Source organism: Neomonachus schauinslandi, chromosome 3 (assembly GCF_002201575.2).
Source record: "Neomonachus schauinslandi chromosome 3, ASM220157v2, whole genome shotgun sequence".
In the NCBI taxonomy this organism is placed as follows: domain Eukaryota; kingdom Metazoa; phylum Chordata; class Mammalia; order Carnivora; family Phocidae; genus Neomonachus; species Neomonachus schauinslandi.
Genome location: NC_058405.1, coordinates 191380753 through 191450393, shown reverse-complemented (window position 1 = coordinate 191450393; position 69641 = coordinate 191380753). Strand labels below are relative to the sequence as shown.

At 51.9% G+C, this 69641-nt stretch overlaps 2 protein-coding genes across 2 annotated transcripts; both read left to right on the top strand.

Annotated features, from left to right (window-relative positions):
- Positions 1-5949: 5949 nt before the first annotated feature.
- Positions 5950-6888, top strand: LOC110570907 (olfactory receptor 6B2). Its single transcript, XM_021678982.1, has one exon. The coding sequence runs from the start codon at positions 5950-5952 to the stop codon at positions 6886-6888; it is 939 nt and encodes a 312-aa protein (XP_021534657.1).
- A 7738-nt stretch (positions 6889-14626) lies between these two features.
- On the top strand, positions 14627-67924 carry NDUFA10 (NADH:ubiquinone oxidoreductase subunit A10). The gene is made up of 10 exons (XM_021678981.1): positions 14627-14774; positions 17732-17900; positions 18597-18812; positions 21051-21137; positions 24226-24347; positions 25740-25819; positions 31755-31809; positions 33354-33439; positions 41394-41502; positions 67556-67924. The coding sequence occupies exons 1-10, from the start codon at positions 14700-14702 to the stop codon at positions 67622-67624; spliced, it is 1068 nt and encodes a 355-aa protein (XP_021534656.1). The 5' UTR covers positions 14627-14699; the 3' UTR covers positions 67625-67924.
- Positions 67925-69641: the final 1717 nt, after the last annotated feature.

The window sequence follows — 69641 nt, the reverse complement described above, 5'->3', positions numbered from 1 at the left end:
ACTCTTGTATTCGGCTGCATGGATGCTGTTGGCTGTTGGCTGAGGCAGGGATTCTTTATCATATTAATCCAAACCATTTCTCCCAGGCGACAAATGTATAAAACATTGGAATAGTTTTCAATCAAAGCTTTTCAGCATCAGCTGGACTGTCACGGTGATCATTCTAACAGATTTGCTAACTGTGAGCTCTCCGTGCAGCCCTGAAATAGATCATGGTTGTGGGTGGTGTGTGCCTTTTTAATATATTGCCCTATATGCTAGAATGTTATTGGAATTTTGTAACTGTAGTAGAAACAAGCGAGGTGGTCGACATGTAGCGTTCCTTTTGTGCAATGCTTGCCAGGTTTCTGTGCTATTAGGAATCCGCATTAGGAAGCTCTTTCCCTGCCCTATAACAGTTTATAGAAAAAGCCCAGCGCCAGGGGAATTGGAAGTGCAGGTGAGGGAAGGAGAGCGTGTGGAGAGCGTCTCATGCGATGGGTCTGGACACCGTGTTCTCACCCACAGCCTTCATCCCTCTGCTGGACCGGCCAGCTGTCCATCCCCGAAGTGTGTAGAGGTTTCGGTATTGTTTCCTGGGCTCTAAAGATTGGGTGAAGAGTAAAGCTAACTCTGGTGATCTTCCATTTTATAAAATGTATTTTATTCTGTCTAGTTGCCTTTAGGATTTTTTCCTTGAGGTTCCAAAATTGGTCTCCCCTGGGACCTAGGGTTGCTGGCGCCCTGACCCGGTTACAACCTCTGGAGCCCGGGGCCAGCCAGCAGGCAGCCCTGTAAGTCCTGCTTATTTGCAGTGACAAATGGCCCTCCACGAGTCATACAGCTCGCTCCTCCCAGCCCTCCTAGTCAGAGAACCCAGGTCACATTCCCGCCTCATGTCCCCTGAGCCATGGGGCTCCTGCACGCTCTGCGGGTGTGTGGCTTCATTAGCATTTCTTCTCTTCTGTGTTCAGGAGTCTGGTGACATCTTCTAGGTGCTTGGGGCATGGCCCACTCTCCTCCCTAGCTTCCTGCATCATGAGGGTTTCCCTCTATTTTTGTATTTTCTAAGAAAGTTCTCTGGGATTTGAGGACTAGGAGGAGAGGGAAGAGGGAGCAGCTGTGTTGTACCATCTCTCCTTCAGCATCTTTGGCTGGGTTGCATTATCATCTGCAACTCTTCTGTCCCGTGCTTCCCACCCCCTTAGGGTTCATTGAGCTCATCTTGTGTGTCGGCAATCATGCTTGGTGCCCGGTCCAGTGGGGAGCGAGGAGGCATAGCTCTTGCCTTGGGAAGTGCAGCAGGCAGAGACCAAGAACACAGGCAGGTGCAAACAGGGGAGCAGAGCTACCATGATGGTGGGTGTGCGGTGACAGGCCCAAGAGCAGGACCAGCCAGGGTGGGGGAGGGCCGGGAGCACCCCAGGCATAAGCAAGGTGAGCACGAGGCTGGGGGCCTCCGCTTTGCGCAGTTCCATCCCGCACCCCATTATGGTGTACATTATGGTTTAACCAGTAAATGGACAAAAAAACTGTCTTACTGCATTTAACTAATTCAAATCCTGTGCATGTTACTACCACCGTTACGAAATGCTCTCTGCACGCCAGGCACTGACCAGGTATTTCCTACACATTTTTCTCTAAGGCTCTGTTAGATTCATATTAAGTTATCTAGATTCTTAATAATTTGCCTACTTATTCATGCCCTGATAATGCCATTAATACACAGTTGACCTTTGCACAACAGAGGTTTGAACTGAGCAGTACACTTATATGCGGATTTTTTTGATAAATACACTATGGTTCTGTAAATGTACGATTTTCTTTTTTTTTAAGATTCTTATTTATTTATTTATTTGACAGAGAGAGAGAGAGAGTGAGAGAGGGAACACAAACAGGGGGAGTGGGAGAAGGAGAAGCAGGCTTCCCGCCGAGCAGGGAACCCGATGCAGGGCTCGATCCCAGGACCCTGGGATCATGACCTGAGCCGAACGCAGACGCTTAACGACTGAGCCACCCAGGTGCCCCAATGTATGATTTTCTTAATCACGTTTTCTTTCCTCTAGCTGAGTTTATTGTAAGAATACCGTGTATAATACATACAACATACAAACATACAACATACGTGTTCATCAACTGTTGATGGTGTCGGTAAGGCTCCCGGTCACCAGCGGGCTATCCATAGTTAGATTTCTGGGGAGTCAGAAGCTATAACACGGATCTTTGATGGCATGGGGTCAGTGCCCATCACCCCCATTTGCTCAAGGGTCAGCTATGTTTCTATTATACTTCTCTTCAGGTTTTCCTTTCTGTGTTTTCATTTCTCTACTCTTTTGGGAAGAGAGATGATTTTGTTGTGATTCTGTACTTTCTCATTGCACCTCCTTGTTGCGTCATTATTCTGCATGATACCACATTTGAGGCTTTTGCCAATCATGAGAGGCACACTCCCAGTGGCCCAGTCTGTCTGTTTTCCGCATGGATGTGGAACCACGGCTTAGGGAAATGTTTACCTGCTGAATGTTTAATCCAGCACATAACATCTTTTCTTTTTTTAAAGATTTTATTTATTTATTTGAGAGAGAGACAATGAGAGAGAGCACATGAGAGGGGGGAGGGTCAGAGGGAGAAGCAGACTCCCTGCTGAGCAGGGAGCCCGAACATCTTCTTTTTACAGGAGAATTTGAGAATTTAAAAATAAGTAACAGATTACTGTTTTGAATAGATAACACACATGAAACAAAATGGAAAAACTAGCAAAAATATACCATAGAAAGCTTTCTGTCCGCCACTGTGTTCCAGCCACCTGCTTCCCAGCCAGGGCAACGGGCATGCCGAGTTCCCTGTGTGATGGCCACACACAGTCGTCCCACGTATGTGCCCTTACGTACACCAGTGGAGGCCCACTGTACGTGCTGCTAAGAATATCTAGAAAATCTAACTGTGTGTCTTGGAAATCATTCCATGTCTGTAGAGAGATGGGTTCCTTCTCAGTGACTGCACGGTATTCCAAGTACAGATGTGACAAACGTACGTAGCCAGCATTTCTTTCTTAAAGGGCATTTTCTGCCTGTCCTGCTGAAAAATACTTTCTTTTTGTGACCTTTGGTTTGCATAGCCTATTAGAGTCCTGTCAGAAGGCAGCCTGCAACACCATCTATCTGTCTTAACAATTCCAGATTTCTGGCCACAGCCAGATGGGTTTGTTTTCTCTCTTGTTGATATCTGGTGGGAGAAGTGGCAGCCATGGGGTCAGAGGGCCCGGGTTTGTGTCCTGGTGCTGCCACGATCCCAGGTGAGCCCCCAAACATTTTGCTTTGAGTCTGACTCATCTGAACGTGAAGATGTCAGCCTTGTTTTCCAGGGTCCTGGTGACCATGACAGGACGTGTTTCATGTTAAAATACTTGGTCAGTGATGAGGACGATGAGGGTGACATGGCCCTTTGTCCCATCAAGGCCGCCTCTGGGGACCCACACAGAGGATGGGGAGGGCCATGTGGGGGCAGCCACTAGACTGTTCTGGAAGCAAACTGCATGTAGGAGCCCGGTTTTCACCCCCTCCACCTTTCCCTATCACACCTGTCAGACATCTGACGTGTCTTGAAAGAAGTTGCTGTGGCTGAAGTCAGAGGATTTTGATGGATTCCTGTGTCACATTGAGGTCTTTCATCCATTTTGAGTTTATCTTTGTGTGTGGTGTAAGAGAGTGGTCCAGTTTTAGTCTTCTGCATGTTGTTGTCCAATTTTCCCAACACCATTTGTTGAAGAGACTGTCTTTTTCCCATTGGACATTCTTTCCTGCTTTGTCGAAGACTAGTTGACCAAAGAGTTGAGGGTCCATTTCTGGGCTCTCTATTCTGTTCCATTGATGTATGTGTCTCTTTTTGTGCCAGTACCATGCTGTCTTGGTGATGACAGCTTTGTAATAGAGCTGGAAGTCCGGAATGGTGATGCTGCCAGCTTTGCTTTTCTTTTTCAACATTCCTCTGGCTATTCGGGGTCTTTTCTGGTTCCATACAAATTTTAGGATTGTTTGTTCTAGCTCTGTGAAAAATGTTGACAGTATTTTGATAGGGATTGCACTGAAAGTGTAAATTGCTCTGGGCAGCATAGACATTTTAACAATGTTTATTCTTCCAATCCATGAGCATGGAATGTTTTTCCATTTCTTTGTGTCTTTCTCAATTTCTTTCATAAGTATTCTATAGTTTCTAGAGTACAGATCCTTTACCTCTTTGGTTAGGTTTATTCCTATCTTATGACCTATCTTATGGTTTTTGGAACTGTTGTAAATGGAATCAATTCATTAATTTCTCTTTCTTATTACATTGTTAGTGTATAGAAATGCAACTGATTTCTGTGCATTGATTTTGTATCCTGCCACATTGCTGAATTACTGTATGAGTTCTAGTAATTTGGGGATGGGGTCTTTTGGGTTTTCCACATAAAGTATCATGTCATCTGTGAAGAGTGAGAATTTGACTTCTTCTTTGCCAATTTGAATGCCTTTTATTTCTTTTTGTTGTCTGATTGCTGAGGCTAGGACTTGTAGTACTATGTTGAACAATAATGGCAAGAGTGGACATCCTTGTCGTGTTCCTGACCTTAAGGGAAAAGCTCTCAGTTTTTCCCCATTGAGAATGATATTTGCTGTGGGCTTTTCATAGATGGCTTTTATGATATTGAGATATGTTCCCTCAATCCCTGTATTTTGAAGAGTTTTAATCAGGAAAGGATGCTGTACTTTGTCAAATGCTTTCTCTGCATCGATCGAGAGGATCATATGGTTCTTGTCTTTTCTTTTATTAATGTGACCTATCGCATTGATTGATTTGCGAATGTTGAATCACACTTGCATCCCAAGAATAAATCCCACCTGGTTGTGGTGAATAATCCTTTTAATGTACTGTTGGATCCTATTGACTAGGATCTTGCCAAGTATTTTGGTATCCATGTTCATCAGGGATATTGGTCTGTAATTCTCCTTTTTGTTGGTAGACTTCTCTACTCTTGCTGCCCCAGCCACCTTTCTGCCATCTGCTTTCTTTCCTCCAGAATTGGTTCAAAATCCTTCCCTTGCTGATATCCCCCTTCTTGTCTCTTTTGATGTTCTGATGTTATGGGTTTTTATCTTCTTTTTAAGGTTTTATTTATTTATTTATTTGAGAGAGAGAGAGAGAGAGAGTGCAAGCGAGCATAAACAGGGTGAGGGGCAGAGGGAGAAGGAGGCTCCCTGCTGATCGGGGAGCCCCACACACACCAGACTCGATCCCAGGACCCCAGGATCATGACTTGAGCTGAAGGCAGATGCTTAACCGACTGAGCCACCCAGGCGTCCCTGTGTTTTTATCTTTTTACTTCTTTGTCATATTTTCAGGGGTTTTGAGATGGCACAAAGATAGATATGTGACCACTCTCCCCTCTTGGCCCGGGAGACTTCCGCTACTCCCAAAGACCCCCAGCCCTGCGGGTATGTCTGGGTCCAGGGTCTGGCTAAACTGGGACACCATATCCCACCGTCCCATGAGCCCTGCTGCTGTCCCTTCCTCCTACAAAATCAACTCTGAAACCAGGTGGAAGGTTCAGTATCCACTGATTTAGAAAGAGCGTGCCCGATGACCAACGACAGGCCCAGGTAACACTGGCTGCAGAGAGCCTATTGTCTTTAGAATCTTTGGAGAACTCCAGGTTGTAGGGAAACAGGACCACCGTGGGATACTTGGGGGAGGACGTGGGTGGGCATTCCAGAGCCCCACTCTTAGCGTGACCAGCCCCAAGGACACCAGGAACTTCCTGATGGGAAAGGCTTCACTTGGAGACAGTTTCTGCTCCCTCTGCTGCTCATGGAGCCAGGCGTCCGATCTCTGGGCTGAAACTCTCCTGCAGGGTGAGCTCTGCCTTCTCCCCCCGAGGCCCCACAGCCCCTCACTCTGGAATGATCGTGTTTTGCAGGCTCCCAGCACACAAGGATGAGGGGAGAGAATGTCACCCAGGTCAGCATGTTCATCCTGGTGGGCTTCTCCACGGCCCCTCGGCTGCAGTATGTGCTCTTCCTCCTCTTCCTGCTCACCTACCTCTTTGTGCTGGTGGAGAACCTGGCCATCATCCTCACCGTCCGGACCAGCTCCTCCCTCCACAGGCCCATGTACTACTTTCTGGGCTCCATGTCTTTTCTGGAGATCTGGTACGTATCTGACATCAACCCCAAGATGCTGGGTGGTTTCCTCCTGCAGCAGAAACACATCTCCTTTGTTGGGTGCATGACTCAGCTCTACTTCTTCAGTTCCTTGGTGTGCACTGAATGCGTGCTCCTGGCCTCCATGGCCTATGATCGCTACGTGGCCATCTGCCACCCCCTGTGCTACCAAGTCATCATGACCATGGGGCTCTGTGTCCAGCTGGTGGTCTTCTCCTTTGTGAGCGGCTTCTCCATCTCCGCCATCAAGGTGTACTTTATCTCCAGCGCCACGTTCTGTGGCTCCACTATCGTGAATCACTTCTTCTGTGACATTTCCCCTATCCTCAAACTAGCCTGCACAGACTTCTCGACTGCAGAGCTGGTGGACTTCATCCTGGCCTTCATCATCCTGGTGTTTCCCCTCATGGCCACCGTGCTCTCCTATGGACACATCACCCTGGCTGTCCTGCGCATCCCCTTGGCCACTGGCCGCTGGAGAGCCTTCTCCACTTGTGCCTCCCACCTCACCGTGGTCACCATCTTCTATACGGCCATGATCTTCATGTACGTCCGGCCCCAGGCCATCGATTCCCAGAGCTCCAACAAGCTCATCTCTGCTGTTTACACTGTCCTCACCCCAATAATCAACCCGTTGATCTACTGTCTGAGGAACAAGGAATTTAAGGCTGCCTTGAAAAAGGCTCTTGGGCTAGGTCACTCTTCACAATAGGACAGTCAAACATCCTGAAATCTAATTTGTAGTGATAATAAAATGCTATCTTATATTGCACTTTATGCTTTTTAAAGTAAATCTGCAAATGAAATATAGCAAACTATAGAACCACACAGAAATAATAAACCTTTATCTGTTTGTTTTCACAAAGGGCAGTGGTCACTTTGGGTATTTTTTGAGGTTTTTATGAATGCAGTTGTGAAGATGCTTTTATGTTTCTTTCATTATGATGCTTGAGTGAATCCTTGATGTTTTTGCATGTAGCAATGATTCATGCATATCATGTGTAATATTGCACTGTGTAAACGTATCACAGTGCACTATGCATTGACTCTGTGGACGGTGTTAGGGATGATGCCTATTATTATTATTATTATGGCTAATACCGTGGTGAACATTCCTTTTCACTAACGTACACTGAGTTTTGCTAGCTGTGTGCGTAGGCTGGACCAAGGTACACGTAAATGACACTGATAAATGCTGCAACATGAGGTATGTGTTTTGGTAGGTTTAGTAGGAACTGCCAAACTGTTTTCCAGGGTGGGTGCACCGACTTTTTGCTCCCATGAGCAGTGTGTGAGGGTCCCAGCAGTCTGGAGCCTCCCCAACACTTGGTGTCATTATAGTTCCCCGGGGGGCAAATGCAGAGTGCCCCGGTGATGTTAGGGTCTTTTGTCCTGGGTGTGTGCATTCTTGAGTGCCCATCACCGGGGTGTCCCCTAGTCTCAGATATAGTTGCTGTTTCTTTTTAACACGTGGGCATTCTTACATGCCTCTGTTGTTGCATTTACTACAAAAATGTCCTGGAAAGGCTTGCCTTTACATTCCCAAAAACATGTCTTCCAATGAGGAGCACTGCTTTATTATGACATCTAGTTTGTACATTTTCTCCCATTACACTTGGTTTATTTTCCATTTAAGAAGTGCTTGCTTATTCCAAGCCATAAAGATATTCTCCTATTTAATTCTAGAAGCTTTATTGTTTTACCTTTCATGTTTAGATTTACAACCCATCTGAAACTGATTTTTTTTTTTTATGGCATGTGATATGGGTTAAAGTTCATCCTTTTCTATATGGGTATCAAACTGACCCCGTACCCACCATGTATTGAGAAGACCAGGTCTTCCCCTCTGCACTGTCACCCTTTCCATAGACCACATATCTATCTATCCATCCACGCACCCATCTATCTATCCATCCATCCTCCTCTTTTCGGACTCTTTATTCTGTTCCATTTGTCTTTGTGTCTCTTCCTGCACCAATGCTGTGTTGTTGTAGTTACTATAGCTTTTTTGTATCCTGATATTCTATACATATTCTAAATGCAAATCCTTTGTCAAATTGCACACGTTTTCCTCCCCATCTGATGTCTGCCTCTTTGGTAAAGTCCCTGTAGAACAAACATTTAAATTTTGCTGAGTTCCAATGTAGCTTGTTTTCCTTCTGTGTATCATGCTCTTGATGTCAAGTCCAAGAATTCTTCCCCTCATCCCGGGTCCTGAAGGTTTTATTCTAGGACTGTTTTCTAAAAGCTGTATAGTCACATTTACATTTAGGTCTGTGTTCTGTTTTGAGTTAATTTTTGCATATGGTGTGAAGGTCATATCAAGGATGTCCAGTTTCTGCGACACCATTGTGCAAGAAGCTATCCTTCCTTTACTGAATTGCATTTGTACCTTTATAAAACATCAGGTGAGGGTATCTGTGTTGGCTTATTTCTGGTCCTCTGTTCTGTTGATCTATGTGTTTGTCCCTCCACCAATACTGCACGGGCTTGAGAAATGTAGCTATTTAGTAAATTCTTAACATTGCAAGAATGATTGGTTCCCCCCACTTTATTCTTTTTCAAAATGATTACGGCTATTCTAGGGCCTGTACGTTTCCTTATAAATTTCATAATAAGCTTGTTTATGTGTACAAAGGATCTTGACGGGGTTTTGGTAGGAACTGCATGAAGCCTACAATCATTTTGAGAACTGGCATTGTTGCTCTGCTGAGTCTTCCAACACAGTGACACAGCAAGTCTCTCCAGCGATTGGTTTTCTCTGACTTCTTTCTCTGGTGGTTTGTGGTTTGCAGCATACAGATCCTATACATGCTTTGCTAGATGATACGTAAGTATTACTTTTTTTTTTTTCTGGAGCAATCATAAATGGTATTGCATTTTTAAATTTCAGCCTCCACTTATTTGTTCGTAATATATAGAAATGCAGATTTTTGTGCATTGACCTTGTAACCTGCAAGCTCACAGACCTCATTTATTAGTCCTAGGGGCTCTTTGGGGTATATTGCTTTGGATTTTCTACCTAGCCAATCATGTAATCTATGAATAAAGGCAGTGTAATTTCTTCCTTTCATATTCTTTTTATTCCTGCCTTTCTGTACTGTTTAGGATTCCAAGGCTCTGGTGAATGAGAGCAGGGAAAGCGGGTATCTTTGCTGCTTCCTCTCGTATAAGGATAAGAAGGAGAGCATCAGCCCTTCACCATCAAGTGTGAGGTCAGCTGTGGGGTTTGTAGACGTTCCTTACCAAGTTGAAGCAGCTCCTCCCTTCTTCCCTGCTTGCCAGGACGGTCTGTTTTGTTATGTTTTTGTTTTTCTTAAACGTGAATGAGTGTTGTATTTTGTCAAATGCGTCTTCTACTGCAGGTGTTCTGACCACTGATTTTTCTTGTTTACCTGTTAAGGTGGATTGCAGTGACTGACTTTGAATATCAAATCAGCTTTGCAACCTTTAAACAAATCCCATTTGGTGGTGGTGTGGTCTTCATTTTTTATTCATTGCTGGATTCAATCTGATAACATTTTGTGAATTGTGAATTTTTGCATCTAAGTTCATGAGAAATATTGGCCTATGTTTTTTTCTTTCTTTTGGTGCTATCTTTTTCTGTCTGGGTACCATAAAATGGGCTGGGGAGCATTCCCTCTTCTTCTGTTTTCCAGAGGAGACTGTATAGAGTTAAGTCTTCAAGTGTTTGGCAAAATTCTCCAGTGAAATCATCTGAGTGTGGGAATTTTTTTTTGGGGGGGGCAGTTTTGAAATTACAAAATCAATTTGGATAATTTAGGTTATCGAGTAATTGTTAGGGCTTATGTCTGTTTTCCTTTTTCTTTCTTTCCTCTGCTTCTTTCCTCTTACCTTTTGGTTGGAAACCTTTATATTTTTTAGAGATCCATCTTGATTTAGTTATAGTGTCATAATAATAATTCCACTTGCTTAGAAGGTGGTGTTTGGGCAGTGCCGTTCTGTATCGTGCGGTTTCTTTCGCGGTTGCTCACAATCTGTCATATCCCTGCTTTACCACTTCGGGCGAATAGTCAACTTTTGTTGACGTCCTTGTACCCTCCCCAATTTCTCCATGTGATTGTTCTGTTTCCTCCACAAAGACATGCTTCAACCATCCGACGGGATGTGAGAAGCTCACGAAGGAGGTCTATTCTATTTACGCCCACGCCACGGTTCTCCTGTAGCCACACTTTAGGGGTGGGGTCTGCTGGAAACGTCTCAGTGTTCCTTCCCCTCAGAATGTCTTTGTTTCCCCCTTTACACCTGAAGGACAGATGTGCTGAGTACAGGAGTCCCAGCCCAGGGGGCTCCTTCTTCCTCTGTGTGGATGGACAGTCCCCCCAATGCCACCAGCTGAGCCCAGCATCACTGGCAAAGGGGGCAGTCAGGAGTCCACCAACAAGAAGTGGTTGGGGAAAGTAAAACAGGAACACTTCCCAGGTAATATTATGAATCCAGTATTATCCTGATAGTATAGCCTTACAAAGATGGTCCAAAGTGAAAACTACAGCCCATCTCTCTCATGAATATACATGTAAAATTGTTTTAAAATATTTGCAAATGGGATTCAGCAATATACAAAAAGTATGACACAATATGACCATGTGGGGTTTAGTCCAGGGATACAAGGTTGGTTCAGGATTCAAAAACCAATCACTGAGATCCACTGTATTAACAGGCTAGAGCAGAAAAGTCACATGCTTCTATCAACAGATGCAGAGAAACTGCTTAACAGAATCTAACGTCATTCATGGTAACAATGAACAATTCTCAGGAAACAAAGAACCGAGGGAGCTGCTCCAACTTCCTAAAGAGCATTTACAAGTCTCCTGGAGTTAGCATCACACATAACCAAAACCTGAGTGTTTCCCCCTAAGAATGCAAGGAGGTCGGCTCTTGCCACTGCTGCCCCCCACAGAACCGGAAGTTCCAGCTGGTGCAGGGAAGACGGGAAAAGAAGTGAAGGGCATCCAGGCCGGAGGGAACGAAATAAAACCGCTCCTTACAGATGACACAGCTGTCTGCATAGGAATCGACACACCATCTTCTAGAACTAACAGTGTTTCAGCAAGGCCACGGGATACAAACTGAGCACACAAAAGCCAGCTGTGTCATGTACTAGCAACGAACACAAGGAACACAAAATTTAAAATATCATTCGAAAGCACTAAACGTTTTTTAAGTACTTAGGTGCGGACCTAACAAAACTGCCGAACTCCCATGCTGGAAGGTGTGCGGTGCCAGCGGCAGGAGTTAGAGAGGGCGCAAATAAATGCGGGGCGTCTGCTGCGCAGGGGTAGGAGGAGTCAGCACAGCAAGAGGCCGATCCTCCCCAAACTGCTACACAGTTTTAACACAATTACTACCCAAACTGCAGCAAGAGTTTCTGTAAACGCAGAGAAGACAATCCTAAACTTTAGATGAAGAGGCAAAAGAAGTAGAACAGCTAAACCAATTTCGAAGGAGAATAAAGTTGGAGGAATTAGCCTATCGACTTGGAGACTTACTCTATAGCTAGTCCTCAGTCTGTGGTATTGTTGATGGGACAGAACAGAGAAGTCCCATATAAATACTACCGACATCTTTATTAAAGACTTTACTTGCAGATTCACACGCAGTTGTTAAGAAATGACACAGAGATCCTTTGTAAACTTTGCCCAATTTCTCCCAACAATCACATTTGCATAACTGTCGTACAGTATCAACACCAGGACGTGGATGCTCATTTGGTCCACTCACCTTCTTCAGACTTCCCGCATTTCCCATACTTATTTGTGTCTGCATCAGTATGTGTGCTAAGTTTTACAGAATGTTTTCATCTGTGTAGGTTTTGGGTCCACCACCACAATCAAGACACTGCACTGCCCAACGCCACATGGATTCCTCAAGCCGGTCTTTTGTAAGTGCATCACTTCCCTCCCTGTCCCTGCAAACCTACCCCCACTGCTGACCCCTGCAGCTACTAATGTGTACTGTCTCCGAAACGTCATTTCAAGATGTTGTGTAAATGGAGTTACACCTTCTCGGGAGTCATTCTCCACGTAGCGATTCCTCATTTGTTCTTCTTTTCCACTTCAGTGCTGACCGTGCTCCCTGGTGTGCACCTGTCAGTCTGCTCACCACTCCCCCTCTGAAGGACGTCCCACCTGACTCCAGCATCTGGCTATTATAACACAACTGCCACAAACATCCATGCTCAGGGTTTTGTGGGGTACCAAGTTCTCAGGGAAGCAGAAGTCAGAGGTGACACAGGGACAATACTGCTTGAGACCTAGATCAGGCTGTACCTGCAGCCGGATGCATGCACGGAACTGCCCGGGTCTGGTGAGGTTTCCATCATGTGCTTTACACGGCTAGTCGGTGCTGACCCTCAGGTATTATGTAGTATCTCAGATGGAGACTGGACAGGTTAGGATTTGGGGGATAGTGTTCTGTAAGTGTATACTACATAAACGTGAATCTCATTAGTAAAGTCTCAAAGGTCATGTGATCTCAGGATAGAGCAAGTATCTCCTCTTGATCCAGAAATGTCAACTTTTTCTTATGAATCAACATTGAATTTTCTCTCATTTGGTTTCACTGTGGTAGTGATTATACAGTCACTCAAACTGCAGCTGGACAGAAGTGTAACTTGCAGGATATTTATAAATGAAGCTCACTTGGAAGTGAATTTCCTGAGTGCATGTTTTCCTTTTCCAGTGTTTCTGGACAGGGAAGGACAGTACTGGTTGGAGCTGGCTACCAAAGTCCCATAACAGTGTTTATGAATGGTCTCACAACGAGGAACACTTGAAACATATTATCTATTTCTGTGTACCAAGAGCTTAACTTACTGTAGTTACAAGATTAACCTGTTTAAATAAATTTTGATTTACAAAGAGTAGTTGGGAAGCATTCTATATAATATCTCTTACTTCAATATTCATCATGAATGTTAGTGTTCAGAGCTGTGCCCCACGGACTCTGTCCCCTGTCGTTCTGTCTCAGGATCCATCCCTGGAGGAGGTACCAGGGAGGAGAGGAGGCCAGGTCTGGAAGAGGCCTTGACAGGGAGGCAGCTCCCAAAAGAGTGGTGGAGAGGGCCTGCGAGGCCTGACCATGCATCACCTGGCAGGCATGTGTGACTGCGGTCTCTCTCTCTCTGTCTCACTCTGCCCTCAGGACCAGGTGCTCACACAAGGGCTTTGTCTTGGGAAAGAACATAAAAGATGTGTCTTCATCTGGGGTAAAGCTGGGCAAGAGAACTGGAGCGCTAGAGACAACAGGGAATGGGACAGATAACAAAGCAAGATGAAAAGAGGACAGAGAGCCCTTCCCTGAACTCTGACCTGAGACAGCATGTGGAGGGAGGCCTTGGGTAGGTGGTGACCCCAGTGGCTGGAGGGCTTAGGGCTCCCTGGTCGCACCTGCTTACTGGAGGTGCACCTGCAACGTGTCAGGAGCTTTGCTTAGGGCTGGGGACACGGGGCAGGACGTGAACATGGCCCCTGCTCCCTGGGAACGAAGGGTTTAGAACAGTGTTTCTCTCAAGGCAGACCTTTTCCATCGCAGTTCAGGGCCCATCCCAGATCTTCTAAGTCACTCTGGCTCCGCGGACTAGGGCTCTGCATTTCGGCCGAGCAGGAATTTTCGAATTAGGGAAATATCTGCTGAAAGACCTTCGTTTCCAGAACCGCATTCCCACCCCAGCAAACAATTCCACTATCATTCCGAAAAGTTGAGAACCAAATGGAAGTTAAACGATAGAAAACCTCGGGAGTTAAGAACCATGAGCCCGACAATGTGCGACGCTAAAACCCTCCCGAACGTAAGGCTAGTAGGAAAGAAACCTCGCGTTAAAGTCAACTCGTGCTAACCGGACCCCTGGAAGGACTGCAGTTAACCGAGAGCCCACTGCGCTTGTGTGTTCGGATGCCATCCGAGGTGTTACAGGCCCTATCAGGCCTGGGGTCCCTCGGAACCCAGCCGGGAGGACGAGGACGGGGACCCCTGCCCGGCGCCCCGGGGCGGAGAGGCCATGTCCACCATCGTGGCTGCCTCCTGTCCCTGCCCCGCCCAGTCCCGAGCTACCTTCCGGGCTCGGACGGGCTTCGGGCCACCGAGAGAGGTCCAGGTGACTTTCAGGTCTGCACTTGCCAGCCCGGGGAATGTGGGAGGGCGGGGGGCGTCCCGGGCGCAGCAGCTGCCAGCTCAGGGGAGGCCTCGGCTCCGCGCCCCGCACGACCTCGGAACCCCCGCAGACGGTGTCCAGAGCCTCTGTCGCGGCCCCAGGCCCGGGTCGGGCGGCCGGACCCTGCAAGGCCCGGGCGCGGCGCAGGCGGAGGGGCAGCCGGCCCCAAGCGGCCAGCGGCCAGGAGCCCAGACCCCGCTCTTGGCGCCTGCGCCCGTCGCCCGGAAGCTCCCGGCAGGCGCCGCCCGGGCAGCCCGGCCGTGACGTCACGGCGGCGCGCCGGCCGCGGAAGAGGACCCCGTCGCGACCGCGTCCGCTCGGGTCCTTGAGCCGGTGCCGACCGCGGAGCAATGGCCTTGAGGCTGCTGAGAGTGGTCCCAGCGTCGGCGTCGGCGCAGGGCCTGGCGGTGGTCGCCCAGCGCGTGGTGAGGCGGGGAGCAGGCGGGCGGGGGGGGATGCTGGCCTGTCCTCCCGGCGCCGACCCTTCCTCATCTGCCCGGGCGTCTGGGCAGCGGCTTCTAGGGTCACTCTCTGGGGGACCCCCGCTGCCCCCGGCATTTTTGGTCCTGAGTTGCGGCAGAGCTCACAGGGGCCGGGAGCTTCTCCAGGTCATGTTCTCCAAGCAGAACGCTGGGGACGGAGGTGAATCGGCCGCCTGGCTGCCTTGGTGCGGGAGGTCGGCTTGCAGGTGCCTCCGTGCAGTTGGGCGCTGGACGCCCGAGCAGGTGTGGGTGAGCCAGGGAGAGCCTGGGGTGATGTTTATCCGCTGACGAACGTAGCAGCGCGGTCAAACCCAGTTAGGGCTCAGCCCTGGCCAGGCGCCGCGGGGATGTGCCGTGGAGCAGAACCCGAAGAGCCCCTTCGGTTAGATGAGAACGGCTTAGGAGAACTTCCCGCGGTAGACAGCGGCGGGATGACATCAAGGCGGAGGGAACACAAGAAGCCAAAGAACCGAGGCCGGAAACCTTACGAAACTATTTATAACGGTGCTTGTAGAATCGCTTCTTTGCTTGCTAATGCCTGGCCCTGCATCCGTGTCCGATTGACTGTAAAGGGACTTGCTTGATCTCCGTGCTAAAGATTCTGTTCAAAGGGTTTTGAATAGAGCATGTCATAGTCTTGTAAAAAGTCATGTACGTGTTTTCAGGAGATGATTCAGGCCACCAAAGAGAAGAAACATAGAAAAGTGGTTACCTTTTTAATATCCAGTGTTCTGGGAATTGTGTTAGTGGAAGTGGGGGGCCCAGAATTAAGGGGGTCATACTCTGCTGCAGTGCAAGCACTAGACAGACCCCCTTGTAACAGTGTGTTCACTTCCTGGTACTTCTACAGGGGATGTAGATGAACTTCAGTAAGTCCAGAGAAAAATGAGTAAGATGGAAAGGGTATATGCCTTGTTACTTGAATAGTGGAAGGAATTGGAAATGTGTCATGAAAGATCTATTCTGTATGATTCCAGAGAGCAGTAAACGGGACTGAGGATGGGAAATTTTAGAGAATCGTACCATAACTCTATAGAGAAGCACTTTCTAAAGATTGCAGTCAGTAAGTGGCTGATTGCTTGATCAAACGTTGCTGTGCACCTGCTTTGTGCCACATCTGTGAGACGATCAAGTCGTGCACACACAGGAGCAGTTTGCACGTGGCTCATAGGTAGCCTGAAGGAAAGAGTGATTAATTTGTAGGGTGCAAGGTACGTTATGATTAACACCCCCTTACTCACCTCATCCGTTCCCTAGTCCACTTGGCATAGGCTAGGCTGGCCTTGCTGATCTGGCAGTGCTCTGGCTTCAGGACTTTTCTGCTTTTACTGTTTCCTCTGCCTGAAAGACCCCCTTGCAAAGGTCCACTTGGCACCTTCCAGTCTTTGTTCAAATGTCACTCTTCAAAGGCTCCCTGGCCTCCCAGTATAGTCTGTGGCCCATCCCATATGCCGTGCTGCCCTCCATGGTGATTATTTAATATGCTCTGTACGGTGGACTCCTGAACCACACAAGTTTGAACTGCATGGGTCCACTTACTTGACTTTTTTTGATAAGTACAGTATTGTAAATGTATTTTCTCTTCTTTATGATCTTAATGTTTTCTCCAGCTTACTTTATTGTAAGAAAACAGTGACTAATACATGTAACAAGATATGTGTATTCAGTTGTTCATGTTATCAGTAAGGCTTCCAGTCAACAGTAGGGCATTAGTAGTTAAGTTTTTGGGGAGTCAAAAGTTGTACATGGATTTTCAAGTGCACAGAAGAGAGGACGTCGGCACCCCAGCTCCTGCATTGCTCAAGGCTCAACTGTAATTACTTCTTTGTTTTGTTGTCCCATTGAATCCTTTGGCTCATTTCCATAAATCCGTTGTCTAGAAAACATGCTTTGCATTGTGTAGGCTCCTAATAAATACTTGTTGAATGAATAAATAAGTGAGTGAACATTTTTTTCATATGGTTTTTGGCTATTTTTAATCTTTCAAAATAAGCTGTGCATCCCTCTTTTTCCTTATTCTATCAATATTCCTCATTGAACCATACAATCTATATATACGCTAAGGATTTTCTTAGTTGTTTGCCTTTTGATTGTGTTTCTTTCTTGATGTGTGTGTGTGTTTTGTGCGTGTGGTGGTGGGGGTAGATCATTTGCCTTTTGAGCAGAGAATAGACTGGATTTGTTGGAGATAGGACATGAGGCAGGCATTGCACTGTAGACGAGAGATGTGAGATGTCTGTAAAATCATTGTGGCGGGGATAAGGAGGAGACGGTCGGCTCCAGAGAGGTTTAAGAGTTAAGGTCAGTAGGATTTTGTGAGTAATGATAGGGTTGGAGGAAGGTGGAGGATATCCAAAGTGATTCCCATGTGTGCTCCGATTTGCTTGCTGGATAGTGGATAGGGACTGTGGGAGGGAAAGCAGATTCGGGGGTTAGGGTATGGATGTTAAATTTCAGTTTTAAGCCTGCTAGCTTTCAGATATTTTCAGGACCTCTAGATGGAGCTGTTTAAAGGCAGGTAACTGGGTCCAGAGCTCAGGATAGAAGTCTGGCCTAGAAAAATGCTCTGTTCCCTTTCTCTCTTATTTCCCTTTCCTTCCTCCCTGCCTTCCTTTCATCCATCCATCCATCCATCCATCCATCCAACTTTTATTGAACACGGTATGCATATTCTGTTCCAGGCCCTGTTCCAGGCCCTGAGGATTTAGCAGTGAACAAAACAGACAGTTCCCCATCCTTATGAACTTACACTGGGGGTGGGGTAGGGAGACCGATAATTAAACAAGTCAATAGGTAATAAAAATGTAGATGTTGGCATTTTTGTCACCAGGGGTCTTCTTGGCATTTTTACCTAATAGCTGCTGGCGTCTGCAGTAACCACATGCTGTTGTGTTTTTCAGGGAAGAATTCATACAAGTGTACAGTGCAAGCTACGGTATGGCCCTTTGGCGTACATACTCGGCGAAAGAACAACCAAAAGATTCACAGAACGCAGCAAAGTGATAACTGTAGATGGCAATATATGTTCTGGAAAAGGCAAGCTCGCGAAAGAAATAGCAGAGAAATTAGGTACGGACTTCTGTCTTGTGGAGTACCTTCCTCCCAGGTGCACGGTTGCTTATCTGAGTTCGATTTTACTTTAACATTGACTAGGTAGAATTGGGCCCTGGGTATGTATTTTACGTTTTTAAAATACATTAAAAGCTGTTTTTAATGTGTTAAGTTTAATGAACATTTTAAAAATTCATACTGGTTGTCAATTTGAATTGGAATTTTTTCTTGATAATGTCCGCAGAGCATTTTCACATGAGCGGTCTTATTTGAGCTTTGTAGCACTCCTCTGAGTAGGGCCGTGATTACAGCTGTCATTCCCAGATGGATAAGAAGCTGTTGTCACACGGCTGGTTAGTGCAAAGCCAGGCTTTGAACCCCGTTCCCTGACTCCTGGTGAAGATGTCTGTCTGTCGTACTTTCCTGCAGTAGTTGACTGGCTAGTGCCCGCTCATACGTGAGGGGCTCCTGCAGCGCTGGGCCCGCTCTCCTTTTTGGGAGGATCTCCCACGGGGGCACCAGGGGGACCCTGTAACGCAGCTGTTCTGGACACATTGTCTTCAGCGTCCTGTGTAAACACAGGCGTGAGGGTAACTTTGCCCGGGTCCTAACCGACCAGCCTCTGCGATGTGTCCGGATGGGGCTTTGTTTCTGTGAGTCCCGGCTGCCTGCTGAGGGCAGGTGACGCGCTCATGTCGCATTTCTTCTTCTCAGGCTTAAAGCACTTCCCGGAGGCAGGGGTGCATTACGCAGACAGCACTACGGGAGATGGGAGGGCCCTGGACATAGAGCTCAGTGGCAGCTGCAGCGTGGAGAAGTTCTACGACGACCCGAAGAGTAATGACGGCAACAGCTACCGCCTGCAGTCCTGGCTGTACGCCAGCCGCCTCCTGCAGTACGCGGACGCCTTGGAGCACCTGCTGAGCACGGGTGCGGCCCCCCTGTTGTGTGGTCCCGCCGTTTTAGATTGCCACTAAGTAGGGCTTTTCTTTGAGGGTATTTGATGAGGCAAGTTCTGTCTTCTTAATAAGATCATAAACTCCCCGAGGTTCACATTATTCCTGCTTCAGAATAAAGCGCGCTTAATATTACTTCATTTCTGTGCACTGGGGTGAGGTTTATGGAGTGTCGGGAATTTCCGTGCCGCTGCTCTAGGCTCATGGGGGAGAGGTATCCACAGATGCAGGAAAGAGAGCCTGTAAAGGGCTGTGACGAAGAGGAATCACACTCGTGCGGTGGAGCCGTGGTCACGCAGAGATGGGACACCCCAAACAGGCCTGTTTCTGAGGGCCAGGGATGGTCTGGGATTCACCATCCCTGGTCGCTCCTAACCCTGGAGAAAGTGCAGAGGTGGGGAGGCAGAGCACACAGGGCCCCACGGGCCCGTCCGGTGAAAGGGGGCTGTGTTTCTGGAAGCCGGCAAGAAATGGACAAGGGCTGATAGGGGGGCAGGCACTGTTCGGGGTCAGGGAGACAAGCAGCAGTGGTCAGGGCGTAAAGTCAGCGCAGAACAGGGTCCGGTCCGGGAGAGATGGCAGCATCCTGGGTACCGGCAGTGTGCGTTAAACTTGGCCCCTCCCGCCGAGCGTGCGGGGGCGCGCAGACCCCGCTGTGCTTGGCCAGAGCCCCAGGCCTCGGAGGCGCTGAAGCTGTGGGTGGCAAACAGTGTGTCTGCGCCCAGGAGCCTTGTGCCCCCCTCTTACGGCCGTGGTGGCCACACTGGGGCGGCCGTCAGTTACCCGGTGAGCTCATTTACGGACAGCTCCGCTGCCGCCTCGGGGGGTGCGTCGTGGGTGTGAGCGGGAAGGTCTTGTAACGAGGGCCCCCGGGAACGGACAGCACTGTCCACAGACCTGCGCTGAGCCAGCAGGGTCCCTGTACACAGTGCGTGCCCCGAGGTGCGGGAGTCGCTCTATCTGAACACTTACAGAGGAGTCTAGTGACTGTCTTGCTTTTCCAAAATTTTCTTAGTGACGCTTTTCCTCGGATGAACGTAAGCCCTGATTTTGGTTAGTGCTGCTCCTGAGAAAGAATGCGGTCTCCCTTACGATGGTCTGTACCAGGACCTGGCTCGTAGGAACTGCTTGGTCCTTGGATGTAATACTGAGACTTGGCTTACCCCAGATTCTTCTCGAAGCATACTTCAACCCTATCTCAGGACTCCCTGTTTCTTAGAGTGAAGAAGGAGCACTTTAAATGAAACCCCGTTTCTTCCTGTGTTCCATTAATCATTGCACATTGTGTAAGTGCCTGCCGTGGGCTGGGTGCGTTCTAGGAGCCCGGGCGGAGGAGCGAAGGCTGCCGCCTGCTGGAGCTGACACTGTGGTAGGGAGAGAGCGTAAACGTGCGTACGTTCAGTGTCGCGTCCGGTAGTGAGAGGCTCGAAGGGCTTTGCAGTGGGGCCGGGGCCGTGCTTCCACGTGGGGAGGTGACGCAGCAGGGCCGAGTGCAAGGGCACTGGCTGGAGCCCGGTGGGGACAGTGCTCAGAGCGGCTGTGGTCACAGGAGGCCACTGTGACGTGAGTGCCGTGAGTGGGCTTGGAGTGGACAGGATGGGGTCAGAGAAGTTGCCTGGGCAAGGTGGCTTTTCCTCTGGAGGTGTGAGCTGGCTCAAGCTCTGACGGTGCCCATCTGTTGCTGGGAGAGCGGCCGGGGGCCAGGGCGGAGGCAGGGCCTAGCTGGTGGCTGGGGCTGGGAGCTTGCCAGCTGCTGGGAGGCCTTGCTCTGTCGGGGGAGCTGTGGAAGCCGTGCACAACGGTCGGGTTCAAGATGTGCTTGGGAGGAAGCTGGTGGTTACTCCTGAATTGGGCACGGGCCACGGGGGGAGAGTCGTGGATGCCGCTGGGTTCTGGCCGAGTGGTCGGGCCGGGGCGGGATTGGGGTGGGTAGACGGGATGGGAAAGCTGTGGTTTCAGACAGAAATACCTTCCTCCTAACTGGATAGGTTATAGCTGACAGGGTGAGACAATGTTACATTGCCCGAACCAGAAGTCTTCTCACTTTTGAAAATGATTTCTCACTTAGAAGAGCACGTCTGTGCTTTTGAAAATATTTGGTATGCAAAGGGTGTTGTAAATAACTTTTGCCTTTCTAAAATGAAGTTACTCGTTTCCAGTGCCTTGGTTTTTATCTGTCTGACTTTTGATTTTGTTTCCCTGTTTCTAACAGGACAAGGTGTTGTATTGGAGCGCTCCATCTTCAGCGACTTTGTTTTCTTGGAGGCGATGTATAACCAGGGATTCATCCGGAAGCAGTGTGAGTCGGGGCTGCAGGCGGGCCTTCCTGGGTGGGTTGTGTCGCTTTGTAAAGGCTCTCGCAGACTTCCTGTGCAGTTAGTGTGCACTCTGCACGTCTGTTAAATACATGTATAAGTGCCATTACTTATTACATTAACAGGAAGAAAGAGGGTTCCTTCCACCCTCTTTTCCTCCTAAATTCCTATCTCCCGGTGAAAGCAGAGGGGCTCCACCCAACCTTGCCCCAAATCGCGTCTCCCCGGCCCTGTCTCTCTTCAGCCTTGCTACTGTCTCTGATCTACTTTAATTTCGCTGAACTAACCAGTTTCTAGTGTATGATTTTGTATGTCATTAGGATGTCTGTTTTTCTTGTGCCCGTACCTGCGTGACGGCCAGCATCTCATTGTCTTTTCCTTCTGTCTGCTGTGGCCCTGTTCTGGTGCTTCCAGGGACAGCAGCACTGTGTGGGGGTTGTTGGAGGTCTGACAGTGGACACGGACAAGGGTGAGGACTGGTCAAAGGTGGCCTGACCGAGGAGTTAGGGAAGCATGTCAGGGTGGGGTAGGGGTGTCTAAGGAGACGTGTGCCAGGGCAGAGGTGGGGGGCCCTGTGCTCAGTCTGCCCATGGACATTGTCACCTGAGTGCTCGGCTGCCTGGAGCTGGTGGCCAGCTTAGCCCTGGGGGGCCGAGTCCGGGGGGCTGGTTAGTGAATGGGGAGAGCTGGGCAAGCCAGAAGAGATTCGGGATTGAGGCGCTCTGCTCTGTCTGCTTGCATGTTCTGCCGTGAGGGCGGCTTGCCTGTGATTGCAGAAGCAGCAGCCAGCGCCCTTGCTTCTGACCAGGGCACTGGTCCTCACCAGGCTCTCCGAGCAGCAGTTGAGGTCTGTTGGCCAGTGTTTCTGGGGTGCCAGGCTTTGTCCTTGCTGCCAGGGGGAGGACGACAGAAGACAAGGAAGGCTCTTGCCGTCCTGGCCGGGGCGGGCATGAAAGCAGCATCGATGCCTGTTCCTCCAGGGGCTGTGGGGGCCCACAGGAGGACTCTTCACTGGCCAGGAGACGGGGTGCTGTCAGCAGCAGTGTCCTGGAGGAGGGAGCCCAGGGCAGCAGGGCAGCAGGGCGGCGGCTTAGCTAGGGGAAGCATGGCTGGAGGCGCCTGCGGTGTTGATGATAGGGAAGGCCGGTGCTGCCGGCGGGGAGCCCAGGAGAGGCAGATGGGGGGGCACAAGGAGAGGCTTGCGCTCCCACAGAGGATGCTTGGCTTTTTCCTGAAAGTACTGAGGAGCCACCGAAGATGTTAGGTGCGGGAAGGATGTGGCTGTGTCGAGTTCGTTCATCTGAGGGATGCGTTTGGGGAGGGGAAATCAAAGGGAAGGAGGCTTGAGGTGGGGGAGGTCAGAGCAGGATGGCGCACGTTAGGATGACGGCCGCACTGGGTGGGCAGCTTTGCGGGAGGAAGGTGGGGAGTAAAAGTGGATTCACCAGGCTTCTTGCCCCGTGAATAGGGTGGGAAGTGGCGGCGGGCTGGGAAGGAGGTCCTGCGCGGGTGTGCTGAGTTTGAGGTCCCCACGAGATGGCTGGGGGGAGATTCTGGCAGGTGGCTGTGTATCATAGATGTGGTTTGGGGGGATTGGCCTGGACCAGGGATGCACTCGTCCCCGGAAAGCCCAGAGTGAGAGGCAAGCACTGAGGCCAGGATTCTTGGGCTTCTGGGTTTCTGGGGAGGGAAGCCTGCTGCAGAATTAAGCTGAGTGGGGTCTGTGAGGGTGGCAGGGGACAGTCGTCACATGGAGTGTGCAGGGTTTCGTGGGACAGAAACTGAAGAGGTCCCTGGGGGAGGCCGATGACTAGTGAGAGTCGTTTCCGTGTTGGGTCGGGGGGAACAGAGGACTTCAGAGTAGATGGTACCGCGAGGTGGAAGGTCACCTCCGAAGTGGGAGCGCTCACAGGAATACGGAGCAGGATGCTTGCCTGAGGGCGGGTGTGGCTGGCCTGGCTTCGGGCTGCCCAGGTGGGAAGCCGAGATGAGGCCGGCTGTTTCCTGCACGGACGGGAGAACAGTGCCCCCACGGGAGCCTCGGTCACTCACTGTAATGGCACCACCTGTGTATCTTTGTTTTCCTCCAGCTCAGACCCCTGCTGACCTGGGCCAAAGGTCTGTCTTGTGAGGCTGCTGAAACCGGACTCACTGCAGTGGTCACCTGAACATTTCCTCTAGAGCAAAATGGTTGTCTTTCTGTGGCTCCTAGTGTGAGCCCCGAAGTTGGTCGCTTCTGGAAGTTTCCACCATGTGAACTTCTGCAGAGGTGGCAGTTTCTTGGTGTTGCTCTTGTGGCGGGCGAGGGTCGTGGTTTCATTCCAGTGACCCAGCATGCGCGCTGCCTTTCTGGTAGGGTCCTTGTGCGCCAGAGGACGTCGAGGTGCAGGGTGTCCTCCAAACAGCACGTGTGTTCTTTAGCCCCGCGGGTTGTACGTGGCTGTCCTGCACAGCAGTAACCCAGGGAGGGTGCTCTCTCGGCCTTGCTTTCTGTTTTATTTTGTATTACTAAATCTGCCTCAGTAGGTAGTTCTGCGTAGCTGGTTAAATACACTGAAACCAAGTAAATGTAGCTTCCCATTTTTCAGTTGAGTTATTTGAAAAAGAAAGTAAGAAAGGTCTGTACTTGCTGGAGAAGATGAGACCGTATCTGTTACTGCTGCACAGCAGGTGTATGTGACGCGTTCTTGCCGCAGGCTGCCAGAGGGGACGCTTGTGTGCCCTCCCCGGCCTTCTCTGTGGCCAGGATGCCCTTAGAATCCGGCCTTTAGGATGTTCCGAAGGCCGGCGTGTAAGTCGCATCGTCCCGCTCTGTGGCTGTGGCGTGTGGTCTCCGGGCCCGGTGCTTGCGTTCTGCGGGGACGAGAAGCGCTGCGGGGCGGGGCTGCCATCCCAGCACCTGCAGGGGCCCCGTGTTGCGGGCACGCAACTGTGCTTGTGTGCTTCTGTGACTCACTGACTGACGTGGCTCTGGGCACTGCATCTCTCTCTGCCCTTTCACTCGCAGGCGCGCGTGTTGGGAGTGCCTGCGGCGGCCTGTGCGTGACAGACGTGCCTCTCTCTCGTGTGCAGGTGTGGACCACTACAACGAGGTGAAGAAGGTCACCATCAGGGAATATCTGCCTCCTCACGTGGTGATCTACATCGACACGCCCGTTCCAGAGATCCAGAGTCGGATTCAGAAGAAAGGAAATGTAATTCAGCTTTTCAGTTGCAGCCCGCGCTCTTTTACGTGTCCTCGTTATCTCGACGTGTCCTTGCAGATCAGGCCTTCCTGGTGGTGGTCACGGCAGTTTGCTGTCAGGCGCTGCGGGCCTTCACAGAGATGGGCGGCCCACACAGTGGGGCCCCTGAGCGTGGGCCCTTGTGCGGAGGGTGGAAGGGGCCCTGGTCAGTCACTGCCCTCCAGCAGTGCCCCGCAGCCCTGAGCACCATCCCGCCGTCGCCCTGTCCCCTAAGCCACCCCGTGAAGAGGGTTAGTGTCCTGGTGGCAGGCCCCTGTGCCCTGCACCTTCCAGTACTCTAGTGGGGTTTCTGCACCCTATTCTCTGTCTGCGGATCAAATGTGATTTCTGGTATCCTTTCCGCTCTTCCCTCCTAGCTCAGGTTGAGCCCCTCTCCCTCCTTCCCCTGCGTAGTGACTAGAACAGTGGGGCCTCGGTCTCTGCGCGTGTGGTGCTGGCTGGGCCTGCATTCGATGGCCTGAAGCCGGGGATTGCTGTTGCTCACTGGCCCGGCAGGCCCGAGGCAGGACACGGAGCACGAAGACGTCACTGCCGCTCGGTCTGGTTCTTGTCTGCAGACACCGCTCCCGCTTGGAGTGTTTTCTCCTGGGAGAGAATAGATCTTCTTTCTGATGCTGTGATGCAGGTGTAGAGTTGCGTGTGGGGGTCAACAGCAAACAGGGAAGCAAAGGAAGGTACCAGGTGGAGGTCAGTGCCATGAAGAAACACGAGATAGAAGACAACGCGACTTGCCCATAGCATTGCTACACTGTGCAAGGTTTTAGATACTGAGACTGGCTGCTCAGACGTGGAGGTTTCAGTTTCTGAATTTGGCTTAGCACGCTTCAGGGGACAAGGGAGGCGAGCAGTGGAGGAAGTGCGAGAGGTGGTTGGGGTGTGTGAGTAATGAAGGGAGAAGGCAGGAGGGAGTCGGTGGAGGAGAGGAGGGTGTGAGGGCTGGGGGAGAAGTGGGCCAGTCCCCCTGTTGTCATGGTCTTAGCTGCCAGGCTCTGTATACATGTGCACACGTGTCCTCATACGTGTGCTCTACGTGTATGTGTGTACCATATCCCATGCCATGCTGTACGTGCCAAGGGAGTTCTTCCTGATCCCATTCTAAGCATGCATCTTAACGTCTCTGAAAGGTTATGCCATGGCATTCCCTGGGCAAATGTGGGTGCTTCGCTGTGGTACAGTGAGGATGACCCTGATCAATACCAAGGCCTCTTTCCTATAATCTCTGCACCGCCCATGAGTTGTTCCAAGAAAACCGTGTTTGTTGCTTGTTTTTCCCTTTTACAGGTGCACAAGTAAAAGAAAAAGTCTAAACGTTCCACTTGTTTTTTCCTGCTTTTTTTAAAGCCACATGAAATGAAGATCAGCTCCGCCTATCTGCAGGACATCGAGAACTCCTATAAGAAAACCTTCCTGCCGGAGATGAGGTGAGCTAAATGCATGATTGATTTCTATGACCGCAACATCTCCACACATGGTTCCCTGTTCCCAGCAGCCCAGGAGTTCACTCTTACTACAATGGATGTTGTCTGGGGTGTTTTCTTTTATTTTATTTTTATTTTATTTATTTATTTTTAAGATTTTATTTATTTATTTGACAGAGAGAGACACAGCAAGAGAGGGAATACAAGCAAGGGGAGCGGCAGGCAGAGTCAGAGAGAGAAGCAGGCTTCCCGCGGAGCAGGGAGCCCAATGCAGGGCTCAATCCCAGGACCCCGGGATCATGACCTGAGCTGAAGGCAGACGCTTAACGACTGAGCCACCCAGGCGCCCCATGTCTGGGGTGTTTTAATCTCATGTTTATAAGCAAGAATGACAGCACACATTTCAGCTTGATTGGTGGGGGATTTTTGGTTTTTCAGTTTGCTTATTTTGTCCATACTTCTTTGTTTTATTTCTAAGATCATTTGAGGCTGGAAATAAAGCCATGCTATATTCCACGATGGGGTGTTAGCATCAGAGAACGCCTGTGTTTTGACCTGAGGGGGCAGCCGGACATTGCTGTTTTCCTGGAAGGCTTGCTCGAAAGTGCTCCTTGAATCCGTACAGAGAATTCATGGAGGACAGAAATCCCTGTAGATCCTTTCAAAAGTTATTCTTAATGGTGGTTTGGATTAAATGAAATCCCACCAGATCCTCCTGTTTCTTTCCTTCCTCCCACTCTCATTGTTTCTTTTCTGAAAGCACAAAGGGAAGTGTTCCCCTACTCTGTCTGCTCGTTGTCCTGTGGTCCTTGGCTGCCGGCGTGTGAGAGGGAAGTCGGGGGCCACTGTCCCTCGAGTCCCACTGGAAGGAGGTGTTTGATCTCTTCTGTTGATCTCTAGCAGCTTGTCTTAAACTGTTTTAAACTTAAGCCTCTTGATGCCCAAAAATCTCATGCCTTTGTTTAAGACTTTAATGTATAAAATTGTGATTAAAAACAAAGTTATAGTAACTTTGGAAGAAAAGTTTGATTTGTAAATTGAAAACTAGTTTTTTTAACCATAAGCGTTGATGCTTACATTCCTGCCTCTCTCTTGTGCTGTTTCCTAGCAGCAGTACAGAGCAGGGTGAGCTCTGGGTCCCTGTCTTCCTGTTGTACTGCCCTGTTTAGAGGATCACAGGTGTAGAAAAAAATCAGGTTTGTAAATCTATGCTCAGGAGAATGTATAGACATACGTGAATAAGCAGAAGAAACAGAGATGGTTGACCCTCGCGTGTCAGTTCCAAAACTCTGAGATCTTCTGACTACAAAACATCAACTGAGAAAGGGTGTCCTGACAAATTCTCAAATAGAATTTTTAGATAATAATGCCTGAATTCAACTTGTCATCAGGGTGAGGTTTTCCTTTACTTTGAGGTTATTTTCAAGAACTTCTCCTCGAGGGCTTCCTGATCACGAAGTATGTTTAGCGGCCATTGTAAGCGTCCCTTGCATCATTTGGTTGCTCAGACTTGATTTGCAGTGGGAGTTCGCTCCTGAAGCCTCACGTGCTGTGTTCCATGGCTCACGTGCGCCTCTGCACGGCCCAGGGGGTGCCGCTTTCCGTGTTGAGCATCCAACTGCTTCCTCCCCGGCTGGGTAGCCCAGCCGAGCACGCTTCTCTCTGGCCAAATCCCTGTGTGGAGCAGAACAGTGCTCAGATCTTTACAAGTCGGGGCAGGCGATACTGTGTTTGTTCTACGTTTTGCGTAACTACCACCGTGGTCGGTTGCAGGCCTTGTGGCTGCTCACGGAGTGCGGAAGTCGTTGCTTGGCAGTGACTAACACGACAGTTCCTAAGGGTGGACACGGCTGCTCCTTATTCAGTGCCCCCACCCCCTCTCAGTGTGCTGAGCTCCGTGAGTTTCAGCACAGCGTCACAAATGCTGTCGGCCTGGGAGTTGATGTGCAGTCCTTCCCCACGGTGTCATTGCCCGCGGGCCACTTTGAGAAATCGGACAGGTCAGGGTGTTCCGTGCATCACTGAGAAGCGTCCCCAGCTTGGCATTCAGAGTCCTTGGTAGCAGGCAGCGCTGAGGATGTGAGGTGCTCTGGTGTGGAGTGTTGTGTTCTTATGACTTAATATGGGGCCTTCACGGCCTCTGCTAAGTCCCAGTAGTACAGTGCGTTCCCCTTTGATGAGCAGCGGGGACTCGCCCTTTGGGGGAATGAGCTCCCCTCCTTTCTTCCCAGGGGGGTTGGATGTTTCTCAAGTCCAGGGGGCTTGCGCCACCATGGGTCAGGAGGTTTAGACTTCCACATGGAGAAAATGGACCTCTGTTTTGCATTGTAATCCTTACCAAGTTTCCAGGTTGCTTGCGTTCTTTCTTTGTCACCAGCATCGACCACCTGAAAGGGAAAAGTGCACGTCTGAGCGGAGTGTCTGGCCGTGTTTGTGGGGCTGGGTCGGTCGGCAGTGGGCACCGAGTCGTGCTGCTGCGCTCGTAAGCAGCCGCGGTGTGGATTTATTCATCTCTGTTCCGGCACGGATACCTGCCCTGGTCATGTCCCCGCATGGCCGACGGCGGTGCTCTTGCTTTGCTAGTCCTGTCTCGCTGTGCACCGGGCAGAGCAAGGTGAAGGGAAGAAGAGGCGCTTCGGGTAGGTGTGTGTTTCTCAAGTAACACGTGTAGCACGTGGTAGCAAACAGGACAGGCTCGAGGTTATGCACTTGTCTCCATGAGAAGCGGGCACCTTTCCGCGGCCGACGGTCGCGCTGCAGACTGTAGCGTGCTCACCTGAAGACACCGCGCACGGGCTGGCCTCCTGGCTGGGGACCGTCCCCTCGCCTGCTTTCAGGAGAGTCTAATGGAGCTCGCTTTCAGCAGTTTGTATGATGAGAAGAGTGGATGGATCTGTGAATGTCTGTGTGGTATTTAATTTGATTTTTCCAAATGAATAGCATAGTGTAGATTTTTAAAAGTTGTAGGTCATGCGCTCTTCTGCCACAGAGACTCGTTATGCTGCGGGCATTGGTTTCTCCCCTCGTGGTCCTGCTGTGTCAGCTCTGTCTTCTGAACATATATGGTCTGTCTGCTGTCATAGCTCAAGCTGTGTGGAGTTGCGGAAACCCTTACATTAGAGGTCATTTGTCACATTTAAAAGGACACCTCCGTGAAAGTTTCTGTGCAGCCTGTGTTACGTAAGTGTTCGATTGTAGACCAGAATCCTGCTTCAGCTCGGTGATGTACTTGCATCTCGAGGTTTTCTCTTGGAAATTCACTGGGAAATTTGACTAGAACTAACAATTTTTACATGAAATTTTAAGAAACCTATCATGAATAGGTTATCTAAAGTTTATAACTCCTTGTGTTTTAGAATTCAGGAGGTGTTTCCCCACAGAAACAGTTTTAGATTTTCTGGGTCTGTTTATTTAAAGTCATTTAGTTACATATTATATATTTATAGCGGCTAACCTTAGAAGATAAAATTGTTAGAATGTTAGTAATTTAGCAATAAAATCAAAATTAAATAAGAAGTGTGTTTGAGCTTGAATGTCAGTATTTGAAGCAAAGCGGATTTACTGGGTACGATTGGTGGCCGCCGTCCGAGGGGCTCTGAATGCCTGTCTGCACCCGAGCTGGTCTCTCTTGTGTCAGCTCTTCTTTCACGACCGGGACGCTGTCTTGTTATGTGTCCTTTGTGAACGCGTGAAGAACGGTGCGGCTTTGGCCAGAGTCGTATTGAGATTTTAGGAGGCACAGTGAACTACCATCGGAATATGTATTTTCTGACTCTGTCAACATGTATGCTTAAAATTGTTGGAGAATATGTTTTTTATCTTCATTACCTTGATTTTGAATGTAGTTAAGCTTGAGCTATAGCTGGGTTTGGCAAACCTCCGTGTATTCACTCGTGAAGAGACATTTACTCTGCTCTGTTTGTAAACGTCACCATCAGCACTGCTGTTCCCGGGAGGCCCGGCGGGGTTCCTGGGAGAGGTGGGCCTGGGGGATCAGGTGGCTTTGAATTCCCTCCTTAGACCTTGACGGTGTCCCTGAATCTCTGACACCCTTGTTGGCCACCCTCTGTTTCGGCCTCCCTTCACAGACAAGCGGGTGGGAATGAGGGGCTGCTGTGTCCTGTGTCCTCTGTCAGTTTGTCTGTTACTGAGGCATTGGCCGTGGGACGCTGCTTGTTAGAGGCGCCCAGAAAATAAATGTTCGTTGAATTGAGTCACACAGAAGATGGAAACGTTAGGCTATGAAATTGGCTCTGTAAGTTGTTTTCAGTAGATGGTCTGGAGTCCTGTCTTTTTCCCCTTGCACACCCACGCAGCGCCTGCCACCTGGCAGGGCTTCGGAAGTGTGCTGTTCTGTGCGCCGGAGGCACCTGTCACTGCTTTCCTGACCTGTCGTGCTCATGCTTGTGACTGCTACGCCAGGGAAGCCAAATGGTGAGCACTTACATTGCTATGTGGCAGACAGTGATGCTTCCAGGCCAGCCGGCCTCCCCGATCATCAGGGAGTGTCCACGACTCTGTCTCCTACACACGTGGTTTACGTCGGACTCCGTGTGGCTTGTGGGGGGAGATCACTGCCCTTTGTGCCTTTCTCTTCAGCAACGGTGGGAGGCGGGGCCCTTGGGGGGGACTATGCTGGGCTCTCGCATGAGGGGCAGCGTGTGCTCCAGCCACGAGGGCGGATTTCTGGCTTTCTGGATCCATCGTCATTGTGCCTGTGGTTTCTGACGTTTTCATGCGTCTTTAGTGAGACAGGAAATGCAGTGATCTGGTGCAGCGAGAAACTGTCATCCAGTCGGACGACTTCCTTTGAGTGTCTGATACAGGCGTGTCTGTAATCACAGCACCTAAGAAGTTGGGGGTTCGTATGGGTCGACAGCAGTGATACTCATACAAGTGCTTCAGCTGCACTGAGCTCATTAAGCCGTGGCCTGCTGACGGGGGTTCGTGGTTGGAGAAGCTGGGTACCACTGTGGAGGGTCAGATGTGGATTTCAGGTTGAGCATAGCTTGTGAAGTCTTGGACTCCCTATGGATTTACACCCCATCAGTAGGGGGTGCTGTGCTGTAGACTCCTAAACGAGACAGTGTCCCTTGTGTAATCCTCGTGTGTGCCGTGCAGGTGACCCCGGAGGGAGTAGTAGTCTGTCCTTGACATTCTGCTGGCCCCTCTGCTGGAAGAGGGTCAGACGTTTCTGCAGTGATGGGCCTCCAGTCTGGGCGGCCTCGCTGGCCTCTCTGGCCAGCGTCGAGGCCTCAGGTCTCCCACGGGTTGGTCTGGAGGTGGTAGCAGAGGCAGCCTCTTCATTTGTCAGGTGCAGACTTACCCGTCTGTTGGCTTCCAGTCGTCTCCCGGGTGGGCAGCCAGCTGTCTGCGTCAAACGTGGTGGGGGCATGGGCAGAAGTGCTGGAAAGAGCATCCTCCTGTCCCCTTCTTTTCGGGACCTAGCTATGATTTTTCAGTGTCCAGACGAAGGGCCAAGGACTAAGGGAACTGAGCTGCTGCCTTCCTGCTGTGGAGTCGGTTTGTCTCCTGGATTCTAGCAGCTCGAGTGCCCGTCCTTCCTCCTCCACCACTTGGCTGCTCTGTGCCCACGTCTTGGTGAGGCACTGGGTGCCTTTGTCCTGTCTGGTAATGGACCTGCGGCAGCGGCGGTGACCCGTGCGCCCTGCCCCCCTCAGCCCCTGGTCTCTCATGCCCGTGGGGTGGGGGGGGTAGCCAGAAGGGAAGTCGGGACACACACCTGCTGTCATCACTGTCCAGTCGGGAGCTAGCAGGCCCTCCTCAGCCATTGAGGCCATGGGAGCAGCACATTGTCCCCTTCAAAGAATGGCCAGCTTTAATGTTTGTAGCGGTAGACTTTACTGTCATGTATTCATTTGTGCATTAGTGTAAGCTTGGAAATTTACATTGAATTTCTTCTTGCCTTTTCTTACAGTGTGAAATGTGAGGTTTTACAGTATAGTGCAGGGGAAGCTCAAGATGCAGAAAAGGTAAGAAATGGGCTAAAAGTTTATAATTATTTTTAAATTTGATTCATATATAAGGTTCTTGTAAATCAGATAATCAGTTCAGGTCCTACTGGTCTTAGAAATGTCTGTATTTCATAAGCTAAAAGAGGTACTAAGGCAGCCCAGTGAGATTTTGATTTTCGTTTAAATAATTCAGTTTCTAGGATCTTAAAATTGTGGAAGGTACATTAGTAAGTGCATTTTGTAAAATTCGAGTCAATCTCCGTGCAGTTTTCAAGAGAACTTAACGAGTAATAGCCAAAAAAATTGAAAAAGGATAATGCAGGAACATTTGCCTCCCCAAATACAAAAACATATTGCAAAATTATGGTGATGAAAGCACTGAGGTATTAATGCAGGAATGGAACAGAACAGGGAGTGGAGAAACAAGTGTGTGTGTGACTTGACTTTGGTAAAGGCGGCACTTTAAAGAATAAGAAAAATGAAGTAGAAGAAAATGGATTATTTCTTAAATGGCGTTGAGACAATGGATCATCCATTAGGCAAAAAAATGTCCCATATATTATATATTAATCATAAATTACTAAAAAGCAAAACAAAGGGTATAAAAATTCTAGAAGAAAATGCCGGTTTTATGACGTGGGGTTGAGGCCTAGGAGATGATAGGAAACGGCTCTGCGGAGTTGACTGCCCGGCCGGCTCTGGGCGTGGGAGGAGGAGAAAGCTACGGAGACAGGTCTTTTCCACAGAGAGGAGCGTACTCCCTGAGGACCGGAGGCCACTTCCCAGTCCGGCTCCGGGATAGCTCTGAGGATGGCCCTCGGCCCATTCCGCTCAGATGGATTACATTCTATGTCCTTCTGTTTCTGTGGTGTGGATGTGTTTGTGTTTAGGCTGTTTTCACACCCTCATAGTCTGTTCAGATGCCAGGGGTCTGAGTAGAAGAATGCATTTGCTCTGTAAGACCATGTTGTGTTTTGAGTTCATACTCAAAATTCCTGAAAGTTAGGAGAGGACCCTGAGTTTGGCGTGTTTGGGGCAGAATGCATCTGAAAAGACTGTCCCTCTGGGAGGTCAGACTGCAGGCTGTGTGTGGGGGGCTGGAAACAGGTTATTGGAGCTCTCTAGGAAATGTGTCAATTTTCTTGTTCTCTTGTTGCTTTCAGTGGCTAGGTCTTGTGTTCTGGAATGAAGTCCCTGGGGAGGAAATGAGTAGTCTGTCACTAATACTGGGTCCCCTGGTCTTGAGTCTTTTTTTGTCCTGTGCTGCTTCTCCCAGCCTCCCATGTAATTTCTACACCACCCATGTGGTTAGCTGGGCCAGGCGCCCACACTGAGGGTCAGCGCCACCCCCTGACCCCAGTGTCCACTGGGCTGGGTGCCCACACTGAGGGTCAGCACCCAATCTCATTTCTGCACTGAAGGCCATCTGTCCGACTTCCTTTCCTTTTGACTTCGGTGATTGTTCCTGCTAGATACCTGTGGCTCATACTGGATTAAAATGTTATCACCTTTAAATTTTCAGAATGGGACTCTGCATTAAATTGGAACTGTTTTTGTCTCAGGTGGTAGAGGATATTGAATACCTCAAGTACGACAAAGGGCCGTGGCTCGAGCAGGATGACCGTACTCTTCACCATCTGCGGATGCTGTAAGTTCTGTGCTTTGGGGAACCGGCCAGATAGGACGAGGGGCTGGAGTTTTGAGTGCAGTCCCTCGCCTGCTGTAGAAACTTAGAGAATTTTGAAGGAATTCTATTTTAAGTTAGGTGTTAACGGTACCACCAATAATGAGGTGTATTTCCTATTCCCTTCAAACAGGCTCTTGCATTCTCCAGTCTGACAATTAATTGATTTCCAATATTAATTCAACAGATATTTTGCTTCCACCATGTGCCAAGCACTGTTCCAGATTTAGAGGATTTAGAATCAAAACTCCTGCTTGTATCTCCTCTGGGCACTTTGTCCTCCAGCCCCCGGGCCCAGGATGGTGGGGAGATGGCTGTCAGTCCTGTTGCTGGTTCGCTTGTTGAGCAGCGCCCCGACTCTCGCAAACACGCCACAGAGTGCTTTCTCCAGCTAGGGCCTTGACGCCCTTCAAGGGACCGTTCGCTGTGCTGTCAGGCCGGCTGTGTCAGGACAGTGAGTGTCTCACGCGTGGGGCCGTTGCCACACCTCCTGGGCCATGAAATGAGTTCCTTGGTCAGGCAGCATCAGACCAGTGACCGTGTGTGTGAGTGCCCTGGGGCTACCGTGACAAGCAGCCACACGCTGGGGGTGATGAAAGCAGCGGAAGTTTAGTCTCCTAGTTCTGGAGTCCGGAAGTCCGAAGTCCAGGTGTTGGCAGGGCCACCCTGCTCTTCAGGTTCTAGGAAGAATCCTTCCTGCCTCTTCCAGCTTCTGGTGGCTGCTGGTGTGTACCTCGGCATTCCTTGGCATGTGGCTTCATCACTCCCACTCTGCCTCTGTCCTCACAGGGCGTTCTTCCCTGTGTGTCTGTGTCTGTCTACATTTCTCTCTGGCTATAAATTCACCAGTCATGGGATTAGGACTCATGCCAGTCCCCTGTGATCACATTTTAACTTCTCTCTGCAAAGACCCTGTTTCCAAATAAGATCCCATTCAGAGGTTCCAAGTGGACATGAATTTTGGGGGAGACACTATTCAACTCAGTATACCATGTGTTTTGAGGGGCCCTGAGCGCAACCCCACACTCGGGAACTCACTGGAAGGACTCAGGAATCACAGCAGGTGGTTGCGCTCATGGCTAAGGTTCTCGCAGGGAATCAGCAAGGATACCTAGCTGGTCAGTGAGGAGAAAGACACGGCAAATCTGGAGCAGTCCACGCGCAGGTGATCGAGGCTCCCTCCCTCGCAGGAGGGACGTGCCAAATGAGCTGCTTCGTTGGGCACGAGAAAAGCAGTAACATGGGCTTGGGCAGTGTCTGCCCACAGAGCCCATCAGACACTCGGTGCCCAGAGTTTTTATTGGGTGCTGGTCATGTTGGCCTTGGCAACTGCTCAAGTTCTGACCTCCAGAAGGAAGGCTGGTGCTCCCCATAAATCACATTGTAACCTGGTGCCCAGTGTGTGGTGCCCCAGCCTTAAGGTAGCGTTTGTGAGACACTGAGCCCTCCCAGCCGAGGGAGACCTCAGTCTCAGGCCTGCTCTGTTTAGGACCGTGGAAGGGCATTCCACGTGCACATGAGCTGGGCTTCTGGCAGACGGGTCTTGGGCAGGAAGGCACATCTGAACCCAGGAAATGGAAGTTTCCTGGGAGGGTCGGTGGCTGCCCCTTCGTGAAGGGTGGGACCCCGTGTTACTGACTTCCTCATTTGTCCCCAGGGACGGGCCGTGCTGGAGGCTCAGCATCGGCCTCTGCTCCGCCATGCTGGACACACATGGTGGCCGGGCGGCATCAGTTTGAGGAGCACCAGTCTGAGTGTTGAGTCCACGGACGGTGTCCATCCTGCCTGGTGACCACTCTGCCTGTCAGCCCGTTGGATAAGCTCTGCCAGAGCTGGGCCCCAAGGGTCAGAGCTTCCTCTATGTGCTGGGGAGTTTGCTAGCTCACGGTGTTTCTCTTGGTATGACTGATATGCTTGGATGCACCCAAATGTCCGCACATATAGAGTCCATGTATTTCAATAATTTCTCAAGTTGGACCCGTTGATTTAGTTATTAAAAGTAGGACCTAAAATTTTAGTCATTTTTAGCAGTTTTTTTGTTGTATGCTTAAGATGGAAGAAATAGCAGCTCATAGGAAAGATCCTGTGGTTTTGGGGTGGCCTCCGAAGGCGTGGCCTGGGGGCAGAGGGGTGTGAGCAGGGGCCGGGCGAGTGGGGATGTGCCTTGGGCATGTGGACGTTCTCGGACGGTCGATCTGTCTTCCTGGTGATGGGAAGTGGGTCATCAACACAGTGGCAGTTGGGTGGGGGAAGGATGTGTTGGAGGTCGGACGGAGGAAAGGTAGGAAGCATTGTCTAGGCGTCGGCGTGGGGAGGACGGACCGAGGCAGCGCGACGGTCCTGACGTCCGGTGGAGGGAGTGCTTTCCCGCTGCTGCAGCTGCCCAGGGGCCGGCAGGGAGTAGGCAGGGTTCTGGATTCCAGCAGGATCGGCGAGTAGGAGAATGTCCAAAGGTGAATTAGCGTGACGGTGAGAGACTTAACGTGGGTGAGGCGGGGTGGAGAACACAGAAAAGGTGGGTGGAAGCCAGTGGATTAGAGGTCGGAGTCACGCCCGCTCACCTCACAGGGTCAGGTCTGGTCCCCATGTGGTTCCAGCACGTTGCACCTGATTTTGCTCACGTTGGGAGTAAAGCTGAGTGCATGGGGTGAGGGCGTGCGCACACACCTTACAACTCTCCGTGTATGAGAACTGTTCTCTGGAAAACGCATGCTGTGAGCTTGACCATCTTCCCAAAGTCCTACACAGACCATGTAGTTCGAACAAAAAGCAGACAGAAACTTGTGATTCTGATGCCAAAGAGAAGTGTTGGCTTTACTTTGCATTTTATAAACACTGAACTTCAGTGTGTTTTTATTGCTCATTTATTTGTCCTTTGTGAGTTTTCTCTTCACATTTATTGATCTTTTTAACAAAACAGCCTTTTGTTTTCTTGAATTTCTCTATTTTTCTGTTTTCAGTCTGATTCCTGCTCTACTTTTTATTATTACTATTTTTCAGAGGCCTAGATGCTCGATTTCAGATCTTCATCATACGTGCCATCGGCTTGTCGGCGTCCCTCCTGTTTAATTGCCCTTGTGATCTGAGAAGACACTGCGTGTGATGTCTCCTCGTTTGCATGGGCGCGGGGGCTTTACGTGGTCAGGCATGCTTTCCTTCTGGATTCACGTTCTGGTCGAGCGTGAGAAGAATGCGCATCCTGCTGTTGAGTGGAATGTTCTGTCAGTGTCGGGGAGACCAGGCTGCATTGCGGGTGGGGGTGTTCAGCTCATCTACGTGCCCCAGGCTTCTCTGCCAGCGAGGGAGGGGGCGGCGAGGTCTCCGGCCACGGGAGCATGTGGCCCTTTCTCCGCTGACGTGTGTTTTCACCTCACGTACTTTGATGCTCTGCTGTTAGGTGTTCAGGGTTGTTAGGTCTTGGTGGAGAACTGACCCCTTCCTCACTACAGAACGCCCCGCTTCATCCCTCATGATTGTTCTTGTTCTGCAGTCTGTCGTGTCTGAATGGCTCGTGCTGTTCCAGCTTTGGTTCGCGTAGGCGTCTTCCTCCATCCCTTTCCTTTGAACCCGAGTCTTTGTTTACCGTGGGTGTCTTGTAGCCAACGTAGATTTGGTCCTGTGTTTTTCTCTGTTCTGACAGTCTCTGTGTCTTAATTGCTGTGTTTGGACCATTTACATTTAAAAGGAGTGTTGACGTATGTGGATTAACATTTACTTTGTCTTGTCACGGAAGGTTTTACATTTGTTGCATTTGTTCTTTGTTTTCTTTCGTTTTCCTGCCTTCTCTGGCTGTGCCTGAGCCTTCTGGATGATTCCATGCCCCTCTCCCCTAGCAGAGCAGTTGCACTTCTCGCAGCGTGGTTGTCGTGGCTGTGGGGCTTCCGGGCTCCACCTGCAGTCATCTTGGTGCACTTTCCCATGGCCCTGCCGCCTCCAGGGTGGTGCGGGGACCTCGGAGCAGAGCGTCGCACTTCCTCCCTTCATCCGCGTGCTGACGTCTGTCAGAGCTCTTCTTCCGGGACGAGGATTTGATTTGCAGCGATGTTTTCTTGTTGTTGTAAGGACAGGAGTGATGACTTTCAAGCTCTTTCCTCATTGGAGCTGAAACTGGAAGTCTCTGTTTTTGAAAGTTCTGGTTCACTTTGTCTAGATGCTGATGGATGTAAATGTTTTCGTAAAGTTACATAAATGGGATTATATGTGGTATCGTTCTGACCCTTGCTGGAGACCCTGTACCCTTTCTTCCAGCAGCCGTGTAGTGTTTGCCTCTAGGTCTGAAGCCTCGAGGTGTTAGCCTGAATCACAGTTACAGGTCAGCCCTGTGTCCAGAGAGTGTTCCAGAAACATTTCCCGATGCCACGGCACTCCTGCCCGGTGGGCGCTCCCCTCACTTTACAGCTGGGGAAGCCACAGCTCAGGGGCACTGACCTGCACGGTGCGGAGGGGCCCACGTGACCCTGCCTGCGGTCCAGCTTGCAAACCGTGCTGCCTGCCCTCTCGGCGGCTCAGGCTTCCATCCTGGTGGGCTCGTCACCTCCTCCTCCTTCAGCTGTCATGCTGCCAGGACCCTCCCTTCCCGGGCGGCCCGCTTACCCGCACACCCTAAGTAACACACTAAGGCCCTGGTGTTTGTCCCTGGTGGTTTCTCCCCCTCTCCTCTTCTTTCATGACTTCTGCTGCCTTTGGGGTTTGATCCCCTCATTCTTGATCTTTATCCTGCCATTAATTATTTCTTCCTACTGCTTGTTCTGTGTGCAACACACCCACCAGGCTAATTTTCCTAAAAATGTCACAGTGGCCCTGTTTTCCCTTCACTCTGGATCCTTCAGTGGCCTGCCTTTGTTTATTCACGAATCCAAATTTCATTTCTGAGAAGTAATTCAGAGTCCTGATCATCTGGTTCTCCCTTTTCCTGCATCTGTTCCCTCCCCCACCTGCCCAGTAATTTTCTAAGAATCCTAGCTTATGTCTAAGTCTGGCTATATTCACCCTTTACCCCCCGAATACCCTCTCTCCACTTCACCAAGATCATGATTTTAGTAGTTACTCAGTTGTGTTTTTGCCAGAGCATAGAGAAGGATTCAGTAATTCCCTTGAAGTTTAGATTATAGCATTCAGTTCACTGTTGTATTTTGCTGTAGATGGTCTGTCCGCTCCTTCTCCTGGTCCATCGCTCCCCTGCCCCTGCGCCCTGGATATTTCACAACAGTGTGCAATGGTAATCGTGTTTATTTTCATGTGAGTGTCATTTCTTAATTTGGGGGACTCAAATGAAAATTTTGACCAATTTTCTAAGATAATTACTGTAAACATGCCATTTACCAGTTATACTCATTTTGTCTAGAACCTGACCAGATTATTGGTTTAGAGCATTTTTGTTCCATTTCAGTTACATGTGCCGGTGTGTGATTATGTGTGTGTGCGCTTATGCTGAGAGACAGGGACTGTATTTGTCGACCTGGATAACATTGTGTGTTCCTATGCATGCTCCATAACTTCCTGGCTGGCACCCACCTTGGTCCATTCCATTCCTGGGTTGATGACTCCGGTCACCAGGCCGGGCTCCGCATGTGCGGGGCTCTGAGCCCCTTCCTCCTGCTTCCCCAGAGCCTGGACCACCCTCCCGCTCACCCCGTTTGCTTCATCATGGGCACTTCTGTTTCTTGTGACTCTGGAACAAGTCCTTGTAGGAAATCCCAGGGCTGCAAAGTCTGTGGGGTACGAGTTTGGTATCAGAGTGTAGTGTTCAAACAGAGCTTTGTAGTTCAGGACAAGCCAACAGACTGTGGACATGTTTTAGGAGCGAGGATAGACATTCTGTTAATTGGGAACCAGTGGGAGTCGTAAAACATAATTTACTACGTGTTTTTTCTGTCTCGTCTTGCCTCACTCTTTTAGAATATGCGGCACACCGCCTTGTGTTGTAAACTAGGCTCCGCTGCACTTTATCTTCTTCTTCGGGTGCTTTGGCTTATGATGTGAAGAGGATATGTTATCCTCAGCCAGTATTTGAATTCTCCTCAATTAGACTAAGTGCTTTGTGAACAGAATGTTTTCTTTCTCCGCTTTGTGCTCCCTGGGTCATAAAATGCTTCCCGTCATCTCTGTTCCTTACTTATCTTCAATCTAGAGTAAATCGAGTTGATGGAAGGTTACGACTCGGCGTTTACAGGAGACAAGACACCATAGGTTCATCCAGCAGTCGCCACGGAAGCTCATGGGGTGTCGTTGACAGAGCGCGTTAGCCAAGTTTGAACAAGTCGTAGACAGTTGCAGCAGATTATTTTTTTAATGTTCAGAAACAGTTGGAAGCTATTTGTTGAAAGAGACGGTGTGTTGGGGGTTTCGTGGAAATGGTACTTCCGCCCAACGGGGTATAGACGGCTCTGCGCGTCGCACACCAGCTCCCGGCCAGCACGTTCTCTCCGATGGCCCAGAATGTCGTAGGCTTTTCAAACTATTGAGGAAACCAATCATACTCCACCTTGATACCTGTTAACGTTTAAAAACACTGATTTTCATTTTTAGTGGAAATTGTTTATGCTCAGATCACTTTAAAAAATTATCTTTATAAAATGAGAATAATTCTGTTTGTTAAAAGCAAAGAGGCGTGTACTTGTGCATTATCTACGCTGCTTACAAAGCTCTGTCGTGTGAACAGCTTCCTGGGAGGGCTGAGAATGAGCCCTGCTCGTGGAGTGCGTCCGTCGTAGCCAGTTATGTGATCGTGGAGATGCACCTGGGAAGAGACGGTTCCCCGGGTGCATTTCCTCAGGTGCTCTTTGTTGCCAGATTATCAGTCCATGTAGGACTGATGCAGTTTGTACCGGTGACAAGCAGGACGTGCCCATTCCTGCTCTCCGCTCTCATTCAACCTGCCGCAGGTTCTCCGTGCACCGCGGTCCTTGGCGGGAGGGGCCTGCGGAGCACCGGCCCCGGATCGGATCGGGGCGTTCTGACCATGGCCATCTGCCCCGGCTGCCAGGGGGCACTGGCCTTGGGTACGTGGGTCTGGACTCTTTATCACAAAGTAGCTGAAAGCCAGATGCATTTAAAGAACTTCCATTTGGACCGTTATAAACAGAAAACTTCTTCTGCCATTATAACTCATTAATGGGAAAATGGTCATTTAAAGTAATTATTTGCTTTGTTTTGAGCCCTTAAGAAAGGAGACTTTATTTAAATGTTTGTTTCAAAAAGCCCCCAAAATGCTTCTCATCTTCAAGTATAGTGGTCATATTCAGACTAAATTTAATTTGAGATAAGCAGTCATAGCACAGTATAAATATTTTAGCGTTCAGCAAAGTAAAATGGTGAAACAAGGAGCAGATCTGATAATTTGTATTTGTCGGTGCCGAGCAAGGCAGAGCGTGAGACCTTTCCAGGCGAGGGTGCGCCCGGGCGTCCTGTGTGGGCCCGCCCCACCCCGTGCTCCTGACTTCCCCGTGGCCCTTCTGCTCCTGGAATCTGCCCAGGAGGGCAGCAGGATGCTGTGTGGTAAATCTGGGGGGACTGCAGTTATTGGCTGCCTTTCCCTCAAGAGTCATTGAATTTGCACGTTTACTGAGGGCTGCCTAAGTGCCTGGCACCGCTGTGGGCGGCATGGGGTGTGGCGTTTTATTGATGCTATTCTTGTGTGTAAAGCACAGTGTCTCCCAAACCTCATCCATTCCCGAAAGGTGGTCCTCTGTGGCGGCTCAGGCTTTTGGAAGACTCTCCCTCAGGTTCTGAAGGTCATGTCAGAAAAGCAGCTGCACACAGACCTCATGGTCTTTGGGATGAAGGTTTGCGTCCAGAGGCCGCCTGGGGATGAAGGGCATTTATTTGTATGCATTTTTTAAAAAAATCAGCCTTACAGCTTATTTTGTTATGTTTGTTTTGATGGCTTAGTGTGATCTGTATTTGTCTTATTTTGTAGGGTTCAGAATAAGCTGGAGGTGCTGAATTACACAACCATTCCTATCTATGTCCCGGAAGTCACGATCGGAGCTCACCAGAGTGACCGCGTCTTCCAGAAATTCATAGAGGTGAGGTTTTGAAGCCAGGTGAGCTGTCTGCTGTGGGCCCCATGACTGGCACCAAGGTCACGTCCCCGAAAAGTGGCTTTTGTTGTTTTTTGCCTGTTTTAGTGAAAGAGCTTCCTTTTCATTGAAGTAATTCTCCCCTTCTTCTCCTCACCATCTTATCTAACGCTGGCGTACTCCTCCCTCGGCAGGGGAGACGTGTCATCTTCTTTGTCAGTGTGTTGTCTTGATAGGGACACGCTGCCTGATCTCTAGCTCCCGTGTACATTTCTTCAATGTCAGATTGTACTTGGGCTGTCGCCTTACTCCTTATGGTATGTCCGTGCATAAAGAATGGAGACGTGCGTGTCTGCAGGAGGTCCGCAGAGCAGGTGGGAGAGCGCAGCGGTGGGGCACGGAGCTGGGTCAGGACGAGGCAGGGCTCAGGAGGCTCTGTGTTACTGGTCTTTTCTGATTTCCATACCTTTTTAGTGAATTATTTGTTTTCAGAGTTGTTTGTGGAGAGTCATTTCAGGCAAAATTCCATGAACTTAGAGGACACTTACAAGTTATGTTGTAGAAGCCAGCAGATGAGGGAGAGACTTCTCTGGGAGTCCTGACGTCAGTGCAAGACTAGGGCACGATCCATTTCTACATCAGCTGTGGTTGGGGTTTGTCGTTGGCTGATGTGTGAAAGGATTATATTTAAATTAGATCACCAAGCTGAGCAGCCAACATTTAGATAAGTTCAAATCTTAAATATCTTTGCATTGCTATAATTCTCTGATGCACGCGGATTGCTTGAAGCACTGATTGGATGTCCGAGTATATCCCATTGCTTGCTATCTTACTTGAGATACTTGACATTTTCTTTAATAGAAGTTCTTCTGGTTGTTCTGGAAGTGCTTGTATTCATTGCAGGGATTTGGGGAAGTACACAAAACCAGAGGCTGTCACTCAGCAGTACCCACAGTTAGTATGTTTGCAGGTCTCTTCTGACCACTGTTGGCGAGCAGGTGCGCGGCGCTGTGCAGGACGGTGGTGGCAGCGGGGGCTGTGCTGTCTGGGGGCTGTGCTGCCCCCCCCCCCCGGTGCCTCGTTTGCACCAACGTCCTGCTGAGTGACGTTGGTGCATTTTGTTCTGTGTCATCACGTCTCCCACCTCCATCCAGGCCGCCACCCTGGTGCTTGGATTGGCGCTCTGGCTTCCTCTGCCTTCCCGTGTCTAGCGAGCTCGCGTGCAAAACCCGTGCCCCACCCTTCCAGCCCTGCCACCGCCCCCACCGCTGGGGCCCCCGCCGGGCCCTGGGACACGGGCGCTCTGGCTTCCGCAGCCCCGAGGGCATCCGCCGCTGTCCCCCCGAAGTTGTTTGTTGGTCCAGAGCACCGATGCTGTGGGCTATAAGGTGGCGCAGGCACGGGGGATTTAAAATCAGATAAATACTCGATTACCTAGTGAGAAATCTTTGCCCTTTTAAATTTTTAAAAGATTCATCTGGTTCTGTCAGTGTGTTGATTTACTGATAATAGGTCTTGAACGTTTCTTACTTTTGGTGACCTCACTTTTAAACGAGGAAACAGTAGGCTGCAAGCTCAGAGAGTTTGGAGTCACCGACATGTGGTGACGATGAGTAACTTTTTCTAATGCCCTCTCGTTTATGAGTGATGCTGGCTTTCCACTTGTGTTACTGATAAGGTTTCCTCTCTGAATGTATTCGGTTTTTCTAAATGTAAGCAAGGGATTTGGCGTGCAGCTGTGACCCGAGTGGGGAGGGGCCTCAGGTGAGTTGAGTGGCGAGCTCTGCTCGCTGCAGTTCTGTGGGCACCAGGCCCTTTCATCTGGTTCTCCCACCCATTCACGGCCTTTGTTCATCAGCGCAGTTACTCTTTCCACTGAACACTTTGTGAGTGCGCGCCAGGGGCCACACTTGTCCTAGACACTGGGGACATGGCTGCCCTCATGGGGTGTACGTCAGAGTGGAAGGAAACAGTAGAAGAGAGAACGTGTTAGATGATGGTGACGGGTGCTGTGGAGACAATTCAGTCCCCAGAAGAGGGTAGGGCAGAGCCTGAGGAGGTGGGGGCTGGATTTGGAGAGCCTGAGTCATGCTCCCGGAGCCCTGGAGAGCTGCGGGAGGTGAGGGGAGCCAGTGGGGTGAGGTGGGGAAAGGCCCGGGCGGGGAGACGGGCAGGGACAGAGGTGAGGCATGGCATTTCCAGCACATTGCAGACACAGGGAGGAGGCCTCCTGGGCCAGTGGGGCTCTGCAGCAGCGGAGGGAGGACGTGTGTGACATACTTCGTGATGGGAACATTCTGGTTTCTGACCTGACACTGGATTGAACAGGGGCATGCACAGAGGCTGGGAGGCCAGTTAAGAGGCTTAATAGGAATGTAGACCAAGGGGTAGTACGAGCTTGGACCATGATGGTCATCACAGAAGGTTCAAGAAGTGGTCAGATTATGGGTACAACCAACGGAGTCTGTTGAAACTTCATGTTGGAAGAAAGAGGAAAGTAAGGTGTTTGCTGGGTTTTGGCTTTGGGAACCAGAACTCGAATTGGAACCGGCAGGTGTCGCAAGACGTAGAAATACAGGTTTCGGGGAAGGGTGAAGAATTTGACGGACATGTTTGAGATGCTTATGATACCCACAAAGAGGTGTTGAACAGGTGGTTACATGTGGTGAGTTGGGGTTTGCAGATAGGAGGGGATCGTCCGCGTATGATCGATGTTTGGCGTCACATTGCTGGTTGAGGTCACCGGTGGTGAGGACAGGTAGAGAAAGGAAGACCGTGAGGTCAAGAGGTTGAGGGGACAGCAGAGAACCAGACCACGTCACTGTCTTCAGGGAGCGTGCATTCGAGTGTATGTTTACTTCAGTCATTGCTCTTGCAAGTGGGGGATTGGTCGTACCTACAGGAATTTCTTCTCTTGGTGGATGTCTGCTAGTGAAGGTAGCTTTGTATATATTTCTTTGTGTATAGGCAGGAAAGAGTGAGCCGGACTATCCCAAGAGAGTAGGACTGGCCCCCAGAGCACGTGCGACTCTCATCACCCTGCATGGGGATTGGGTGGGGGCCGTGCCCTGCCGTCGAGAACAGGTGGGGCGTGTGCAGCAGCACAGACAAGACCAGGTATGGCTCCTCCATGGTGGAACAGCCTGCCACGCCATGGAGGGTGTTCTTGCAGTGGGGACCTCCAGGCGGCCCTGCTCAGAGCAGGTAAACTCCCAGCTGACCCCCAGCCCCAGCCATCGTAATGACAATTGCGGACACACAGGGACTGTTAGAATTACCTCCGTATGGAAAGTGGACATTTAAAAGTCCCAGCATGTAAGAAGGAAAAGAGAAGTGCATGCTGGCAAGTCATACAGCTCTGTTTCTCCCTAATCTTTATACCGCCGTTTCTTCCCCTTGCCTCGATGGGTCTCTAGTTCATGGGTGAGTAGGTACAGCGGTGGCTGTCCCGGTCTTCGTCCTGCTCATGGAGGACGTGCTCAGTAATCCACCAGCAGGCCTTATGTCTGCTCTGGATTAACGTCCATGTTCTTTCTTAAGAACTTACGGAAGTTGCATTTTATTATTAGTTGAATTTCGGTCACGTGTGGGTATTGAGTTTTATCATGTGTCTGCCCTGGATGATTTTTTTTCTCCTTTTTCTGTTCATGTGGTCAGTTATATTGATTGATTTTCTAATGTGAGACCAACCTTGGTTTTGTGGAATAAGTCCCACTTTTGTGTGTATTATCTTCTTCGTATGCAGCTGAACCTAATTCACATTTAAAAAAATTCTTTTAAATTTATTTTTATTATTTAAAGATTTTATTTGACAGAGAGAGAGCAGGAGAGGCACGAGCAGTGGGAGCGGCAGAGGGAAAGGGAGAAGCAGATTCCCTGCCGAGCAGGGAGCCCGACGCGGGGCTCAATCCCAGGACCCCGGGATCACGACCTGAGCCGAAGGCAGTCGCTCAACCAACTGAGCCACCCAGGCGTCCCCTAATTCACATTTTTAATTTAGGATTTTTGTACCTATATTCTCGAGAGACTGGATGATAATTTCCCTTTCTTGTGGCATGCTCCTGAGAGTGGTCATATTGTCTGCCTCATGCTGACATCAACACTCAGTTGAGGTGGTACCGTCATTTCTACTCTGTGGGAGAGTTTGTGCAAGATGAGCATCACGTCTTCCTTCAGCGTGACAGGGATTGACTGGTGGGGCTCCACTGGAATATTCTACACTCTGGATTCAGTTTCTTTCATAGACATGGAATATTCAGTATTCTGTTCGTCCTTGGGAAAGTTGTATTTATCAAGGCATTTTCTGCCCCCATGGCATTTAAATTTTCTAGTTTCTTGCATGGAGTTGTTTAAAATGCCCTCTTTTGTGCTTTTAACTCGGTCAGGCTTGAGAGTGCCCGTCGTCCCCGTCTTCCTCCCTGTGGCTGGTCCTGGTGTTTCCCTCCGCCTTTGCTCTTGGAAGGAGCTTGTCATTCAAGGACCTAACTGGTATCACGTATGTTACACATTCTGGTTCAGTGGTGACTGTTCTTTATTTTTTCTATTTGCTGTTTTTCAAACTTTTTAAGATGAATAGGGACATCGTTGATTTTTCATCCTGTCTTGCTCTTGAATAGATACGTTTAAGGCTGCACATGTTGCCCTCTGGATTTGGCTTGATCTCCTAAGTCTTGATGTTGGGTTTTCCTTATTCAACTCAGAATATTTTCTAATTTTAATCTGATTTCTGTTCTGACCAATATGCTAATTTGAATTATACTGGATAACTTAAAAGCAGTTGGGATCTTTCTAATTATCTTTTTGTTACTGATTTCCGGCTTAATTCTACTCTAATTAGAAACATACTTTGTATAATTTCAGTCCTTGGATGTGATTGAGACTTACTTTTTGGCTCAGCATTTGGTCAGTTTGGTGACGTTTTGTGGTCTCGGAGGAGAGCGCCCCTTCCTCTGTGCTGTGTGTGGCATCCTGCTGGAATCTCGAGGTGACGCATGTCGTGGCGGGGCTCACGTCGCCTTCCCCCATGCTGGTCTGGGTCTCCTGCGGGTCTGCTGGGCAGGCTGTGTGCAAGTCCACCGCTGTGGAGGATTGGTTCCTTCCCGCGGTTCCATGCGGTTGCGCTGCGCACACGCCGGGGCCGTGTGTGCGGATCGAGCGCTGCTCTGTGTGCCCTGAAGCCTCCCTTGTTGTGGGCGGCGCTCGTCCCCAGAGTTTGCTTTCTTCACCAGCTGTGCGGCGCCTTCTGCGGTCTTCCCTCGGCGGCCTTCCCGCCTGGCTGGGTGTCTGGCAGGCGCTGTGCACCCTGAAATGCTTGGCTTCGCATTTCGTCCCGTCTGCGTGCTGGGACTGTCCCTGTCCACACTCAGTGCAGCTGCTCATGGGCTTGTGTCTGAGGAGCTCCTCCTTCTCAGTGTTTGTGTGTTTCTTACCTGCTGTCTCTGTTTTTTCCTTTCTGGCCCTCTTTTGGATTAGGGGGTTTTTGTTTTCATTCTGCTTCCTCCCTCTGTTCGCTTCCTAGCTGTCATTCTCTTAGTGGTTTTTAGTAGCCAGTCTGGTAATTAAATATCCATCCTTGATGTATTGAAGTCCACAGGGAGCTAGGTCTCTAGTTCTGGAACAGGGGTCTCGGGGCTTTTTCCTCCATTTGCCCAACTCTTGTCTTTTGTGCTGTTTTTGTCATCTGTCTCACTTCCCCGAGCGCTGTGGGCCCTGGAGACATGATGCTCGTCGTTGTCTGTGGTCGGTGCCCCTGCAGCTTTGCCCCGTCCCCCCTGCTCTCTGTGCTCTCACTCCACAGCCTGAAGAATCCTGGCTGACAGAAAATTTTCTTCTTAAATGGTTTTCATGATCCTCATTTTATCTGTTTTTTATTTTGGAATGTTTCAAGTTTACAAAATTAACAAGAGTAGAAAAATAACGTTGGCTGAACCATCGTGAGTGCTCCAGATGCCCTCTTAGCTGCAGTCAGTGCAGAGGTGGTTCTCAGCGTAGGGCGCCTGCGTCAGCCCCACCCGGCCCTCGTGGGGATGAAGGCTCTCGTGCCCCGTGCCAGGCCTCCTGCACAGATCTTCTGGGGGTGGGGCCCAGGATCTGTTCTAAGGAGAGAACCATGGCTTTAAGGTGTCCTTCTTGCAGATGGACATTCTCCTTCACAATCACAGAGTAGCTATCAAGGCCAGGAGGTTCACGGTCATATGTCCCGAACTCTAATCCATAGACCCTTCAAGGTCACCCGGTGTCCCAGAGATGCTCTGTAGAGCAGAAGGACCTGGTGCAGGAGAACTTCTGAGGAGGGCAGGACAGGCAGTGTTTGAACGTCCCTCCGTTTGGTTTTGTTTGCTCTTTGCCCAGGACTGGCTTCAGCTGTCGGCCTTCCGTAGGAGCCTCATGGAATTGATCGCGTCTTCTCCGCCCAGGGCTCCGTGGGTCCCCTGGCGGGTCGTGCCGATTCGGGTCACTTGGCGGAGGTGCTGTCTCCACTGTCAGTTGCTCTCTTACTCCTTGTAATTTATATATTTTCAGGGGGAAGTACTTTGAAACTTTGTCAATGTGCATTTCCTCGTCAGACTTTCACCCGGTGGCTCAGCTGTTAATGTGACGGTCACCCAACTGTCGCCTTCCTAGTTCCGCCAGTGCCGCTTTGTCCCGCTGCAAGCGAGGGCTCTCTCTTGTCCCTGGGCATCCACTCCCTGGGTTGTGTCGCCGCGGACTGCCAGGGTCCCCTCTTTGGCCCATACGCCTCTGTTGACCTCTGCTCCTGGGTGCCGGCGACTGAGCTCGCGGCAGCCCTGTCCGTCCTGGGGTAGCACAGCAGGGTCTGGCCTCCCTGTGCCCACCCGTAGGCTTCTCACAGGGCGAGGGGCCTGGCGCCCGCGGCCTCGGGGTATGCGCTTCCTGAGGTAACTGGCGTGTGACCTGTCTCTCACACGCTCGTGTGTCACGCTGAGCACCTTCGTCCCAGCCCCTGCCAGCGCCTGTGCGTCTCTACTTTCGTCTCTGCTCTGCTTGGGGTCCCTAACATTCTTTGGCTGACGTTTTTCTCAGTTTTCAAAAAGACTTGCTAGGACCTCTTCCGTGTGGCCTGCACTCCTCTCCGAGGGCTCCCCTTCTGGGGCCCCAGTCAGCCCCGTGGACCTTTGCACGTGTCTGTGAGCAGGCGCTCTTCCGTGTGGTTTCCATCCCGTTTCTCCGAGAGCTTCAGCCGGGCGTGTTCTTCTCATGGGGCTTCCAAGGTGCTAGTCTTCCCAGCTCTTTCTCATCTGCTCCTAGACCCGCCTTTCCTTATTTCCATGTTTAATTGTAATCCTAGCCCTGTTTGATTCTAGAATTTCCATTTTTTATTATGTCGAATTATCTGCTGAAATTATTTTGTCCCCTCATTACTTGAGCACATTCATCACAAAGCTATCTGGTAACCGCACCGTCTGGACCTCTTTTCGATCCGTTTAAATTGCCTGGCTCTCTCCTGGTCCTTTCATGGTTGGTCATTCCGGCCTGTTTTTCCGTGTGCCTTGTTTTTCTTTCCTTTAAGTGCCAGTCATCGTGAAGATGGCTGGACACTCTGGATGACGTTCTCTTACCTTGGGAGGACGCAGGTGCTATCTCCTGGCAGGCACTGAACTTTGGGCAGGTTGCTGGAGTCCATCCCCAGACCAAGCCACCTGATGCCCAGCATAGGTTTGTGAGGTCCGCTCTGCTTGCCCTTTGCCCTTCCTGAGGAGGGCAAGCTCAGCGGGGCCCCGCCCTGGGGTGGGTCCTGACCTGCCCTTCTGTCTCCACCGGCCCTTCCGCTGTGGGTCTTCGGGCTCCCAGTTATCCCTGCAGGAGTGGGTGGGTCCTGGGGAGGGGGGCCCTGCAGGGACCAGGCAGCCCGCCTCCTCGGCTTTCCTCCCTGGGGCCTGGGACCTCCCTGCCTTGGTGCCTTTGCACACAGGTGCTTTCCACACGGTGCCCGTCTCTCCTCGTGGCTCAGGAGGGGCGCGTCGTCTGCATCGGTCCCCCAGGAGCTGAGTATGTCAGCCATTTTAACCACAGACATGCTGGGGGACTCGGCAGTTTTCCATCGTTATTGTGTTCCATGTGTTAGTGTCTTATTTTTAATTTGTGAGTATTAAGAGAATCTATTCTATTGGACTTATAATTTTAAATGCTTAGAAATGCTGAAAATTTTAATTAATCTTTAAAAATTTCTAAGCATTAAAAGAATTTTAGAAATGTTTAAGCATTTTAAAGAAGCACTTTTAGAACAGTGTTAGATTTGCAGGGAAGTTGGGAAGCTGCTGGAGAGTTCTCATGCGCCCCACACCCCGTTTCCCATGCTGACGTCTTAGGTGAGTGGTGTATTGTGGCAGGGGACGGACCAGCGTCTGTCCAGTACTGTTCACTGGAGTCCACACCACATTTGATGCCCTGCGTCTCCCTGATGCCCTGTTTCTGTTCCAGGACCCCATTCAGGGACCACAGGACTGAGTTGTCATGTCTCCAAAAGCTCTGTTTGGCTGTGACTGTCACGTTTCCTTGTGTTTAGTCTTTATGACAGTTTTAAAGGACAGTCAGGTATTTTATAGACTGTCCCTCCGGTGGGGTTTGTCTGACGATTTTCTCAGGGTTAGCCCGTTTGTGTTTTCGGAGAGGTGAAGTCCCGTTCCCATCACATCACGGACCGCACACACACCACGTCACCGCTGGTGTTGGCCTTGACCCCCCGGCTGCGGCCATGCAGGTGGTGTAGGGATGAGCGATGAAGCCCTTGTGCTGATCTCACACGCAGCTGCTGCGGGGCTGGGGAGATCCGTGGCTCCCAGAAAAGGGGTCCCTGGCCAGGCTGCAGAGCTCCCATCTAGAAATGCTCAAGGGAGCAGCAGGTACGGCTGGTCGGCCTCCGAGACACCTGACATGCTGGTTGGTTTCCTGCTGGAAGACAAGTGAGCAGTGTGGGGATGTTTCAAAGACTTGTTTCTTTCAAGAGGAGGAATCGTTTGGTGTCGGAGCGGAGGGCATTCTGTGGCTACTTACTTCCTGGAACAAGTGGGTCGGTGGGCGCCTTTATGGCATGGACCCTCAGAAGATGACTGTCCTGCTAGGCTGTTTCTCGTTTTCTAGGAAAAAAAATATTTTTAATGTTGAAAATGTGTTTTAGTTAAACACCAACAGCATGAGAAGTTTCTATAAACCTGACTCATGTAATAAAGGTAATAAAATTACTGAAGTCACACCTCATAATTTCATGAGAAACTTAAAATGTATTTTCAGTGTGCTTATATAGACACTTAGGAAACAGGGGCGTGGTGCTCTGCACATTGTAATACATCCATTATGTATTATGCATATTTTATAGTAGACCGTGAACTTGCTGGTACTTGTGGTTAAGAATTATTGGAGAGCACTTCTGATTCTTGGAAGCAGGAGCAGTGTGCTGACCTTTTGTTTTTAATTAAGTGTTATAGTCTCCCTTTCTCTTTTAGGATGTTTCTGCTCTTTCTGTCTTTGCTGTTTTGGGTCAGGGTTTAAATTTCTTTTTTACTTACACCAGCACTTTCTGAATCTTGTGGATGGGGTATTATTTCTTATATTTTTCAACGGCTTCTTTTTCTTTAAGCATCTCAAGTATAGTTCCTTCTGTTCTGCATCTGGTAATACCAGGTTTGGAGGACCTTCAGACTTCGTCATTTATCGTTTCCTCTAATTCTAACCTGTGAGGGCTTATTCCCTTCTGTGTTTTAGAGACTCTGGACACTAAGTTCTTGCTTTGTGGGCCTCTCTCTGTGGGCACCTAATGAGAGTCCCTCCTGAATACAGGATGCCCAGTTAAGTTTGAATTGGGAGAAACAATGATGCTCTTTTGGTGTGCGTATGCCCCTGACATTTCATTCACCCGGGCATCCGACGCTGTTCGGTAGCTCTGGCCTCCTCGCTCCCGTAAGGACAGTTTGCTGCTGCCAGCCCCGAGACTCCTGACCAGCAGGGGCTCCAGGCCCCCGAGGTGGTGAGACTGGAACCCCCACCCCCGTGCGAGGACAGACCGTGGCCACGGATTCCCCAGATGGCAGCTGAGGTCTCCTTGCAGGGTGGGGGCTCCCTTCCCTTCTGCCTTCCACGGAGGGTGCTGCCCTCCAGGAGCTGTGCTTCGGTAAGGAAGCCCCTCCCCATGCCCCACCTTGCATGGACCGACGCACGGACCAGCGGCTTTGCCTTCCGTCTCCCGGCAGCTCTTCCCACGTCCCCAGGGCCACGGAGGCTTCAGCTCGCCACTCTGGTTTTCAACCTGCTCTTCATTTCTAGCCCTTTGTGATTTCTTGCAGAGCTCAGCAATGCATTTAAAAGCATTTCTAGAGGTTTTATATCAAGGGCTTTCTCAGGGCTTTGGGGCTGCTATTTTGCTGGAAAGGGAAAGCCTCTCTGTTTTTCTTTATGATCTGAAAGCCGGTTCGGGTGCTGGTTCTGCCTGTATCCATGTTAGAGAGGATCTGAGCTGGAAGCTCTATGTCTCTCCAGGCTCAATAGGTGTTTGCTCAGTGAACCCACAGGATAGAGAATTCATTAAGTCCCCGAACCTGAAGGCAAGAAAGGAAACGTGGCTGATGAAAAACTTTGTCTCCTGTTAGCATCGGAGAGTCCTGTCCAGGGGACATAGTCAGACGTCGTGTGGGAACTAAGATATTTCTAGGAGTGACAGTCTACCCCTGACACTTGCTGCTAAGCCTAACACTGCCTCCACCCCCCAGAACTGTCACCTCCCCATTTTACGTTTACTCCCTGTCCCTCGGCAAGTATTTGTTGTTCCAGGCACTGTTCTCAGTATTGGGGCCACATCAGGGACTAAAACAGTCTTGCTGTCAGGGAGCTTGCATCCTGGTTGGGGAAGGAGGGACAGGCGATAAACTAATACATAGCGGGGCATCGAAGTGCCGCAGGTGGGAGGTGTGCTGCAGAGGGGTGACCCAGCCGCACCTGCAGGCAGGGCTTCGGAGGTGGAGGCAGTCTAGGAATAGAAGAGCCCACCATGGTGAAATGAGGGGATGGGGCGGCAGGCAGGGCTGGAGGTGAGCTCGGAACCTAGCAGGGCATGATCACAGGGGGCTGTAGGGAGTGCCGTGAAGCCTGGGTTGACGTTTTCATGAGACTGCAAGCCAGTGCGCTGTTTTGAGAGAGAGAGCATCTGAATTATGTGCGGGAAGGATTGCTCTGCTTGCCAGGTTGGGTTCTGAGGGTGGGGGCAGAGAAATGGGGGGGTGTTTGGGGAGTCTGCGTGAGAGACGGGGGGTAGGGAACGTGGCTGTGACCCCCCGGGGCAAGCTACGTTCCCTTTACCCAAGAGCCCCTGTATATGGTGCCAGTGTTGCCTTTTCCTAGGAGTCAGATCTGTTCTTACGTTCAGGTTTACAGCTGAATAGCAGTTGCGGAAGGTTCCAACAGGAGGGTGCTCGAGGGAGGGATGCGGCTGCAGGGGTGGGGACGGGTGCCTCGGCCGGCGCTGCGTGTGCTGTTTGTCTCACTGCTTTCCTTCTAGACCTGTGGTGGGTACAGGGCTGGGAGCAAGTGTAGACACACTAGAAGCTGTACTCTAAAGTGGACGGGGCGTGAGGTGCGAGCAGGGCTGACGGATCACAGGGGTTTGTAAGAGCAGATGCTGCTTGTTCGGACGGTGGCTTTCATCGTGGGGCCTCAGGCACACTTAATCATGGACACCTGTTATTGACCCTCTGTTCACTGAATTCACTGATGAACTGGATGAACCCAGAAAGGGTGGCTCACTAGAGAACTTTCCAGGGGACACCCTGACGCCCCAGACGCCTGTCCGCCCTGTCTGCACGCGGGAGTGGCGCTTGGGTCTAACCCGTGTGTCGGCCACGTCCTGGTTGTCAGTGGACCTCCCCGCAGTGGCCGTCCCAGGCTTATAGAGCATGAGGACCTCTGGGAGCACAGGGCGCCCCCCCCCGCCAGCCTTTCACACCTGCCCCCATGCTTTATTTCAGCCGGGCCTCCTTGTCGGAGAAAGACTCTGCCGCTTTCATGACATTTAATTAGATTCTGCAGTGACAGTGACAAGTGCCGTCGGCATAGCTGCTTGAACCGACTGCTGACCCATTTGACGCGGGGGGCTTGACGGGGAGCAGAAGTGCCGGGGCCACCAGAGCAGCTGCCCCTTCCTCCTCCGCCTCAGTGTGCCAGCCTGGGGCCTGGGCCGGCGGGCCGGTGGGTGGCAGGCCTTCCTCCTGCACACTGTGCCAGAGCTGCCGCAGGAGGGGGAGGGAGGGGTGGGTGAAGCAGGCGAAGCAGAGGAGCTCCTAGAGCCCGCAGGCCCTGCCGCCCCCGGTCCCTGCGGCCGCCAGCCCAGCTCCTGTTTACGTGCCGCGGGCAGGTCAGGGCGGTGCAGGCTGCTGGACCTTGAGGGGAGAGTTGGGATAGAGTGGTGGAAGTAGGCTTTCCCATATTTGGTTGGGCCGTTGTTTTATTTCGAAAGGCTGAGACGTTCTCAGCCTGTTTATAGGACGAGAGCCCGTAGGAAGCGAGGGAGAAGGTGCAGGAGGGCCAGAGGTTGCGGGGGCCCGGAATGGATCCGGGCGCACCAGGTGGGTGTGGGCCCCCCCGGAGGAGTCCCACAGTGTTCCCACAGGGCCGGCCCGCTCCTGCGGGAGGAGCCACCGAGAGGGGAGCGGAGCCCCACTCCACGAGACCAGGGTGGAGCAGGCACTTGTTGCGCCAGAGACACGCCCCGCTGGTAGAGAAGCTGCCGGCGGGGGAGCGTGGGGCCCCGCAAGCTCAGGCCAGCACCCGGCGCTCACACCAGCCTGTACGTGGCTGCTGGTTCCACAGCCTCTTGTCCCTGAGTGAACCTCCCTGGCGCTCCTTCCAGCCGCCGGTGTGGAGGGTAGATTGTAGCTCTTTGACTTCCCGCAGTTACATTTGCATGCGTGTTTAGTGTGGTGTCCACACGTGATGTGATAGCTGATGAGTCTCGGGATAGTTTCCCAGAAGATGCCTTGACGAGCTGTTACAGGTAACAGTCTGCGGCTACGGAACGTTCTTGGTGTCACATTTGTGCGGTGGTGTGTGTCCCTGTGGATCCTGTCGCCTGTGTGGCTTCTCTTGGAAGCCAGTCAGTAGGGACGACGGGAGGGCAGTGCTCACCCTCCCACACAGTGGCCGTGGAGGCGACCCCCGTGGACTCTGGACCCCTGCCCCGTAGCTGGCCTGCCTCAGTGTGTTCGGAGGGTCAGCTTGAAGGAAAGCAGGCCTGTGGTGGCCAGCTGTGTCTGGCTGCCTGTCTTGGGTCCCCCAACCTAAGCCTCCCTCAGCTGAGGGAGACCCTTGGGGTGAACATTCCCACTTCCTCCCATGGCTGGGCAGACTCTGTGGCACCGGAGCCTGCGTCTGGGCGGTGTCCAGGTCACGGGGTTCATTTTGCTTCTTGGGGTTTCGTGATTTTTACTTTTGCTTGTCCTCATAGAACCTGAGGTGCCATTTGTCCTTGGGCACAGCAGTCTTACACCCCTAGAAGTGGCCCGCGTCTCGGGAGCTGATGGACTGGGGGCTCAGCTCTGTGTTTCCTTCCTGCTCTGACGGCCTGGAGTCAGGCACCCAGGTTCCCGCTGAGCACCGAGGATGGAGTTTGTGCAGCCGGGGTGTGGCGGGGCCGCCGCTCACTGCAGAGCAGCCCGTCGCCGGGAGCTCTCCTGGGCCAGTGTGCATCTGGTGCCCCTTCACTGCACGCCCCGCGCAGATACTGTGCGGAGGACTCAGGGACAGACCCGGTTCCTGTGCCCTGTGGGCTCGCCCACCAGTGGGAACCACACACACGTGAGCACAGCACATGCTGTAGTTCCCAAATTCATGGTGGGGATTCAAGTGTCAGATGCCAAGAATCTCGAGATTTACAAGATGATGGTTTGCCAAGTAGAAGAGGGGCCTCCCCCCGTTTTGGGGGAGAAGGAGCAACGTTTGTGAAGGCTAGAGGCAGGGTGGCTGGTTTGGGGGTACCGAGTCACGTATTATGTGGAGGAAAAGGAGAAGAGGTAGAAAGGACTTTTATCAGTCCTAAATTTATGATGATCTGTGGGCTTTATTTGGGATTAGTCATTGATTACAAGAAATCCTCTGAGGTGAAACAGTGGGGCTCAGAGGTTAGTTAGCTCAGGGTAGCACCCTAACGAGGGAAGATGTGGAGGACAGAAGTTCGGGGTGATGGTTCGGAAGACGTTGTCCTGGCCGGTGAGGGCTTTCTGTTGGCAAGTAGCAGGTACGCAGCGTGGGCTAGATTCTCGGAGGGCCTTGATGCCCTCGTGCTGGTTGGCAGTAAGGAGGAGAGGACCTCTGGAGGGCTGGCTAGGATGGAGGTGGGGTGCATAGGACAAGGGGACCTGGGGCAGGGGTGAGAGTAGAGAGGCAGGGCTGACGGGGAGGCTGTGCACAAGGACAGCTAATTTCGAGTGTTGGCGTATGGGCCTCACGCTGCTGCCACAGGAAGGCCGGGTTATTCTTCCCAAGTGTGAGTGAGCCGCCAGGCGCAGAGAGGCTATCTGAGCTGGAGGCCAGAACGTTCCCTGGAGGGCACATACCGGGCTCCAGCCCGTTGCAGCCCCTTGTGCACAGCAGCAGAGGGGTTGCTGGGGCGGACGCCGTGCACGCCTGGGTTCGGGGTCCGTGCGTGACAGCGCGGGGGGTAAGCATTTCCTCCTTAGCTGTGTTGGTGACCTAGGGGTGCAGACGAGTGAAGACAGACCTTTTCAGGACAGAAAGGATCTAAGATTCCATATGAATGGGATTTGTAAATTTTGGTTTTGTGTTGTTGATCCTGTGACCTGGGTGTTTGTTCCGCTCTCTCTCTCTCTCTCTCTCTCTCTCTCTCTCTCTCTCTCTCTCGCTGCTCTGGCCGGAGTCAGGGTGGCTTTCATGTGCCCATCACACTCCATGTGACTGCCTGGGCAGTCTTAGGTTTCTCCCGAAGGGACGTTTGCAGAGGGACATGAGTGTCTGGAGTCTCAGAATATTTATCCATACGTTTCCCATTCACTCGGCCCCCTTTCTGTCATTGGAACGGACCCGTGAACACTCCCGTGAATGCTCATGTGTGCATAGCAGCCTGCTAATTTTTTAAGTCATTTTTCAAACACTGTATTGGGTCACTTTTTATTTCTGTGCAGTCCTATGAATTGGTTTCTGCTTTAGCGATTCGGTGTCTTCAATTTAGGGAGGCCAGATGCTATTAAGATACTGTGCTCCCTCCACAAATCCGATTGTGTCCGAGACAGTTGCCAGGACGACAGAGTCTTCGCTTTCTCTCCTGCTATTTTTATTTCTTTACTATCTCAAGTTGTTTTTGTCTCAGCACCAAGTTAGCATTGTCTAGAATAGTGATGCTTCATAGCTGGAATACGTTAACACCGTGTGCTCTTGTCTCTGTGGGGTTTGCTTGCATAAAGACAGACTTGCAGTAAACGGGAAGCCTCAGGGTCAGTTGACCTCAACCTGCTGACGGAGAAAGCTTCCTAGATTCCTCTTGACGTTCGGGCCTCAGAACTTAAATTGGTACCTGTTTTTTGTGTTAAATTACAGATTCTCCGTTTAGAAGTTGTTCAGTTGAGTGTGAGAGGAAGTGCGTGGCGTCTGCAGTTGCCCTTCACTCGCGGGGCTGGAGGACACACTCGTGTACCGCTGCTTCTGCAGCTCTTTGTGGAGCGCGGGACTGAGACTCGTCGGTCCGCGTTCCCCGTTGTTTAGCTTCCTGCGTGTGGAAGATAACCTGCGTCCCCTGGGCAGGAAAGTTAGTGTAAAACATGGACTTCTCACCGGGTGCCCTGGGTTGAGTGTGGTTGCAGATTATCACGTGCTGTCTGGGGCTCTGCTCATGCCAAGTCACAGGGTGACGTCCTCGCAAACAACCTGACAAACCATGGGTGCCCGCGTTTTGCGGTGTGTGCCCTCAGTTCTTCTGTTTGAGAGTTTCTAGAAAGAATACTGTTCAGGTATTTAAACAAGGGCTTGAGTTAGGAGCTTTTCCACTCACAGCTAATATGAGTCATTTAAAATGTATACGATACTGTGATTCTTATGGCAATGGATTTGGCAGCTAAATATGGATGTATTTGTAACAGACCGTGGTGTTTGTGCTAAAAATAGAAGACACTTATTCTTAAAAAGATGGCTTTTGAAAATTGTCTTTGATAAGACAAGATTGGGGGGTTGATTTCAGAGTTTTTAGACTTGATTTATGCTTAGCAATAATGGAAAATTGGGGAAATTGTATATCATAGAAGTGACTTTACTAAAAAATTTCTATAATGTTCTTTAAAATTAATGAAAAATTCTTAGAGCTCATTATCATTTATATGCAATAATGGATAACAGAAGTTGGAAGTTGGAATCCCCACGTCACTCCAGACTTCCTTAGCCGTTTGCGCTCCTCAGAGCATCTGGAAAGAGCAGAGTCTGTTGTACCTGATACAGCCCACTTCCTACTCCCCGTGGGGTGAAACCGATCCAAAACAGGAAGGGCTTCATTTGATCCTTTTTAAAAAACTCACCTTTTTACAGTCCCATAACAAAGGACTTGGTGCTGGAATTAACACATCTATTTTAGTTCTCCAGGAGAGCTCAGCTAAGGAATGGTGAGCTCCCGTGAGCAGCCCTGACACACCTGCCTGGAGCCAGAAGTTCTCCAGCGGGACTTTGCAGTCAACCTGAAATGGGGTGGGAGACCCTGAGGGCCCACCCCCCAGGCCAGCGTGGAGTGGGGGCCGGGCCCTGAACACGCCAGGCGCCTCACAGCTAGAAACTGGAGAGCAGAGCTCCAGACGGACGGACTGGGGGGCAAACGGAACATTGGGGGGAAGGAATGGAATTCAGTAAAAATGAAGGCAGCGTGCGGGTGAGACAGACAAAGCTATTACGTCATTTTCCAAAGCCATCGCACACTAGGTATTGCGGTTTAATTTAATCTGTGTACGGTGTTGTGGAAGATATTCTTGGGCTTGAGACTTGAGGGTCCAGCCTGCCGCCTGCAGCTAGGTGGCACGGGCAGGTCACTTGACATCTTTCCAAGGAGAGACAGCACCCACCTGCCCCTCGTGGCGCCCGCGCGTGTGAGGCGGGGCTGGTGGTGGGATTAGGTGCCTGCCCGCTCGCACTGACAAGCAGGCAAGTGACTGCACTGGGCACCGAGAGGAGAGACGAGGGAAGAGAGGACAGTCACCCTGTCAGCGTCAGGGGGCTCCTGGAGGAAGCGGCAGGAGCTGGGCAGGAAGAACTGGCCACGGGAAGCGTCCCCAGAAGAGCAAGGGGCGAAGACGAGGCAGAGGCTGGAATAGCCGGTCACCTGCTCGCTCAGGGAGGACTGCCTGGGGAAGCTTGAGAACCCGCTGCTCAGCCGATGGGGGGGGTCTGTGCCAGCGCTAGGGCTGGTTGCCGCCTGAGGGCTGTTTCCTGAGGGCGTCCTGCCACCTGTCCTGGGACTCCCCGGACGCTCTTCCCGGGGCGATTTCTCACCAGGCGGCGGTTTTTGCCGCACGTCTCCGCAGAGGAGGACGGAGCTGGCTAGTGAGCGGGGCTGCGAGAGCCGGCGGCCGTCTCGGCAAGACCCAGAGCACTGGCCCGAGGGGGCCGTGCGGGAGCGAGTGGCTCGGCGGCCTTTGCCCCTGCCCTCTGGCCCTGGGAGCGGGGCTTCCCTGGGTAGGAGCGAGGGCTCCTCGAGCGGGGGACCTGCTGTTTCTCACCTCACACTTCAACCCTGTAGCAAGTGAGGTTCAGATTTACATCTTACTTTTCTCTTTTCCTGGCTTCTTTTGGCTTAATTGATCATCTTCTGTTTTATTTCTTTTTTTTTTTTTTTTAAGATTTTATTTATTTGAGAGAGAGAGAATGAGAGACAGAGAGCATGAGAGGGAGGAGGGTCAGAGGGAGAAGCAGACCCCCTGCCGAGCAGGGAGCCCGATGCGGGACTCGATCCCGGGACTCCAGGATCATGACCTCAGCTGAAGGCAGTCGCTTAACCCAACTGAGCCACCCAGGCGCCCCTGTTTTATTTCTGCTGCTGACTCATTAACTGCACCTTTTGGTTTCACCGTTCACGACTGGTCTGGGCTGACAGCGCATGCCTGTCCCTCGCCAGGGTCTGCTCACGCGCAGCCAGCCACATCCCGCCAGCCCACGCATGGCAGGCTGACTTCTGTCCAGCTCCCCTGGCCTGTGCCACGGTCAGTTACCTTTAAAACGAGCTAAGGTGTTTTTGTGACCTTTCGCCCTGGCTCATAGCTGTGCTGTGTGGTGCGCTGTCTGTGCAGGCCCAGGCCTCCGTGTGGCGGCTCTCGGGGGGCCCGAGTCACCCCCTGTGGTAGCTGCTCCCACCGCCCGGGTCTGCTGACAACGCATCGTTAGCTCTTGCTCGAAGAAGATACCCGTACTTCGGTTGGTTTTCGGAGATGGAGTTACCCAGTGTAGACTTCTGAGTTGGCCGCTCATTTCCTCCGACACCCTGAGACCCCCCGGACCCCTGGCCGCACGGCTTCTGTGGACAAGCGTGAAGTCCTGCTGTGTGCCATCCTTGTGCCTGAGGGACCTGTTCTCTCTGGCTGCTTTTGAGACTCTCTTTCCATCTCTTTATCATTACTTCCCCGCCACCTGGTGACCACATGCTTCCGGGTGGTTTTCTTTGTGCTTCTCCTGCTTGGGGTTCACGGAGCGTCTCCGGTGTGAGCAGTCCATCATTTCCATATTGTTTGTAACATGTTTAGTCATGATTTCTCCAGGTGTTGTTTCTTTTTCCCTTCTGGGGACTCTTGATATTTCGTGAGCCACAGGTCACTGAGACTCCATCCGTTTGTTTTTGGCCTTTTCTTCTTCTTTCTCTTTTCTCTTGAATAGTTTCTGTTGTCCTGTCTTCAAGTTCACAGATGTTTTCTCGTGTTTATATAATGTGCTATTAGTTCCATTGTGTTTGGGTCCTCCAAGAAAGGCAGCTGAGATAGGGTCAGATGTTGAGGAGACTTTGGGGAAACACCTGTGAAGGGTCAAGGGGAGAGATGTGAGGTGCAGGGGAGCCCGTAGTCCTCGGCGCCGTGTGACGTCTGGGACAGGAGAGGGAGGGAGGCAGCATGGTGTAGCAGCGGTGCAGGTGGATCTGGCCAGGCTGGCGGGGTGGCCCCGAGCCGGCGGGGTCCCGTGTCCTGCAGGCAGGTGCCTTCCGTGGGGCGTGGCCCAGCGTGCCCGGGGGTGGACACGGGCAGAGCAGGTGCTCTGGGCAGGTCAGCTGCATACTGCTGTGGCTGCCACACCCATCCGGTGGCATTTTATTTCAGAAGTCTTGTTTTTTGTTTTTTTTTTTTTTAACTTTAGAAGTTTTGTTTCTTTTTATGTTTTCTGGTTTTTTTTTTTAAAGATTTTATCTATTTGAGAGAGAGAATGAGAGAGAGCATGAGAAGGGGGAGGGTCAGAGGGAGAAGCAGACTCCCCGCCGAGCAGGGAGCCCGATGCGGGACTCCATCCCGGGACTCCAGGATCACGACCCGAGCCGAAGGCAGTCGCCCAACCGACTGAGCCACCCAGGCGCCCTCTGGTTTTCTTATTAGTTTCACTTTTCACTTAATTCCCTGAGCATACTGAATCTTTTTATAATAGCTGTCTCAGCGGTCTTATTTTCTAATTCATCATCTTCGTTACCTCCGAGTCGGCTTGATCTCTTCTCCCCTGGATATGGGTTACATTTTTCTCTTTCCAGGGCTGGAGACTTTACAGTGGTCGCTGTCCATTGTGAGGTCTCTGTTTTTGTGTCCTTGATCTTGTTTCGTTCCTTTGAGGAGCGTTAGAGTGTGTACTCTGGCAGGCAGCTAAGATACGTGGAAATCAGCTTAAGCCTTTGGGGCTTGGTATCTTAGCTTTCTGGTGAGTCTTGAGCAGCCTGACTTGTAGGGAAGGGTTAGCCTGGTACCCGGGTGTGCGGTGAGCCCTGGCTGCTGGGAGCTCAGTCCCTCAGCCCTAGGGGAGCACCCAGCAGCCTCCAGGAATGCTCTTTCCTCTGGGGTCCTCTGCCCGCCTCCGTGACATCACCCGACACGTGCGGGGTCGTGTGCAGCCACAGACCAGGTGCGTCCCCGTCAGTTTGACAGGCCTCCTTTTCTGCCCACGGCCCTCTAGCTCTGCACCCACGGATGCTAGCTAGCCTGACCTGTTTGTCCAGTGTCCGTGGTCAGGGAAGCTCTGGCCAGTACGTGGCGTGGGTTGGTCTGGTGGCCCTCACGTGGCCCGTCCCCAGCAGCAGAGCTGCAGCCAGGGCTGCTGGGGTCCAGGTGGGCTGCGGTCAGTGCGGCTGCTCCTGCAGGCCGTGCTCTGCACTGTCTTGTCGCCCGCACTGCCCGGCCTGCCCTCTAAGCCGTTTCCTCCTCTCCGCTGACCACGTCCTGTCTGTACCTGAAGCCTCTGGTCCTGTGGGTCAGGCCCGGTTTCTCCATCCTCCGGTGCCTCCGCTTTCTGACTAGTTTTACATACTCTGTATTTCATGAGGTTAGAGAAAATGGGATTTATCCATGCCCCTCAAGACCACTAGGACACAGTGGGCTTCATGTGTAGAGGAACTCAGAGTTTTTGCCCAGGAGAATGAGTGAATGTGTGTAATGTACTCTCAGCTGGGTCTGTCCAAGCCCCCGGCACGTGAAGCTCTGTGGAGCGTCCCTGCTGTGTGCGAGAGCGAAGCGGCTGGGAGCAGCCTCGAGTGTCACCCCCTCACAGCACAGGTCCCAGCCCGGCTTGTACCACCTTTTCATACAAAAGGTACCTGTTTCTGCCGCCTCTGAAGCCTCCCCTGGAGCTGCCTGGCTCACTTGTCCCCTGGTCCCCTCGTCGCCGTGGTCACTTTCTCTTAGGGCAGCGGACAGCATGGTTTTTTAAGACGAGCCAGAGAATAAATAGCTGAGCTTTGCAGGCCCCGCCCCCTCCGTCACAAGGACGCAGTTCTGCGCGGGCGGAGTGCAAGCAAGCGGCGGGACGAGCCCCGGCGAACTTGTTTGTACAGAACAGTCGTCAGCCGGATTTGGTCTGCGGGCCGTAGTTTGCCGACCCTGCACTAGGAACAAGGGAACGTGGGAGCCCTGACTCACCCACACAGTGTGAGCGGAGCGTCATCATCTGGACCAGAGTCTTGTGCATATTAAATTAAAACCCATTCTGATTGCCGTGTCAGCATCTGTTGTTTATTTTCTCCTTAAGTAAGCAGTTCCAGTTCTACAAGTTCACCTTAAGCACATAAATCTGGAGGGGCACATCGAAGGGTTATTTCTCATCAGGAGCGCTCAGAGCAGGGGTTGGCCACTTGGGTGGTGATGGGCCCACAGGTGCGTGCACGGGCCAGAGGGGCTGGTGGCCTAGCGGGTCGGGGCGGACTCAGAGCCGGAGGACATGGGTTTGCAGTCCAGCTCCATGGACATTCTAGCTGTTGACCTGGACAAGCTACTCAGCCTTTTTTTTGTGGAAAAAAAAAAAAGAAAGAAAGAAATCCGTGTGCTAGAAAATACAAAACGTCTGAAGAGCATGCAATTAGCACTAACTGACCTTCCTTGTCCCCCAGCCCCCGGGCCCCTGCGAGGCAGCCCTGCGAGAAGTTCCTTCTGCATGTACCCTCCCAGGGGTGGCGGGCCAGCAGTGCGTGCGTGTGCGTGCGTGTGCATGCGTGTGCGTGCATGGCTGGGGCGTGCCCAGGAAGCTGTCGCGTGCTACTTACCAGGAGGGTCAGGGATATCACAGTTTCCACAGTTGTAAATGTTAGTTGAAATTAGGCATGACCTTTGACACACAGATTTTGCACAATTAAATAATCTGGGGAAATTGGGAATGATTTTGCAAACACTGGTGCCCTGACTCTTTTCGTCTGTCCTGTGCCGGTCAGGATGGTGCCAGCAGGAGGAGACTTGACCCTGGGGAGCAAGCTGCTGTGCATCCAGGCTCCTGGTCTCTGGGCTATGGGGCTGCATGCCTCCCCCACAACCGTCAGAGGGGCCGCGCAGGGGGAGCCCGGGGGGAAGCCCAACCTCATGCCCCTCCAGGAGAGCAGTGGCCTCTCTGGGCGGCCCCCCGGCGCAGACTGCTGGGCTCATGGGGCGTGGGGCCCACTCAGCACAGAGAGCCCCAGGTGGGCCAGCTCACCACCATTTTGGGCACAGGGCAGCTTGGCCACCCCCTGGACGAGAGCTTTGAATATGCATCTTTGTGGTTTGCAGAGTTTTTCTCTTTAGTAAACTCACTCTTCGACTTTTAATGGAAAATGGGGAAGGTGGGGAGACAGCCTCCTGAAAGTATTAGACTGGGCACGGTGCCGCCAAGTCAGATGTCTAGTGCCGTTGTCCTCGGGTGCTGTGTGCCATGTGGGACTTCGGACAGGGAGCTGGATGGCCTTGGTCGTCCTCCTTCCTCCCTTCCCTGTGTACCTGCAGCCAAGCCCAGGCCACTTCAGTGTGTGCACCCCTCCCCCTTCCTTCCTCCCCCCTCTTTCTCCTTCCCCCTCTTCCCCACCCCTCCTCCTCCTTCCTCCCCATCCTCCCCCTCCCCCACTCCCCTGCTTCTCCTCTGAACACTTCATAAGTAACCGTTGATGTAATATCTTCACAGAGCTTTTGAATGAAAACCTGTAGATAGTGAAGAGGGGGCCTTCCACTAGTCAGAATTTCTTCTGAAATACTTTCCTGTGCAAGAAGGAAAAAATTAAGATTAGAAGTAAGTTCAGCTGGGAGAACCAAAAAACACAAGCTGGGATATTTGTGGCTTGAGTAAACTAGGTGGTTATTTCTCCTGCACAAGGCTGGAGGCCCGTGCCCTGGAGGCACCTGGCAGCCCCGTCCCACAGAGCTCCCCCAGCTAGCGCTGCGCTCACCGGGGGTGGCCCTTGTCTGTGTGGGCGGCCGGCATCCACCTTCTGGGGAACTGGTGGAGGGAAGGAGGAAGAGTAGGAGGTACGGGGCGGGCTGACGGCCCTTTTCTCCAGCGGCGCACCTGCAGGCAGGTGTGCGGGGAGGGATGGTTCCTGAGTGGGAAGGTGGCGACACACTCTCTTCTCAGGATATTGCAGGCATGTTCTCTCACGTGACAGGTGTGAACTGGGTTTTGGTGGTTTGCAGGTTTATTTAAATGAGCAGATGCGGATAGGAAGTAACGAAAAGCTTATTTTTGCCTTCCCTCGGTGTGAAATGTTACAAACGGAAACCCTCCCTGGGGTCCCTGTTAGCTTAAACGTGCTGGAAAGGGACCCTGAGGATCTGGAAATCAGAGGCCCGCGAACCGCCGGCCCGAGCGGTCCCGGGAGCAGGTGTGTGGGGTCGTGCGCAGCTGCTGCTGGTCTGCCTGCCTTCAGTTGCTCGGTGGCTTAACATCCGCCCTGCCAAGACGCGAGCAGAGCCCCGCTGCTGCCGCACGCCAGCCCTTCCTCTCGGCTGCGCTCTGGGGCACCTCCGAGCCCCGGGGACTCCGCTGACGGAGGCTGGGGACTGCTGCCGTCGAGCGGCTCGCCGCAGGCGTGGGTGACGTTTGAGAGCCTTCCCGAGCTCTTCCCCTGACAGGTCAGCGCTCTGTTCCCTGCACACAGTGCTGGGGGTGGTCCTTCAGGAAGAGAAGTCCCTTTCTGGTGGGCCCACTGTGGGGATGCTGCAAAGCCACACTGCTCTTTCCTGCTGGGGCTGTTGTGGCGTGGCGGCCGTTTGCTGGGTGTTCCTGGATGGGGGCCCCGGGCGGGGGCGGGGGGCGCGAGCCCAGGGCGCTCCGGCCTGCCCTCCCTCCTTACCCTGTTCTCAGCGGGTTGCCCACTGTCTCCCGCGGCCGGGGCCTCTCCATCAACGTGCCCCCTAGTGTGAACAGAAGTGCCCCAGCGTCTCCATCACGAAGGGCAGAGCATCCCTGTGTGTGTCCTGGGAAGCTGCTCACCTGTGTTGTCTCAGGGCTCCGGAGGTCGGGAGTAGGAGATCAGGGTGTTGGCAGGGCTGTGTTCCTCGTGGACACTTGAGGGGAGGGTCTGTTTCCTGCCCGCTTCCAGCTTCTGGAGGTGCCTGCACCCTGTGGTTCGTGGCCCCATCACCTGGCCTCCGCTTCCGTGGCCCCACCTCCTCCTCTGGTCTGACCTTCTCATGGGCCCCTTGTGCCGACCCTGGGCCCGTGTGGACAATCCATGTGCTCCGCAAAGCCCCCTGTGCCATGTGAGGTCTCGCAGGCACAGGATCTGGGGGTTGGGGCATTGTTCTGCCTGACACAGTCTGCCCTCCTTGGCAAGGGACTCTGTCACCCCCACTCTGTGTGCACGGACACGTGCTCTTAGTCGTTGTCGTAGTCTCAGCTTCCCCGAGCTGCCCCGTCCCTGCCCAGACCCTCTTCATCCACAGGTCAGCGTCTCCATGCATCTTCCCTGCGCTCTTCCCTGGGCACCCTCATCAGTTGGGGTGGCGTCCCCTCTGTCTGGGCTGCTGGGTGCTGGCGGCGTACCCATGGATCCTCAGCACAGCCCTGCCTCTGCAGCCTCAGACCCAGCTTTCCCACTGCCCCTCACCTTCTCCACGCAGTGTCCACGGTCAGGCTGGGCGCTCACCTTCCCTGGGGCCACCACCTGCCCTCCACCTGCTCCTCTGGTACGCAGGGCTTCCCGGGGCCCGAGAAAGCCAGACACGGTGTTAGTCCCTGTGGCCCTCGCCCGGGCGTGCTGCGGCGGCTGCACCCATCTTACGCCCAAGCGCTTGGTGTGATCAGAGAGTGGAAAACCTGACATCTTCCTAACACTTGCCGTGTCCCGTAGCCTGCACAGCAAATCGGCCGCCTGCCCCCCCCCAGAGTGCCCCCCTCTCTGCGGGCAGCCGCACGCACACGCCCCCCGCTGGGCTCCCTGCGCTGCTGCCGCGGCTGTGGGGCTGTGAGGCCTGCCCCCTTGCCAGTCTCTCCCCAAGACTCTGGGCTCCTGGGGAGCTGGGTCTCGTCTTTTGTCTTCCTTTTGGATTCCCAGAATGCTCCTGGCACGTGGATGGCCCCATTAACAGGGTCTCCCGGGCCCGAAAAGCAGAGCCCCGCTCTGAAATGCACAGGCTCAGCCCCCCGCCCGCCCCCGGCAGCCCAACCTCCGCTGCGGGCTACAGAATCCCCCTGCACACCTGCGAGACGGCACTGGCGAGAGGGCGTGGGTGCGGGGCCTCAAGCCGGCCAGTCGTCGGAGCTCCGTCCGGTGTTGGCGGTGGCGTGCGGAGCCCCCGACTCCCCTTGCCGTGGCTGCGCTTGGCTGCCTTGCTGAGTAGGTGAAGACTGATTTGGTTTTTTAAATACTTTAGGACTTAAGAGCAAAATGTGGAAGATTTTTGTATGTAGTATGTACAAATCTGTTTATCCACATTGATTTGAAAACATGAAGAAGTAAATTCAGTATTTTGTTCCCACTCGTGTAACTTGGCAAAACAGGGTGCTCGAGTGTTTCCCTGGCCGTGCGCAGCTCCGTCGCAGGCCCGCCCCGCACTGTGGCCACCAGAGCCCACGCCCCTGGCTCTTGCTGCAGACGCCTTTGCCTGTGGGAGTGGGCCTGTGGCCGCGTGGCGTGGTGTCTCTGGGCCCCGTGGGAGGGCCGGCAGGAGACCTCTGTCCTCCCAGTCCCATTGCCGCCCCGACAGACAGCCCTTCTGGGTCCGGTCCGCTTCCTCCCCCCGCTCCTGGGAGCTCCCACTTAGCTGGGGCCTGGTGTCCACCGCCCTCCTTTGTCCGCTTCCATAACCTGCCCCAGAGATTGCGGAGGGCGGAGGGCGGAGGGCCCCGTCGTGAACTCACCTGAGTTCTCCCCAGTTTGCTCTTCCAGCCAGAACACTGCCGAGAGCAGCGCTCTCTGCAGGTGTGAGTGGGTTTTTCCAATCATGACCCTCAAAGCCTGAGAACAGACGTGCTGCTCTCCAGGCCAGAGGCCACCCCAGGCAGCTGCATGTTGTGGGCGCACGTGGGCCAGCAGGGCTCTATTCCCGCGGGGCGCTCACACTCGCAGCAGGACATGCCGTTGAGCCCCCGCTGCAGCGAGCTGGGGCCTCGAGTGCCTTGTGAACCCTTGTGACCATGGCCTTCCCTCCCACAGCTGCCGGGCCGCAAGTACTGCCCCGGGTACAACGCGGACGTGGGCGACAAGTGGATCTGGCTGAAGTGACGGGCCGTCCTCCACGGTCTGCATCCCGATGGCGAGGACACTTCCCGTCTGCCCCGCTCCTGTGGACTCCGTGCTTTACAGTGTGAGGTTGGAGGAGGTAAACAGCCCGAGAACGGCACCATGGGAGAATCGGCCTGGCCGGGAGCAGGCTGCCCTGTAGAGTAGCTGGCGAGGGACGGGGCTTCTTGGCTTAGGAGGCTTTGCGGCCTTCTGGCTTTATTTGGCAATGATCCATAATTATCACTGGGAAGAAAAATCTGCTATTAAAAGACCAGATATTACTGGAAGAATTTCGTTTCATTACAGTTGTGTTCTGTGTCATGCAGAGTTGGTACTTGGTTTCTTCAGACATCAGGAAATGAAACCGATGCCGTGGCGTTTCCCTCCATCCTCCCTCTGCACCCGCACACGTCACGTATGTGTGTGCACACGCGCGTTTGCTTACACGTCACTGACCGTGTACTGTGATGGGTTTGGTTTATTGAGACGGAGGCCAGGACTCCGAGGGCTTCTGAAGCGCTGATCCCGCCTGATTCGGCAGCATAACCACGGCGGGGTGAGCAGGGACGACGTGAGGGGGAGAGGCCAGAGCCATGAAGAGGTCACCACGTGTTTATGGAGCTGGCCTTGACATTCCTCCCTGGGAGGGGAGCGCAGGCCCAGGAAGCACAGGAACGAGCTCTGGATGGAGAGGAAGATCCCATTTCTTTACTTTACGTAGAAAACAAAAAGAAAACTTGTTGCGAGCTCCTTGTAGAGGTGAGTGTTTCAGGGCAGCTGGCGGCTGTGAGCGGAGAGCCCTCTCCCTCGGAGCTGCCCCACCGGCCACGCACAGGCCCCTGGCCGCCTGCGCCCGTTGAAATTTATGTGCTTGAAGTTCATGCAGCATAGAGTTCGGTTCCTCGGCCACACAGGCTGCGCTGGCCGTGCTCGGGCACTCGCTCCCCATGCTCGCCCAGGTGCTCAGTAGGCACCCACCCGCCGTCCAGTAATGCTCAGTGCAGAGGAGGCCGCAGACCGCTCTCCAGCCCCTCCCCCTCCCCAGCTTCCCTGCTCCCCTCCCCCTTTCTTCCTTCCCCTGACTTCCCCTCCTTCCTCTGCTTTCCTCTCCTCTTCCCCTCCATCGTCCCCCTCCTCCCTCCTCTCCTTCCTCTCCTGTTTGCCCCCTACTCCCCTTCCCTCCCCTCCCCTCCCCTTCTCTCCTCCCCTCTTCTTCTCTTTCCTTCCTTTCCCCTTCCCTTCTTACTTTTTGGGGGAGGGGGTGTTTAACAGTTGAAAAGAAAGTTTCCCAGCAGCGTCTGAGTTGGAGTCAGACTTCAGTGTGGAAGCTCTGCGTTTCCCTGAGACACCCTGCTGTAATCGCTGCATGGGAGTGCACTCGGCACCCAGCCAGCTGTGGGGTGTCTTTGGACTAAGTGCCTCACAAACCATTAAGGAGAGGAGGAAGGAAAAGAAAAACATCTTTAATTATCTTGGCTATTTCTGATGTCTCGGCCGTAATGAGCTCCCTCTCCACGGCAGCGTCCCCAGTGGGTGGCAAGCCTGCCGTGTGGTCAGGACTGCTTGGGTGGGAGCCGGCTCGCTCCGAGCGTGGACTCGTCCCTCCCAGCTTGTGTGCACGGCACCGGGGGCCACGATGGAGCCCGAGTCTCACCCCTGGGGTGCGCGCTCCCTGCCGGCCTGCACACTTGGTGGTTTGTAGGTGCTGAGAAAGGCTCTGTGTCACTTCCCGGTGCTTCCCGTGTGAGTGCTGGGCAGAGAAAAGCAAATAAACAGTGACCCAGCCATCTCTCCAGATGGAGACCTGGAGGGTTTAGTGGACGCCTGTGTGGGGTCTCCTTACTTCAGAGCAGCCGTGATTTAGTTTCACAAAAATGCTACAATGCCTAAAAGCTGCAGAGTTGGAATGACACCATGTGTGTTTAAAGACTCCATGTTGGAAGGTTCAGTGCTTTGAGGACCAGGAGCGATGTCACTGTGGCCACGTGCTTTCAGAGGGAATTAGTTACTTATGTCC

What these genes read in the sequence shown, in the direction of transcription:
- LOC110570907 (XM_021678982.1), top strand. Translation starts at nt 5,950, where the DNA reads ATGAGGGGAGAGAATGTCACCCAGGTCAGCATGTTCATCCTGGTGGGC.
- NDUFA10 (XM_021678981.1), top strand. Translation starts at nt 14,700, where the DNA reads ATGGCCTTGAGGCTGCTGAGAGTGGTCCCAGCGTCGGCGTCGGCGCAG. An exon ending in CGGTGGTCGCCCAGCGCGTG is followed by an intron (nt 14,775 to 17,731) that starts GTGAGGCGGGGA and finishes TGTGTTTTTCAG; the next exon opens with GGAAGAATTCATACAAGTGT. An exon ending in GGAGCACCTGCTGAGCACGG is followed by an intron (nt 18,813 to 21,050) that starts GTGCGGCCCCCC and finishes TGTTTCTAACAG; the next exon opens with GACAAGGTGTTGTATTGGAG.